Genomic DNA, 70786 nt, shown 5'->3' on the forward strand with positions numbered 1-70786 from the left:
CATAGAAAAAGGAGAATAGAGTTGCATACGTATCCACTTGTGAAAATATACAAAATATATTGTTGTTGTTATTTGCGTTACTGCTATCAAATTATGTGACATGTTTTTGGTGAAAATATTTTTTATTTGTTATAATGATCGCATTGGGATGCATCTCGATTATTTTACTCAATAATTCAATTTAAACACTTAAAAAGGGATACTTTCATTTAATAATTATATGTTTCGACAGTTAAACATGATAAAGATAGTGATGTTAATTATGTAAGATTTCCTCTAATGATGTCTTTCAACATCTTTTAAAATTAAAATGATCTCTTTATTTTTGTCTTTAAATATATTTTTGAACTACTATAATATAGGATCATAATATTACTTTGCAATCCCATCTTCACTTAAATCTCAACTTTGTTGTAACCAATTGAGCCGACCAAATTAAAACATGTAAATTATCAAATCCCAAAATAAATCAAATTGGAAGATTTTTAAAATCAATCAAATTGGCTAGATGTGGTAAAATTCTAAGCTCGATATTTTAATTTTGAATTTACCTCTGTATGATAATGTCATTGATAGCTAAATGGCGAGACAACTTCAATTTCGACAAGAGGATTCAACTATCACATCTGAGATTTGAACTTATACTTTTCTATTATTAAAGTATATCAAATTTTATGTATATACAAAAAAAAAATTATTTTTTTATTCGCCTAATATATATATATATATATATATATATAAATATATATATATTCTCTTTTTTTCTTTCACTCTATATATTTGTTGGAGGAAAAGAAGATCAAGCAATTCATGATGATGTATCTATTTATAGGGAAGATAACATCCATAGCTTGTGCTAGTATATTTATTTAGAATCATAAACGGATCCCACTAAATATATATATCTTCAACATTTGAATCATACATTGCCAAGAAGAAAACTCTAATTGTGGAAATTTTATCTATAAAATTTGTGTGATGGTAAAAAATTATTTGTTAAGAAAATTATATACATATATATCTGAATATGTTATTTTCTTCACTTTAAATTATTTATTTGATTTTGACTGACATATATTTGAAAAAGTAAATAAGATTTTTAAATCTTGAATCTTAACTTTAAAGTATGTAAATAACGTATCAAAATATCATTCATCTTATGGTCTTAAAACTGAAGTAGAAAATTGAACCTAAAGAGTTGCCAAATAAAAAGGAGATAAAAATGACATTCTTTTTCTAAAAAATAAAAAATACAATAAACAAATTAAAACAAATGAATTCACAAATTAAAACAAATGAATTCTCTTTTTAAAATGACCTAATATCAAATCAAGTCGAAAAAAAAAAGAGTGCATGATTACGTTGTTATAGACTTGTAAAGATAATATTTCAATAAGATGGGTTCGTTTAACTCTTTATGTTGTAAAATCCTACTCAGTACTCCTTCACTCTCTTGTTCTATTATGTAAATATCATATTAGTTTCTAGTTTGAACTTCCCCTTTTTTTTTTCTTTTTTTTTTATGGACTCTGTCCATTCATGAATCTATTAATACTGTTCATCTCTTTCCCTTAGCCTTTGTTCTTAAGAGTAATCTTCTTTAACCCCACCCCGGAATTGGTTATTTATAGTTCTTTTCTTAGAACATTTAACCTTGACTCGTCCTAGGAATTTACAGGTTAATCCATCGATACTTTTAAGAAGCTAAGAGACTAACCATATACTAAGTAATATAGATTCATGATGATTTTTATAAATTTACATGAATATTTGAATAATTATAAAAGTAAACATACATGATTTACATAAAACACAGATAATTTACGNATATATATATATATATATATATATATATAATTTCATAATCATGCTATCATACTCAAAGTAAATTCAAACATTGAGAAGATTAAATTATAACATTTTTACCTTGCTTGTTAATCTATACACTTTTTAGTTTAAATTCAAATTTACAATACTAATCATTTATATTAAAAACAGATTCCTTTTTATTATAAATGATAGTATTTTCTAAAATTTTAATATAAAGAACTTCATAAATGTTTTTTCGATGATAATTAAGTCTGATGTAAACAAAAAGAATATTGCCAAATAAGTAAAATCCAAAAAGTAATCATTTCATATAATTTGTTGGGTCCGTTCTGACACATAGAGCTTTGCATCTAGTATATTTATGTATATATCGTGTTGAATGTTGGTGATACAAGGATCTTGGTGGGAATCGTATAAAATCTGCTTTTTGTGCAAGTATATAATATATATATATAGTAACTAGTTTTTTTATTCATAGAATAACATATAATAATAGGATAATGTATAAGTACCCTCTCAATTTATGTACGAAATTTCAGAGACACACTTATACTATACTAAGGTCCTATTATTCCATTGAATTTATTTTATTAATGATTTTCGATCCCTTTTCGACCTACGTGGCACTATCTTGTGAGCTCGAAGTTGGTTGACTTTTTTTTTCAAGCTAGTGTCACGTAGATCGAAAAGACGTATAAAATTACTTATAAAATAAGTTCGGAGGCAAGAGGAGGGAAATAATACATTACAATAAAAATGATTATTGGATTTCCTTATCAAATTTTCTAATATTACATTGCCTTAAAAGTTGGTAAAACAATGAAAATGTTCATTTAAAAGATTTTTTTTTTTATGTTTAACAATACATGGAGAAATCGGCAATTTTATTAGTCAATACAAAATTTTTAACTCATATATCTAAACTTGATTTAATAAACACATATGAATCCTTTTGCATTATAAATGCTCTAAATAATCCAATCTCCTATTATTATTACTAACAACTTAAAATCTAGTTTGGCATTATTGTTAAAAGTTATTTATTTTTAGAAGCACTTTTTAAATGAATTTTTAGAAAAGTGTTTTTTTAAAAAAATAATTGTGTTTGGCTAATTCAATTTAAAACTATTTTAAATGTTCATAATAAATTAATTAAATTTTAAATTTTTAAAAAATAAAATTTTCATGTTTAAATTTTCAATCAATACTACACCTTTTTGGAAGGATGAAATTTTTAATTGTTGTAATTTTTTTTCTTTTTTCTAATCTTGTAAAAATATTGTTGCTACCTTTTCTCTAATTCTACAAAATGATACATAAAATAATATATAATATATTAATTAATAATATATAAACATAAAATAAATTATATTATTATTATTATTATTATTATAACTATTTTATTATTATTATTATTATTATTATTATTGTTGTTGTTGTTGTTGTTGTTGTTGTTGTTGTTGTTGTTATCATTACTAATATATAAGAGCTTGTTTGACATTGATGCTAAAAGTAACTTATTTTTAAGTAATACATAAAAAAATATATAATAGATAACTAATAATATATAATTATAAAATTTAATATAAAAATAAAAATGAAATTCTTAAATGAAATTTAACCAAATTTATGAAATATTTTAATTAATTAATAAGAAATATACTTTTAAATATGTTTTAATGAAAAAAAGTTAATCTTGAGAAAAATAAATTTTTGTTTCTACTTCAACTTTTTTTGAAAAAGTAAAATTTTTTAGTTTTGCTTATGCTTCTATTTAAAAGCACTTTTACTAAGTCGCAAAATACATAATTTTTCAATAAAAGTTTTCTTTTCTCAATATAAGTATTTCTGACATCCCAATTAATAATAATGTCAAACATGCTCTAAGTCACTTATATATATCACTAAATATTGTGATTGAGCGATAAATATTCTTTTATCTTTAATCAGACATCTCAAGTTTGAACCCCCCAGAAAATATGGAGTTTTCCAATATAAATTTAAATTAATCGAACCCCAAAATAAATATCAAAAATATATTGTAATTTGTAATATAAGATATTTGTAAGAGTACTAGTGGCATCACTCAGATTTACTCACTTGTACTTGAACTCATTGTACTATGCACAATGAATATATTGTATCCAACAAGTCCAATTTTTACACTTAAACATTATAAAAGATATTTACTCTGATAAAAGTTTAATTTCTATATACCCTAAAGCATTGCACAAAATATATATATACGTATAACTTATTTGATAATTACATGTAAATATTTTATATCTATTCATTAATAATCTTGTAAAAGTGATCATAATTAATTTTTTTCTTATTGTTCGAGATCATAAATTTCAAAAAATTCATAATCACAAAAATAATATGTCACGTTTAAAATCATAAATTTTTTCAACTGCATGGCCACCTCATGTCCTCATCAAAGCACTGTAAAATTAGTACATATAGAATTAATGGAAGCACCTATCTAAACTAGAATATTTTGGAGGAAAATTATGTTTCGATATTTTTGCACTTTTTCTTTACTACTCATACGTATATTAAATCAAACCATGCAATTTATTACTTTGTCTCTTTAGGAAAATTTTCATTTATGGACTATCGTTGTATCAATATGTTTATCTTTCACATGACATTGCCTTCACTAGTTCGATCTCAATCACATTTTTCAACTCTATAATTGTGTCACCTCATAGCATGCATGCAATGTCAAATTAGTACATATAAATAAATTTTTGATTTTTTCACCCTATTTGATATTCATATTTAGATTTAGTTTGATTAAATTTGAAATCACGCATTCAAGGCCACATTTTTGCACGAAAACTTCCCTAGCAAGATCTTTTTTTCGTTATCGAGGTTTCATACTCGAGACACCTGATTAAGATGAGGGAATCTAAATACCTACTATCCCAATCATTCCAGAACAGCTCAGACAACACTACATCAAAATGATCATTAGTGGCAATTAATCAACGATAATAGCTTAACATGTATGTTTAGCGACAACTTTGTATATGTCCCTAAAAGTTTTAGTGATATTGGTTCTAACGGCACTTAACTAATGCCGGTAAGACTTTAACATTTTTTATTAATTAATGTCTATATATATTTGTTGTCGCTTAAAGTTGTTTTTGTTGTAACGCAGGAGCATAGTTGTACTATAGTCAGGGTGTTATATATACGTAAAATAATACACAAAGTGATTAAATAACATATTTTTGACGCTTTTAATAAAATAAAATGTTGTAATCCAATGATTTTAGATGCTTAAAAGAGCCCTAAAAATTCTTTTTCTCAAACACCCTTCATAAAATTTCTGATTCCTTGATCATGTTATTACACAATATTAGCTAGAATATATAACCCCACTCTATTTAAGCATGCATTATCATAGATACATACTTGAATATATGCATGATTGGAAATTTCATCTGTAAAATATCAGTAGCATTAATAAAGTCGAATAAAGAGTAAAATATTTTAGCCAGGTGTCGAATTTTGAGTATTATAAAGTACAAATAATCAAATATAATGTCGACACGTATCTTCTTCTTCAATTGGGAAAACAAAGAACTTCCTAAACAGTATCTTGAAAAAGATTCCTACCTAATTCATCTGAACAAATTTGGAAATTTCAGATAGTTGGACATGACAACATCTGTTTGTTCAACATGTACGTTTTTTTTTAATAAAAAAATTATACCACTCTTTACTTTCATGATTGTTTTCTTGGAATTAATCTTAATGTTCTTCTAATCAATTTGTACGTACATTGATTATTATTTGTATCGTTTCATATGAGTAACAGATATAAGGTAACTAATGATTACTAAGGCTATGACAGGTGAGAGAGGATTTGAGTATTATTCACTAATAAAAACGTTTATCTTATATTATCGAAAAGTTTAAATGGTAAAAGGAGTGTGTGTTTTTGTTTACATAATTATTATAGTTTCAATATGCTTACTCACATCGAAATTTAACTTTTTATCATTGACTAAATACGTATTTTTTCTTTTAAAAAATAATGAATAATAATAAAATTTGAAACTAAAATATATAACTTGCTCTGATAACATATCAAAAACATAATCTCAAAAATTAGCTATGAATGACAATTGTCCAAGAAAATAAAACAAGTCTGATTGTACATCCCACAAATGATGTAGCTAGGACTATTAACACTATTGTTTTCTTCCTGCCGGTCCAAATCTATCGACTAGAGCGTGGATAATTTAATATAGAGATATTGATATCACATACAAAATCGATAATTTTGACTTAATAACATTAATGTTTATTCAATAATTAGAATATCAAAAGTCTAAATAATCCTTTTATTAATGTCTTTATCATGCTCTAATAAAGTGTGAGACAAACATTTTTTTTATATTTAATACATGTTAACTGAGTTTTAGATCTAATTCAATCCAAAGCATTAGATCAAGAGGAGAATAATGCTCAAAATTATATAAGAAGATCAGTCTCCAATTTAATTTTTTTTATTTTTGATTGGTGATATTAATTATGAGAATCACTTACTTGTTATCACTAATTAATTTAAAGTAGAGTGACAAATGAACAATCGACACCACATATTAGAGTTCTTTTTTCATTAAATAGATATGAAGAGAGTGACGTGCATGAAATAGCATTGGGTTTGCACTATATATTATAAAAGTGAAATATGTTACATGTGTCATTATGTGTTGGGACAGGTGTTCATTTTTAATATTTTATTGAGATCTTATAAAGATTTTGTTTCCTAAAATAGTTAGACAATATCGAATAATTGGTTTTGAAACTTTCATTTATGGTAAGTTTTAGTTGATGACACTGAACTATTACCTATTCATCAAGTACATGACCATTCAACGTGCTCTTTCTCCCCCACAATTAATAATTTGATAGTATTGCTTTAGATTCCAATTTATAACTAAGAATTACAAATTTTATTTGAAATTGTTTAACTTGATATTGTCTATTTCGGTTTTAAGTCGATATATGTGTTGTTAGGATTTAAAACTTGCTCTTTTATATACTTAATGTCTCTTTCGTGATTTGTTGATGTGATATTTGCTTCACGTCATTCAACTTTCAAGGTTGCACTCGTAGTGAACAATATTGACAGAAATTTTAATAAAAGATGTTAAAAATATGAAAAAGTAGACGCATAATTTTTTTTAAGAGTTAACATATAAGTATATACATAAAACGAAAAATTTAACCTACCTAGCCAAACAATGTACTTTTTGACGAAAGGGTGTCAGACCTATTTAGCCTAAGGTGGCTATGCCATTGCGCATAATAGCTCTGATATCATCTATAACAGATCAGTTATCCGCTTTAGATCTAAGTCCGAACAATTTTAGAACCCATCGCTAGAATCTAAAGTGTGCTTTCTTAATTCTTTATACCTAATCATCGCTTTCATATTTTCCCGATATAAAATAAAATTTGCCTTAAATGTTAAACTTTTATCCAACAAAATAACATTTCGATGAGCTAATATTGAATTGTTCCGGTTATTCAAGAGATTTGGATTATTTTACAATAATTACGAAAGAGATTTTAATTTCAATTTGGTATAAGGAATTAAACAAAATGTTACTTCACCTGATTATTTATTCATAAGAAGAAAAATGAAATAATGCAAAAATCTTTACTTAATATTTCTTTTGATGAGTTTTAGCTATTTGTCACTTCCTTATGTGGTTTAATATTAATCATAAAGTAATAAAAACATGCTCATTGATCATAAAATATCTATAAAAAAATTTACTTTTATTTCATGCTTATTAATTAGTAGAAATTCGTTATCTCATTAAGATTAATAAGATAAGGCTTAATTCTCCTTGCTTGTGTTTTTCTCTTCGAGAGTTTTTTCACTTTATTAATAAAACTAGCCCCTAGACCATCTTACCTAGCAAAATTGCTTTAAAAAAATAAAAATTATATAATTCTTTTATTAGTCACGAGTTCAATCGAACCAGTATTTTCTACATGTATTCTTCACTAGTGTGTATATATATGTGTGTGTGAAGAACTATTAACACCGGTTTGATGTATACATTAAGTCATGAACTATATATTTACACTTTTGTTTTGATATATAGTTTGTGTTCCCTAAAAATTATGCTAGAGGAGTACGACTGCTTTTGTATATTCGTTCATTGAGTAGTTTGTTTTTAAAATATTTTTTTTAAACCAACTTTTAGTTTCAATTTTTCATGTTACATATTAAAAAATACAAAGAAATAACATTTTTGTTACATATTGTATAATATCTTTAGTTTAGGATCATAAGATTCAAAAGTCTTTTATATTTTCTTAAACTTTGTGTCGAGTCAAAATCCGACAAACAAATTAAAATAGGAATAATATTTTACTTAAACATAACAATGAAGTTTACAAAGAAGTTTTTTGTGAAATTATTCTGTGTCCTCAAAAATAACAGTTTGTTAATGACAATTAAAAAATTTCTAAACGAATAACATTGTTATAAAGAGATTTGATTATATACTGAAAAATAAGACAAGCATGACTACGTGAGTAGAGGAACCGAGGGAAATGAGATCTCTTGCTCTTCTACTATTTGAATAGAAGAAAATAATCTTTTTCTCGGAACGATGCTCTCGTTGAACTTTCTTGCCAAATTTGTCAAGGGGCCAAAAAGACATTCCCTAAACTAGTTTTGGAAACAAAAGCCATATTTGTAAGCCTACCACGTCATATGCAAATTGGGCCTAAAATAGCCATTAATTTCTACTTCTCGTACTATTTGAGCCCTTTAGATAAATAACCCAATAATATTGCGACACCTGTCACCAGCTGGCTTGAATGTGACAACCTCACTAATTCAGCCACGAGTTTTTATTTGTGTGCCCTTTTTTACACTCTTTTTGTAAATTAATTAAAATTCTAATATTCTAAGCCTTAATTTAAATCAATTTTCTTTTAGAAAAAAAAGATACTTAAAAATAAAGAAAATTAAGTTATAATCCTTATCTTCCTAGATTTTTAGTGATAATTTAGTTAAATTGATCGTATAATATGTGAGGTCCATTAATGATGATTCATTTTCATGTTCATTCTTTGCCAAAGTGGCAACCAAAGGTGCATTTACATAAATCCAAACTAATCTATAATGGCTGTATATTATTAGGAACACTTATAGTAATATTCAGAAATTGAGTAGTCCAAAAAGTTTGAACTTTTTGAAAGTTATGAAAATTATATAAGAATTGAATGATCTCATCTCATACATAAATTAGAATAAACTATTCAAATTATTGTGGAAAACCTTTTCAATAAATATATGTTTGCATAATCCTTAAAGTATAACGACTAATTGACTATATACTATAAACTACTTAATAATTACTTGAGCCACTTTTTCTCATGAGAGCTTTAAAGATATGGACGATACGTTGCAGAAATTTCATTAATTTAGTAATTTACCGTTTAGACACACGCTAGTTTATTATATGTATCTCGAATATGTAAAATTAAAATTAGATGTAGTTTATTCTAAATACAAAATACATAAAGGGATTCACATTCCTTTCATCTCGCTCGCCACTTTCATATCTCTCTCGCTTATCTGACATGTCAAATAATCACGCAGGATACATGTAAATAATCACGCAGGATACATGTACGTAGTATGATTTGCATGTATTTGAAATTTTATAGATGAATTAATCTCGCTCTCCTTCCTATTGTTCTCACTTGTCTCTTTCTCTATTTCAGTATATCTTGTTAGCAAAGAAAATATATTTGCACTATAACAAAAATAATTTTTAACGACAGTAAATAAACATATTAATTAATAAAGAATACTAAAGTCTTTATCGATATTAATTAAATGTTGTTAGATCCAAATTCGCTAAAATTTTTAAAGATATATACAAAACTTGTTAATTACCGTTGACTAACTATCGCTAAATATTATGGTATAATCCTAATCGAACCAAATTCAAAATGTAATGCACAAAAAATTACTAATATCAAAATAAAATATAATTATTTCAAATTATATAAAAAAAATTAATAAATATAATAGAAATATTTTGTAATTAATTACTGGTCTTCATCAAGAGCATCAACCAGGGATGACAATGTGTGTGACGGATGCGTGGCATAGTAAAGTTTAAGGCTATGCGAAGTGCTGCGAGTTTAAGATTATGCGAGTTAGGGTTTGGGGGGGGGGGGTTATGAAGTTAAAAATTAAGTAGAGCGGATTATGGATATATGTGATTTTGTATGAATTTAAATTTAATTTTAATTTTTATATGTTATAAGAGTGTTAGAATATTATTTATAAGATAATTTGTTTAAATATATTAAGATTTTTAAAATAGTAAATGTAAAAGATTCAATAAAAAATAATTTAATTTTTTACATGTTTCTTAATTAACTGCAAAAAATAATTTTTTAAATCATTCTCTATTAAATTTATTTTTATAAATTTATTTTTAATGTTAAATTTTAATAAAAAATTAAAAAAATGCGCGGCGAATCTATATAAAGCCAGTTGAAAATAAAAAAATTTATGAAAAACAGAATATGACAAATTAAAATTTTTACGAATTAAGCTAAATCCGCGCTTAACTCACCATTCCCTTTTTCTCCTTTCGTCTGAAAAGGGGAAAATGGAAGGTCGGAGATACTAAGGTTGCCGACAATTAGCTGTATGACACTTCCATTTCTCCGCCGCCCCCACCGCCTTTCATTTTCATTTTTTCTATATATAAATACATACCTTTTTACTAGAATATTCTATATATGTGTAACATAAAGCCAAAAAAAAAGAAAAATATAAGGCAAATAATTTTTAAAGTTTCACATAATAAACTTAAATAATTTTTAAATAAGATGATTACGCAATATTATCAAAGATCATAATTAAGACTATATATGATAAAGAACATTTAAAGTTTGTTATCTGATTAATATGATGGATAAGCATAAATAATTCTCGAGACACTATTAGTGTTGTGTTCTTATCGGATATATATTGAGATTATTCAGCCGGAAAAAAATACAAATGCAACCACACAACTTCTCTTGCATGCAAATTACGTACCCACCACCACATTATTAAAGTTGTGTGTTTTTAGTACAGAAACTGGAAAAAAAATATTTGTTGAATATTATAAATTTTGATAAATAATAGCATCCAATCATGGAAATTGAGTTTAATGTTAAACTCTGTGATCAGGAATTAATAATTATGACTTCAAGCTGTCCAGCATGCAATTCATTACTTTATGGGAATTACAATATAAAAGGATAAATTAAAGATATAGAGTGACGTGCCTAATAATAAAGCCAAATTAGTATTTGTTTGGTCAAATATTTTAGATTTCTTTTTATCTCCGTTTTGCTCTTAAAAGTCATTTGACTGATTAGTTATATTAGTTTAATCAATTCTAACATAAAAAAAATGCATTGCTATTCATATTTATTAGTTGCAGGGACAAAAAAATAATAACCATATAAGAATGCATATATTCACCATAATTTTTTGGGGGGATTTTTTATTTAATATAATTGTTTATTTTGGGATTTAACTAATTTCGATTCGACCAAAGGAATCCTACATTAGGATTGGAAAACACACGGTAAAAATGTGATAGATGAATAAATATTCATGTCACAACATTATAAACTTTGGGTGGTAATTAAATTTTTTAGAGATGATAAAACTATATAAGGAACAAAAGTTTAAGTGAGCTCGAGTTAGTGAGAATTGTACTATAAAATATAATTTTTTATTCATTTTTTTATTGAATTCACTCGGTAGGAAATTTTTTTATGGTAAAAAATAAATTCTCATTCTTCATATAAATATATTTTATTTATTTTCTTTTCTCACAGTTCAATTATAATATATACAAGAACAAACGCTAAATATTTTTCAATGAAAAAATAATAGTTTAATAGTGTAAATTTAAAATAAGTAATTTCTGCATAATTATTCTTCAATCATTAATTGATTACTCCGTACCATTTTTTTTCATTATTATTCATATACACACAATTATTACTATATTTTAATCTATTTATAACTAATGCGCGATTCAAACAATTTAATAAAGTACAATTTTTCTTAATTATGATTTATTAAAATGTCTTTTTTATGTTATAAGGATTTGGTTTTCATGTAAAATATCATTATTCCTCAATATGCTCATTTATTTCATTTCTATATATTAAAATATAATAGTGAATTTTAATTTGTCCCTTTTATCAGGATTATTATGAAAAGAAATATTATGAAGTTTTTGAGAAACAGCTCATTAGTCTAACTTTATGTCAATTATAACTAAAGCTTTTTCTAAAGATCTTTTTGCGTGCTTACGTCTGCTGAATAATCCAATAATGATAAATAATTGTTGACAAATCATAAGCTTTACGCCTCTACCTATCTTAGTTGATATATATATATTGTCTAATATTTTTGATAATGAGATGTTGATATAAAAAATAAATATAATAAAGCATAACATAAATAGTCGATTCCACAAAAAATATAATTGTTATCTTATAATAAAATATTATTATATACATGGAGAGAGAGAGCCAGGGACCGAGCCAACCTTTGATTAGGGGTTTATTCGAATCTCCTTCGACAGAAAAAATTAATATTTATACATGATTAAATTATTATTATATATATATAGTAGATGTTGAACTCTATTCTAATGAATTCGTGTGTTTAATTCTTTAAATTTGAATCTCTTAATAAAAATCCTATCTCCGCTACCTTACGGAGTATGATTGTTATGTATAAAAAGGTTTGACTATTGTATTTAGTGTTTCTATCAATTCGGTGAACACATAATATATGTCTTTACATACATACATGATACATATTTATATTAAATCATAATTATTATTTAATACATATCCTCACTTCATTAATTAATCACATACCATATATATCACTACAAAAAAGAAGTGGAGTTAGTTAGGATTTAGGAAATATATAATTTGTCGCAAAATACTCCATAACTAACTTTTTCTTTAAAAAAAATGTAATAAATGATTTATCTTTTTTAATTTAGCCATATAATTTGTTCGTCGCTGATTCGTACAACGGTGCTGATTAATTAACATTATTGGTGTAAAAACTATGTAAACATTGTTTGATTATCATAATTGTTGAAGATTGTTGTAGCATAAATGTGAGAAATTATGGTATGTATATTGTATAGTTAAATAGAGCAAAATTATCTTCATTGTTACTTTTTTCAATTTTGGAAAAACATTCATATTTTTTTTTCAACAATGCTTATTAGGTTTTGTTACTATAAATTGTTCTTAGTATTAAAACCATTGTCTTCCATAAATCAAACAAAAATGTTTTCGAATCTTAGCTAAAAACAAAGTACCATATATTTGTTGTCTTCACAAAGTTGAACCCACAATTTTATCCAAAAGTACTGTTTTCTCTCTAAAGGTAGGTTTTTATTTTTTTTATTTTTATTTTTTAGAGAAGCGAATTTTCAATAATCATCTTACTATTATCGGGAATTTTCATAAAATTGATGAATTTTTATTGTCCACAGCCTAATTTTCTATAATATTGAAAGTGTTTTCTTTGTAAATACTTAATCATCATGAAAAAAGTATTTTTTAACACTTATAACGATTTATTTATACGCTATAGATAGAGATATAGAAGGAGAACAAACAAATGAGCTAACGGGATGACTATCACAAGCAATGATATTTCGTAACAAATCATTGTCTTTAAAGCAATTTCAATCTGACTAATATGCAAATTGTTATGGATTAGTACATATGCTCATGACTATGATTTGACAAAAATATTTCCCAAAAAATAAGAGAAGAACATTTTCGAATATAATCAAGAGGATATATTATTGTATTTGACATGAGATATTTAAATTTTGTGAGTTTATTTCTCATATAAATAAGATCGGTCTCTTTTACTAGCTCTTTATAAAATGCACAATTTAATATAAGAAGGAAAAAAAGTTCTTCTTCCGAATAATAAAATACTTTTGTCTTTAATATAAGACAAGGACCCACAAGATTTTTTTTCCTTTTTGGCATTAACTAACCCAAAGTACTTTCGATATTATCCGCTTTGAACTAAATTTACATAATTTTGCTTTAAAAAAAATCTTACAATCACATACCTTATATATATGACTTTCTAATCTTTTCAACTATCATATAAAATTTTGTTCAAACACATAATAAAAAAATACATACCTTATATATATAACTTTCTAATCTTTTCAATTATCATATAAAATTCTGTTGGAACACTTAATAAAAAGATACATACGATTCTTTAGCTATTTCCAACAATATCCATATAAGTGATTTAACTTTTATAGTAGTGATTTAACTTTTATAGTAATTTTTTTTTACATGCATAATATATTGTAAGGTCGAACATATCGAAATTAATTTGATTGTTGAACAAATAGAGACAAAAGTCAAATAGAAAACACTGGTTGTTTCTTAATTTGTTGGTCGGTGACATTTATAATTGGACAAATGAAATTGCTTCATTCAAAGGGCTTCCTAGAACGTCCAAAATTTATATATTATTATATAAATATATAGTACTAACTAACTCATAATCTAAGATTTTGTATGACAAGATTTATTTATCATGCACGTGTAATATTTTTGATAGGCTAGAAAATGTAGCTTGATGTAGATTTCTCTTAATTAAAAATGAAAGAAATTAATTATACAATTAATTATATGATAATTACGTTTTGTCAAATTTAAAATTTAAAATGTAAAAGTTCAATACTATATAATTTTTAGAAATACATATAAGATTCGATCGAACTCGTAATCAATTCCCATGCATTGGCCGGCTTGTTTGTTTTTCATGATCTTGTACTATGTGTGACATTTGAAAAGAACTTTTTTTCCACATTTATTTTCTTCAATATAAGTCAAGTTCCTAATAGTATTTCTACTTTCTAGCAAACTCAAGAAACTCTTCAAGGCAACTATTTTTATCTTAGGTCAATTCCATCTATAGAATTTTGTCCTAGAATTAATTAACGATCATCTATGTTTTTTAATATTTTATATATAAATAATAAATTATTAGTGTTCTAGTTAAAAAATACTTATTTTTTAACCCTTACATAAAATGAATTGTGTTCAAATCTTATCAATTAATTTAAATTATATATGGATGAAAATGTATTTCATTATATGCTATTGATAATCATTAACAAATGCAATATGCTTGTAATATAATTTCTTATTTGATATTTTTTATTAATATTTATTTACACTTGGTGTCTGTATCCGTTTCCTCATTCCAATCCTATCTCATTATGTCCAAATTCAAAAGATTAAAAAATTTAAAAATTTAAAATTTTTTTAAAAAATACAACAAAACTCTTTCTTCGAAGATTTTACTACAATTAAAATATAGCTAATTTATTTGTCAATTTACATTTATTGACGAGGACAAAATATAACTTGGATATTATATTATATAATTTTTATTAATATTTATTCACACTTGGTTTCTACATCCTTTCTTTCCATTCTACTCAACTCTCAAAATAAAATAAAAATCAGAAGAACTCTTTCACCTAGATTTTACTCCAATGAAAAGAATACCTAAGTTATTGACAAAGATAAACTAGGAAATATATGGAAGTTTATTTAATTTAATTTCTTATTAGATATTTTATTAATATTTATTCACACCGAATGTCTATATTCATTTTCTCATTTTAGTCAACTCTCATTATATCCAAATTTCAAAATTAAAACAAAAAAACAAATCAGGAAAACTCTTTCTTCCTAGATTTTACCCCAATTAAAAAACAACTAAATTATGTATTAATTTTATCTTTATTTGCGAGGATAACATAAAAATATATTGGATTTTATCTAATTTAGTTTATTAGTTAATACTTTTTATTAATATTTATTTGCATTTGTGTCTATATCCATTTCCTCATTCCAATCCAATCTCATTATGTCCAAATTTTAAAAAATAAAAATAAAAAACATACAATAAAACTCTTTCTTCCTAGATTTTACTACAATTAAAATATAGCTAATTTTTATCAATGTAATTATTGGCGAGGACAAAATAAAAAATATAACTTGAATTTTGTTTGATATAATTTTTTAAAAGTTTTTATTCACACCGAACATTTATATCCTTTTTCTCATTCCAATCAATTCTCATTATATTCAAATTCCAAAAATAAAATAAAAATCAGGAAAACTTTTTCTCTTAGATTTCATTCCAATGAAAAATTACCTAGCTAATTAATTAAATTATCTTTATTGAAAGACAAAATAAGAAATATATTGAATTTTATTTAATATAATTTTTTAATATTTTTATTCACACCTGACGTGTATATCCATTTTCTTATTCTAATCAACTCTTATTATATTTAAATTCAAAATTAAAACAAGAAAACAAATCAGGAAAACTCTTTCTCTTAAATTTTACTCCAATTAAAAAAACAACTAAGTTATTTATTAATTTATCTTTGTTTGCGAGGATAAAATAAGAATATATTGGATTTTATATAATATAATTTCTTATTAATATTTTTTATAATTATTTATTTACACTTGGTGTCTATATCCATTTCCTCATTCCAATCCGATCTCATTATATCCAAATTCAAAAAAATAAAAATTTAAGAACATACAACAAAACTATTTCTTCCTAGATTTTACTACAATTAAAGTACAACTAATTTATTTTATCAATATACATTTATTGGCAATCACAAAATAAAAAATATAACTTGAATTTTATCTAATATAACTTTTTTTAATAATACTTGTTATCCACACCTGGTGTCTATATCCGTTTTCTCATTCCAGTCAACTCTCATTATATCCAAGTTCCAAAAATAAATTAAATTCAGGAAAACTTATTCTTCTAGATTTTACTCCAATGAATAAAATAACTAAATTATTTATTAAAGTTAATGAATTTTATTTAATATAATTTCTTATTAAATATTGTTTTTAATATTTATTCACACTTGGTGTCTATATCTATTTTCTCATTCTAGTCAACTCTCATTATATTCAAACTCCAAAATAAAAACAAGAAAACAAATGAGAAAAATTTTTTGTTCCTAGATTTTACTCCAAGGAAAAATAACAAAGTTATTTATTAATTATTTTCGAGGATAGAATAAGAATATGATGGATTTTATCTAATATAATTTCTTATTTAATATTTTTTATAATTATTTATTCACACATAATGTCTATATCCATTTTCTCATTCCAGTCAAATCTTCAAATTCAAAAAAAAAAAAAAGATTTAAAAACATATAACAAAACTCTTTCTTCCTAGATTTTACTACAATTAAAATATAACAAATTTATTTATTAATATACATAGAGCTGTCAATATGTGCTAGCCCACCTCATCTGGGCTAATTCATACAGATTTTGACATTTTACGGGTCAGGCCGGGCTAGCCCATTTTTTATGTGGGTCAGAAAATGGTCGGCCCAACCCACAAGTACATGAGCTACAAGCTTGTCGGGCCAATCCACTTTTTAAAAAATTATATTTTTTATATAGATATTAATTTAAATTATAAATTATAATTTAAAATATTATCATAAATATCGACAAAACAAAATTACATGATGTTAACGTTACTACTTGTTAATCAAATTCACAAATAAAATTGTCTTTATAAAATATTGGCAAAATGGTCTGGTAGACCCTTGTACTTGTATGCATTTGTATAGTGAACCCTTTTACTTACCTCTTTGTCATCTGGACCCCTGAATCCGTCTAAACTCAACCAGTTGAACCCTTTCAACACATCATGCGACTCTCAATCGCGCTAATGTCACACTCCATGTCAGATAAAATTTGACACTTCATTTTTTTATCCTTTTTATAATAATATCTTTTTTGACAAAAGAAAAATTATAAGTTTGATGCAACTTTGACAAATTAAATTTTAACTTATTATTTTAAACTAACTGTTTGGGTTTCCTAGCATCATCATCCATTTTCACATTGGACTGGCTCAATTGCTGAAGAAAGTCGTTGTTGCTGCGGCACCTCTAGTCGGCGAAGCTACAAGTACGATCTCTCTCACCAGTCTACATCTTCATCACACAAACTCACCATTTTTCTTTCATCCTTCTTCAACCTTCAGAAAAATGGCCGCACCAGCTCCTCGCCATTGATGATAGATGCGAACCACTAGGGACCCCCTATGCTCTCCATCCTCTCTGGCGTATCAGAAGGCCAAGAAACTTATTGCCTCCAGCGTACAGAGGCTTCCCGCCGCCTCTGGAGTCTGGTGTAGCAGATTATTGATGGAAGGAAAAAAAGGTTTGGGCAAAGATGGATGGGTGAAAAAGCATATGGGTTGGTTGAAGAAGAATGATTTTTTTTCTTTTTAAGTTTATTATTTTATTATCTTATAATTTTAATATTTTTTAAATTAAAATATGGTGTTCACTTGCTCACTTGCCTTAATAGGCGTTCAGCCTCACTCTATTGCCAACTCAATCAGGGGTGGCTTGACAGGTTAAAAAAAAGACATGTGCCTTAGTCCCCTAAATTTAAGGGGCCTCATTTTTAGTAATAATAGATTATACATTATTATTTTTTTAACAAATATTGAATACTATTTGTAGAAAAAGTTAACTTTACATGAAAAATAAAGAAAATATTAGAAGAAATTTGACATATTTGGATTATTATATCTCATGGAAAATAAATTTAAAATAAGAATGATTATATTATCACTTGAAAACTAGAAGAAATCAATTCTATAAAAATTATTAACAATTCAAGTTTAAGGCTCCATTTGATTTTTGCTTTAGGCCACTAATATGCTTGAGCCGCTCCTGAACTCAATCATCTTAATGCCACATAAGCATGGACAATGGTCAGAGGGGTTTGATATATTGTGCTTTATTGAGTGTAAGAGTCTAGATAACAAAGACGTAGGTAGAAGGGTCCATAATACAAACTGATACAAGTACAGGGGTCCATCAGACCATTTTTGCCTAAAATATTTATTAAGTTAAGTTACCATTTCCAAAAAACATAAAAAAATTATTAAATTTTTTTTTAAGTAAAAGTATAACTATCTAAATAGAAATATCAACCTAATTGTTTTGAGTTTGACTCTCTTTAATTTTAAATTTAAATATTATATTATTTTTTAATTAATTTTATTGACCCACGGCCCGGCCCTTACCGATATTTCTCAAGCCCTCAAATCGTCAGGCTTATCCAGGCCGGGCTAAAAAGCCCCTTTCTTAAATGAGCTCCAAAAATCTTAGCCCAACCCTATTAAATATCGGGTTAGGCCAGGTCGATCCAACGGGCCTAGCCCATATTGACGGCTCTAAATGTACATTAATTGGCGAGGACAAAATAAAAAATATAATTTGAATTTTATCTAATATATTTTTAATAATATTTTATTAATATTTATTCGGACATGGTGTCTATATCCTTTTTCTCATTCCAGTCGACTCTCATTATATCCAAATTTAAAAAATAAATAAAGATCAAGAAAATTTTTTCTTCTAGATTTTACTCCAATGAAAAAAAGACATAAATTATTTATTAAATTTAATGAATTTTATTTAATATAATTTCTTATTAAATATTTTTATTAATATTTATTCATACTTGGTGTCTATATCCATTTTCTCATCCTAGTCAACTCTAGAAAGCAAAGCAGGGACTCTTTCTTCCTAGATTTTACTTCGATGAGAACACAACAAAGTTATTTATTAATTTATTTTTTTGCGAAATAGAATAAGAATATATTGAATTTTATCTAATATAATTTTATTTAATATTTTTTATAATTATTTATTCACACTTTGTATCGATATCGATTTTCTCGTTCCAATCAACTCTCATTATATTCAAATTCAAAAAAATAAAAAATTTAAAAACATACACAAAACTCTGTCTTCTAGATTTTAGTACAATGAAAAAAAATACATATATTAAATTTAATGAATTTTATTTAATATATTTTTTATTAAATATTTTTATTAATATTTATTCACACTTGGTGTCTATATCCATTTTCTCATTATAGACAACTCTCATTATATTCAAATTCCAAAATTAAAACAAAGAAAACAAATTAGGAAAACTCTTTCTTCCTAGATTTTACTCCATAAAAAAATAGGTAGTTATTTATTAATATTTTCTCTATTGGGGAGGACAAAATAAGAAATATATTGAATTTAATCTAATATAATTTCCTATTATATATTTTTATTAATATTTATTCACACCTTATGCCTACATTTTCTTGTTCCAGTCAGCTCTCATTATGTTCAAATCAAAAATAAAACAAAATAGGATCCCTTCTTTCTAAATTTTATTCCAATGAAAAATTAGCTAAATTATATATTAATTTACTTTTATTGACAAGAAAAATTCAATATATTTTTTAAAAAAATATTTATTAGAACCTGATATTTATATCCACCTCCTCTTTCTAATCCACTCTCATTTTGATTTTTGACCAAATCCCAAAATTAAGGAGACAAAATCAGGATCTCTTTTTCCTAAATTTTTATTCCAATAAAAAATTAGCTAAGTTATTATTAATTTACTTTTATTAGTGAGGCTAAACAAAGAAATAAAATAATTTTTAATTAATATAGTACATCTTATCAAATGTTTCACCAATAAAAGAACATACACTTTATTTTATTTTTTAAAAATTTTTAGTACTAGTATATTCTCCTATTCACATCCCTTTCATGCCTATATAAAGGAGGCTACCACCATCTCCATTCTTCAACAACAACAACAAAAAAAAGATCACCTCATTCACTAAACAAACTTCATTTGTCAAATTCTATATAACAAAAAAATAGCAACATGGTTAGTTACTTTGAAATATTTCTCTATATCTCTATATTTGTTCTTGGTTACTTGTCTTATTATTTTTGTTTTGGCAAAAATAACAATTCATCATCTAAGAAAAATGCTTATAAACTTCCTCCTGGATCAATGGGATGGCCTTATATTGGTGAAACTCTTCAACTTTACTCTCAAGACCCTAATGCCTTCTTCATTAATAGGCAAAGAAGGTACCATTTCAAATTTTTTTAATTTTTTTTTATTTTTCACTTCGTACATACGTCCCTACCCTTTGTACAACCTATCAGAGTTAAAGTTAACCCTTATTTCAATGTGAGATTTTATGATACGAATAACATTAATTATTAATTTTTTCACTTTGTACATACGTCCCTACCCTTTGTACAACCTATCAGAGTTAAAGTTAACCCTTATTTCAATGTGAGACTTTATGATACGAATAACATTAATTATTTTTTTTCAGGTTTGGTGAAATTTTTAAGACAAAAATTCTAGGTTGTCCATGTGTGATGTTGGCAAGTCCAGAAGCTGCTAGATTTGTACTAGTGAACCAAGCAAATTTGTTTAAGCCAACTTATCCTAAAAGTAAAGAGAATTTAATTGGTCAATCTGCAATTTTTTTTCATCAAGGAGATTATCATAATCACCTTAGAAAACTTGTTCAAGCTCCTTTAAATCCAGAATCCATTCGAAATCAAATCCCTTATATCGAAGAATTATCGATTTCTGCATTGAATTCTTGGGTTGGAGGACATGTTGTCAACACTTACCATGAGATGAAAAAGGTTGGTGATCTTACTTTAAAAGATTCATAGTTTGTTTGATCAAATTTTCGTAAAATCTACTTATTTTGAAAAGTACTTTTTGTTCGTAATGTTTTCCCAAAAAAGAAAGTATTTTTAGAGAATAATTATTTGTGTTTTGGTTATTCGTTGTGTATGATCAAGTTTTGAGAAGATTGAAACACTTTATTTAATTTTTATCCAAAAAAATTGACCAAATTCTCAATTTTTCTATTATAAGCACCTTTTAGAATTTTGATCAAATGAACTTTTAATTACTTGTTTTTGTTGATAGTGTTGGAAAAATAAAATCTTGACCTTTTTTTTCTTTGTGTGTTAGTTTTCTTTTGAAGTAGGTATACTTGCTATATTTGGACATTTGGATGGTCATGTTAAGGAAGAATTGAAGGAGAATTATAGCATAGTTGATAAAGGTTATAATTCATTTCCAATAAATTTGCCAGGGACTCTTTACAGAAAAGCCCTTCAAGTAAGTGTCATTTTTAGTCATATATCACTTATATCTAATATCGAGGTGTATCGAAACTGATCCGATCGTTTTTATTTTGTGTGTGCAGGCAAGAAAGAAACTTGGGAAGATTTTAAGTGAAATAATAAGAGGAATGAAGGAGAAGAAGATACTAGAAAAAGGGTTGTTGAGTTGTTTCTTGAATGCTAAAGAAGAAAAAGGATTTTTGGTATTAAATGAAGATCAAATTGCTGATAATATAATTGGAGTTTTATTTGCTGCACAAGATACAACAGCAAGTGTTTTGACTTGGATTATAAAGTATCTTCATGATAATCCAAAGCTTCTTGAGTGTGTCAAGGTAAAAAAAAGAAAAAAACATCTAGAACATTCTATTTTTAATTATTGGTGTGTTTTTCTTAATTAATTAATTATTTTTTCAAAAAAAGAACTATTGATTTGAAGACACTTTAGTCTTGGCATTTAATATTTGGCAATAATTATATATGCAGGCTGAACAGAAAGTTATTTGGCAGTCAAATGAACAAGAAAATCATGGGTTGACATGGACACAAACAAGAAAGATGCCTATCACTAGCAGGGTAAGTGTGTAGATTCAGTAACGGAGTTAAAATTTTGAGTTTATAAATTTTAAAAGATAACTTTTCGTTTTGGGGTCTTAACTAAAATTATTGAGTTTTATTGAATCTATTAGCAGAAATGTAGCTTTACCTTTGTTACTAATTGGGAGACAATGACTTTCTTAACAAAAGTTGTAGGACTATGATAGTTTAATATTAATAAATTAACTTCTTGACTATATTTGTTGTTTAGGTTGTTTTGGAGACACTGAGAATGGCTAGTATTATATCTTTTGCATTTAGAGAGGCTGTAGCTGATGTGGAATACAAAGGTAAGCCAATTAAAAAAGTACTAATTGCTCGGATTCTTTAGAAATATAGTCATACACGTTTTAAATTCTCTTAAAATGAATAAAATTTAAAAGATTTAACATATTAGATAAGATAACATTTTTGAAAGATCTAAGCAAAATATATACGTTAGTGATATTGATTTTCTGTATATTATTGATGCATAAAATTTAAACTCGTTTAAAATGTGGGGTGTAGGATACCTAATTCCAAAAGGATGGAAGGTGATGCCTTTGTTCAGAAATATTCATCACAACCCAGAGTTCTTTCCTGATCCACAAAAATTTGATCCTTCAAGATTTGAGGTACAATAATACCCTTATGATTTCATTTACCTACCCCAATAATATACTTTACTAGTTAAAAAATAATAATAATGACCAATAAAAATTGTACATTACTAATATTTATTCATATTTTATATTTTACAGAATGCGCCGAAACCCAATACATTTATGCCATTTGGCAGTGGTGTACATGCTTGTCCAGGGAATGAACTTGCCAAGCTGGAAATTCTCATTATGACACATCATCTAGTCACTAAATTCAGGTACTTCAATAATTTTTTCATTTTAATATAATAATGTACCTTCCAATAATCATATGATCATGATATGTTAAATCATGAGTAATTATTAGTGTTCCTCAAAAGTAACTATTTGTAACAAACTTCATTAAACATATAAAAGAAGATAAAATGTGTGATTTTTTTGGAGTAATAGTAATTACTATGATTCAGATCGATGATAAGTCGATATATTCTTGTGTGACCATCTCTTATTCAAGAAACACATGCAATATGTGAAATACACATCGAAATTGGGATTTAGATGTCTCATTTAGATTATTTATCATGTTTGTAATCATTTTATAAGGATGTTATTTATGCCGATAAAATTGGTCTGACTCTAAAAAAGAAACTGAGACGTAGTCGACTGATTGATTTTTTATTTTATTTTTTTGTTATTTACAGGTGGGAAGTGGTAGGATCTGGTAGTGGGATTCAATATGGACCATTCCCAGTCCCATTGGGTGGACTAGCTGCAAGATTTTGGAAAACTACATCAACCTAATGGCTCTTTTGATTTGCATATCTCAATGATTTCATCAATCTTATCCAAAATTGTTGCTTATCAACCCCAAACACCCCCCCCCCCCAAAAAAAAAAAAAACATATAAGGGGATGAAAGAGATCTCCAAATTAGTACTTATATATTTCAAGAATTTTAGTTAATTTTGAGTACCTTTACAGCTAGCAACATTTTGTAACATTTCAATTTTTTTCAAGAATTGGAATACACAAAGTGTAAAATTTGATGACTCAATTCTTTTGGTTTCTTTAATTTAGCTTTTGTTTGACAAAAAAAGCAAATAGACTTTGCCCATGTGTTGGGGATTGGCAAAAAATGGGATGTTTTTTTTTATTAAAGTATCTTGTGTATTTGCCATGTGTCTTGTTAAGAGTACAAGTCCTTGTTGTAAGGTCCTTATCAAAGTGGTTATTGAGGAGCCAAGTGTTGGAGTTTATATTGGGTGAGGTAAAAAGTGGTGGGTGATCTCTCAGCTGGAGAGCACAATACCCAAAAGAAAAAAAAAAGGGGGTGGGGTGGGGGACTTATGATTGACCTTGTACAATGTGCTAAAATGTGGCTACTAGAGTTTGTGGCTTTTGAAGAATTTTACCCTTCTTGTTCACTGCATGTACTCTTTTCTATATAAGGTTCGTCTTTACTAAGAAGCATTTTTGTTTGTAATGGAGATTTCTTAATTCAATTTCGGATTAAATTGAATTTCTATATAAATATTGACCGTCAAATGAGACAAAAAAGAGAGGAGATAATGTTGTTCAATGAGAATTCCTACCTTGGACTCATCAATCAAGATATCTATTGTTTGATATGAGATAGGCCTCAATTAGCTTGGTATTCCGTTCCTATTTCCTATATTTCAAAAAGATTGATACATTTATATGTTTATATTAACTTTTTACCATGAAGTATGGTTTGTTCAAAAATCATATAAAGTGATCAAAGAACCTAACTCTACTCACCGACCTAGGAACTCAACACCCTTCCTCTTGGGGCATCCATGCATTGAGATGTGGAGTGTGGACAATATGATATAAGGATTGAAATTCGGGTAAATCGCGACTGGGATGGACTTAACTTTAATACCATGAAAAGAAAAAGGACTTTGAACCTACCTCACTCAAAAGCTAGCTCGTGAGATGAAAGTTTTCCAAGACTAAAAAAGACCAAAGAACCCATCAACTTTTGGTAGGTCTAGATGGATACAAAAACCTAGTTAGGTATTGAAATAGTTTTTGGTATTTCATGCATTTTTAGATACGTGTCAACCCATGTTCAATCAAACACTGTCAAACAATTGGATGGTTGATTAACAACATACCTGGTGAAATCACATAATTAGGTCTGGGAAGGTAAAGGGTACCCCTCCTCGTAGAAGTAGAGAGGCTTTTCCCGAAAAAGGAAAAAGAATGGGATGGAAGACAACAAATAGCGAGAACTTAGCAATGCATTTCATATTAGGGAGCAAAATGGCAGAAATACATCCCAAGATCCATGCCATGATCTATTTACAAAATGAGATAAGAGCTGCAGCCAATCTCTAGAGATAAGCACAGGCACTTACCTTGAATACATGTAAATTTGCAGTCATGGTAAAAAGAACTCGAATTCGAGGTTCTATATAGAAGTTTCATACTAATGCTCATCATCAGCTGCTTGTACATATTCATTTAGCTAAGGTCCCTTTTCATATATATCTAAACTTTCCCACAGTTCACTACTCCAGAACTTTGGACATTTTAACTGTGGGAGAAGGATTGGCTCTGGCCTCTAGGGATGGGCACGGAGTCCCAGACCCGAGCCTGTTTCCTGTCGGTGGACTACTCGAGCTGCTACAACTGCCAACGACAGCGTACTAAATAGCAATGCATTTGCAAGAAATCTAAAAGATGTCAACCAGCTAAAGCTCAGAGAGTGGCGTACAAAATGGATATAAGTAAAGGACTATCAATATACAAGAGTATCCAGTATCGATGCTTATTTAAGTAGAACAACAAGTACAAAGATATTATAATACAGATGTGGTAACGAAGAAATTGTTTCAATGTGTGCTGAGCACCAAGAATGATTATATAGAAGCACTAACATTATGTAGAAGCAAGTGCAAACCAGACCAATTCAAGCATCCGCGGAAGCTGGAGCAGAGTATTTAAGAATAGCTGCAAGTATCCTTTCTTTGTCTCGAGTGGGAAAAGCTTCCAATAGGACTCCATTTTTATAAAAGTGAAAAAGAGGTACTGTCTGCATGAAGTCAATCAAATTTGAGATAAGCAACTTTTTGTAGCCTAAGCAATTCGAGACGTAAAAGTTCTAGTTGCATTAGAGACTTCTAAATTGATTTTAAGCCATTAAAATGTTTCACCTTGATTCGCAGTCGTTCAGCAACCTCAGATTGTTCATCATACTCATCGATCACCTGGAGAGACGGGAATGATTAGTCATACTATCTTTCATTTCATTATAGGAAAAAAGTGAAAAGGAAATGCATTTGCTACTAACAAGTCTAGACTAATACAGAAATGCTCCACGCTTAGACCAAAATATGCAATGAATAGGTTAATGTCAATTTAAATGCATCCAAAAACCTTCAAGGAGAAATGTAGATAACCATTTGTTTGCCAAGCGTCCTCGTGATGTTTGATATTTACGTGGAAGAAATGAAGTGAAGTGATCAAGGCTTTTCCTTTTTAATATTAAGTCTAATGTAGTACTTACATTGTGTTTTAAGAAGATAACTGGTGCTTGTTCATCACCAGCTCCCCTGCATAATTTTTGAAACCCCTGCTCTATGTACTTGCAGCTTCCACAGGCGGTGCGAAAGAAGTCTACCACAACCAAAGAACCAGCCTTTTTCGCCTTTTCCAATATTATGGAGAATTCCACATCAGTCTTAAATTCTCTTACACATTCAACAGGACATAACTCGTCCTCTTCGTCAAGTAGTTCATCAATGTTGTCACTAACTGTGCTATGAATTTCTGAGCATGGACGCATTAGACTTTGAAGTGTGACATTCAGATCAGCATGTCTAAGTTTTGAACAATGTCTTGTCTTTGGATGATATGATTTACTGCCTCTTCTACAGGAAAATGAGTGAAGCAATGTATGGGCTGATTCACCATCTAGTAGATTTATGCATCGAAAACTCAAGTTACACTGCCAATCAAGAATGCTTAGTCTTTGCATGAGTCTGTATTTAAGAACTATATTTCCTCCAGATGGAAAGCTCTTAGAGATTTTCGACAAGCAAAAGCTAACATCCACACATAATAAAGCGACAATTCCTTGTGGTTTTTCAGATCAAATTCTCATTTATGAGATTACACTGTAGTCTGCTGAAATCAGAAGGCAACCTTTCATGAGTCAAAACGGATTTTTTTTTGTTGTTGTTTACAATAAAGAGGCTACCACATGTATTTCATAAATTTGTAAACTAGGAGGGACAAAAACAGATAAAAGAAAAAAGATCAGCTTGATTCTCACTGATTATAACACACAAACAAACAGTCAAGCAGAAGCATGTTTGTGAGGTCAAGAAGAAACCATCTTGCTACATCTACAACTACAAAACTAGAGAACACAAACACGTAATTGTATCCATTTCAGCATGATCCTGCACTCCAACAGAAAATATGCTCTACAAGTCTCTTTACATGCAGATCGAATATGCCACATTAGGAAACAAAGAGTTAAAAATTCTTGTTCCAGCAAAAAGTGGAGTCTATAACAAAATATGAGCTTTGAAGGATTTAGTATGCTATATATAATGGTTCTAAGTCTAGCTGTATCTTTCTTCATCTGTTCACTTTGGTTATACCTGCTAAGGCCTCATTTGTTTTCACTAAGATTATATCTGAACCTGAATGCACATCTTAAGATTTTGTATCTAGATCTTAACACTGAATGATTAATTTTATTTGTTTTTAAACATCTGAATATAATCTACCCCATTTGAGAACCAACGACTTCGTTGGTCACAGTTGGCATCGCTCTTGGTCCAGGCCACCAATTCCAATCGCGCTGCATTGATCCACCCGCTCTGATAACAATGTTATAGACCAAATAGTGGATCCCAACCAAAAGCCTAGTTGATAGAGCTAAATTAAGCCTATAAACATTGGTACATAACAAGTTCAAGTAGAGATGGAGACAAAACAAAGAATGCCCACAAGCAAATAGTATGAGTCAATGAACCCTTAATTAGATACCCCATCCCAATTCAAAAAGAGTCCCTTTTCCTATAATTAGTAAGTGTTTAAATTCCAAAATTTTTCACAAGAAGTTTAAGAATACAAGATTTAACGAACTATACACACTTTTACTTTAATCACACATGATTCAAATATATCCCTTAATTTCTTAACTACGTGCTTTGTCAAACTAAAACATTTGCTAAGAAAGGATGGAAGCCGTATAATTAGTCTTCAATTAATAAGGTAAATCAGCCACAAAGAAAGATTTTTTTTTTGACTTCCCATCCGGTGTCTCATATTCACATTAGAGGCGACTAAATCCGAATTTCCGCCAAAAAGTCCCACATTGGGGTAAAACGCTCCCTAACAAAGGCAACTTCATATCAAGGGAACTCAAACTCGAGATCTCTTGGTTAAGGACGAAGGAGTACTTATCACTCCACCACAACGTTATTAGTACAAATAAAGAATTACTACAACAATTTGTCAAACAAAAGCTAAATGAGATCAACAAATATCAAGAAAAGGTAAAGAATTAAATTGGTAAACTAAAAAACAAAGCAAAATTTTGAATGAATGAGAGGAAGAAACAAAAGGGATATGATCTAAGTTTTAGAAGAGATCCGTAAATTACCAGTTAGCAGCAATGGCGCGAGTTTGCAACACAGCAATAAAGAAGCAATTTTTATTTGGATGAGAAAAAGGACACGTTTGGCTACTTATCATTTTATCCACTTCACTTTTGGGGCCCTTTACACGTTTTAAACCAATCAATTTGCTGATTTTCTGTTTTCCATCCGTCAAATGCTGAGAAAATTGCACTATCCATTTATAGCGGATACAAAATTTAAATTTAATAAATGCTTCTAGAGGGTCAAAAATATTAAAATAAACTTATTGCATCGTTATGCTATAAATGATAAAATAAATAATCTAAATAAATACCTAATACCTCCGATCAAACTCTCGAGATTATATCGTTGTAATTTTCTCCAATTTCTTCCCTATTCATCACCCCAAGCTCGTTGTAAGTTTTGGATTTAGCCCATGAACCTAGTTTATAGGTATATGGATCTGAGTAAAGCCCAAAGTATCAACATAATGGGGCTCATAATAAAGCCCATTCAATCTAGTACAATTACAATTGGCAAAAGCTTCTATTTTGTATAGTTTCCTTGCATGACTGGACCAACTATTCTTTATTACTATTCGACTTTTTCCGTTTCAAAATAAGTAATTATAATTTATCAAAATTTTCTTATTTATTAAATACTCTTTCTAATTCATATTGAGTAAAATATTAGATTTTTGACACATTAATTGTAAGTTATTTTCACTATTTTTTTTTATTTTCAAACTATTCATCTAGAAAATGTAAAACAGTTAATAGTTTCATAATTCGGGAGTATCTTTTGATAATTGAACATTATTAAAATGAAATAGTACTTCATTACCTCCGTTTTTATATTTATGCCAGCATTTTAGGTTCTACATGTCTGAAAAACTAAGTTTATCATTGTATTCTTAGGGTTTTTGGTGTAAGAGATTAGAAATAACAGTGATGAGATAAAAAAAAGTTTATATTGTTTGGTTGTCATGTTTGGAATAAGTTATTCCATATACATGGTGAGATACGTAATCTCAGGATAGCTTACTCGAGGATAAATTATCCTGAAATAACTTGTTTTCAATCAAACAATCTCTTATTTAGTGTTCTCTCGAAGAATATAAATTAATTAAATTGATTAATAAATATAAAATAATCCTTTAATTTTCCTAAATTGATCAAATTTATACTTTTAAAATTAATAACTCTCTAAATAAAATACTAAAAGTAGTGGTGTTATTTATACAATGATTTTGTGCAATAATAAATATTAAAAAATAAATATATTTTTTTATAAAATAAAAATGATATATAAATTGAAACGAAAGACAGAAATAACTAATCATATACATTGAACTGCGTGTCCGTCTCTTGTCACCTACTTATCTTACTTGCAGTTATTACTCGTCTTCTTCGTTGGTAACCAAAACTGCAATTTTTTTTTACTCTTTCTTCCACCAAATTCCAAATTTCCATCTCCCATTAATACTCTACTGCTACTCTCTATATATAATAGGAATTACTCTGTCTCTACCTCATAATTCTCTATTCCTCTTTTACTTTTCGCATCAATATCAGCCATGGCCGAAACTTCTACTCAGCTCAAATCAGATGCTATATTCGATCAATTGAAACTTCATCTTTCTACTGATGCTGGCAAGGAACTCATTAAGAAAATTGGTCTCGTTTACCAAATCAACATCGCACCTAAGGTTTAATTTTCCCCTAATTTTTATATTCATGTATAGATGGTTTTTTTTTTATCTTGTGTTAATTTGATTATTTTTTTTTTTAAATTTTTTGATCGGTAGAAAATTGGATTCAATGAGAAGGTGTATGTTGTTGATCTGAAAAAGGGAGAAACAAAGGAAGGTTTGGTTATTTTTCTTTTTTTTTCTTTTTACTTTTTAAAAAATCGTTATTGGAATAATAGAGCAGTATATGTAGAGAATTTATATTAAAGGATCCAGATTTATCAGTTTCTAGGTCAGGTTTCCAATTTAATATTTTGGATCTAAATTGAATTTGGGTATTTTGTTATTTGGGAATTTAGGGCCATATGAAGGTGGGAAGCCTGATGCAACTTTTTCATTTACTGATGGTGATTTTGTGAAGATTGCCACTGGGAAAATGAACCCTCAAATTGCTTTTATGAGGTACTATAATTGTTTAGTTCTATGTTGCTCGGACTTTTCAAAAATGTCTCGGGTGCATGCCGGATCCTCGAAAAGTAGTAGAGTAGTATATTTTTGGAGGATTAGACACGAGTGTGACCATATTTTTTCTGAGCTTGTGCAACATAAGTTCTATTTGCCTTTTTCAATTGTTGGGATTCTTTGTTTTGGCACACTAAAAGTTTCGAGCTTTTTTGGTAATATGTTATTTTCGACTGGATCTTGATGCAGGGGTGCGATGAAGATTAAGGGAAGCATAAGTGCAGCTCAGAAATTCACACCTGATATTTTCCCTAAGCCTTCAAAGATGTGAACAAATCTGCTGAAATATCAGTAGAAAGACTGTTCATTTAGGTTTTCTTCTCTCGAGTCACAAAATCAGATAATACGATAAGAAATTATGGAGGATTTATAATGTATCTGTCTGTTCTTAGGTATAATTATGTGTTCCTTTATAATGTAGTAATGAAATTCTGGGCTTATTTTAAAGGAGCTGATATATAAATGTCCGCATTTTACTGTGGCAGATTCGCTGTTAGAGCCTTATAATTATGTCTTATCATTTTATCTAGGATCATATTACAGATGGTGAAAGCTGATATTGCATTACTTATTCTGTTTTATACAAGTCTTGTAACTGTTGTTTGTGAGTTGTGACTGTAAGATAAATTGGTTCAGCCTTCTGTGGCGTTAGCGGAGATCTGATTATACTCTCATCATCTTATCTAAGTTGCTCATGTAACTTTGTCCTTGATAGTTGGCTAATACTACAACTGGAATTAAGTGTAGTCATTCGGAACTCTGTTGGAAGTGCTAATGCTTAAGTGCTGGTTATTGTAAAGCCCATCCGAGTTATTATACAGGGCTGATGAAATGCTGCTCATTTGCAATGGAGATGTAACTAGATGCTAGTAAAACACACTAGCTGGTTGAAAATGTTAGATGATTGTTCAACGTTACATCTCACAGAAACCTTATCGTGGATTAACATGTTAGTTGATCTGAAAGAACCTTCTTTTAAATGCGAAAGCTTGTTTCAGATTTGAAATTTATGTATTTATCTATAGCATTAGAAATTATAAGAGTTGTTAGCTTCACTTGGCTTACTGTTGTGCTCAAAGCAACTTCATCATCATACAGTATGGTTTTGATATGCTCTTCCATTATCACCGAGCCTTATGATTATGTTTTACGAGCTTATAATATCACTGATGGTGAATCAGTATTGTGATTATGTCCTTCGTTGATTATTCTGTTTCATACAAGTCGTGTAATTTGCTGTTTGTGACAGTACGATAGATCGACTCAACCTTCTGAGGTATTAGTTGAAGTTCATGTAAATTAGCTTTATTTATCATAGTAGCATTTGATTATTGATGCTCTGTAGCTAATGATAAGCTTTCTAAATGAATCTACGAATGGATGATAAAGTTCATGAATATTTTTGTTACTTCTGCAATCAGATCATGAGTTATTGAGTCTATTGTTTTTTAAGCCTGTTTCAGATGATCCATCATCAACAACAACATACACGGTGTAGTCCCAACCTCAGACTATTTTCGATAGACATGATCGATCAATTTCGATTATATGCACCTTCTTTTCTTCAATTTGGTCTTTTTTTTTCATGATGTCATTGAATTATTCTCTGGTCGTCCCTACCATTCAGGAAGTCACTTCGAGCATAATGATTTTTCAAAATCCACCTTTGTTCTAGCACTACCATGTCTTTTCATCTAGCCCACAACCGTGGCGGAGGACCCAAAATTTTCATCAAAGAATTCAAAATTTACAACATATATATACACTATGAATCCACTAATTCTAGATGGTGCACCTGTGCCCCCACTCATGTGAAAGCTTATTCTCAATTTTTTATTTTCCACAACTTAAATACAGACCGCACAACTCCCGTGTCTTGTGCGCTCGTCGCTCAGCATGCAAGTCGAGAAAAGAAAGACCAAAACAATGAAAAATTTTACGAAAAATCAAAAAGTTGAGTGACTTTAACGTCGAGGTCTCTCGTAGAAAACCTCTTTTGTAAGGTTGCATACACTACTTTTTTTTCAGACTTTACTAATGGTATTATACTGAATATGTTATTGTTGTTGTAGTAGTTGAGTGGCGTTTGAGTAAATTTCTAGTCCATTAATCTTGTACTCAGTGTGTTTACTTTTCAAAAAAGTCAGTTTTTCAGTCTCTAAAACACATTTAAAAAAAGTTTCTTTGCCCATCTTTTGTTCCTCATTCTAGGCTTGGAGTCAACACAACACAACAACAATGAATTCCATTTTACTTCTTTCTTTACTTCTCTCTTTATTTCTTCCTATGTTTGCTTCTTCGACGGTGTTATTTCAGGTATCCATCTCCAAAGAACCTTATCTTTCTCTAACTTTTCCCGTGTATATGTATTCTCTATGTTTATGTAGTACTTGCTCAAGTATATAAAGAAAAGTTAGTTTCTCTGTAATCTTTGAATTCATTTGTTAGGGGTTCAATTGGGAATCGAGTAATAAGCAGGACGGATGGTACAACTCTCTCATCAACTTAGTTCCAGACTTGGCTAAAGCTGGAGTTACTCATGTTTGGTTGCCACCATCATCTCACTCCGTTTCTCCTCAAGGTAATTTTCGGAGTGATTGTGACCTAGTAATCAATGAAGTCAAAATAACCACGGAAGATTAGGGTCTAAATTTCAATGAAAATAGTTCAGACAAGTTAATGACCAACTTATATATTAGTTCAATCCATAAAATTTGATGTAGTAGTTACAAAATGGAATTGCTTGAAGGCTTATGCCATGTTTTATGCCAGGTTATATGCCAGGAAGGTTGTATGACTTGGATGCTTCCAAGTTTGGGAATCAGCAACAACTGAACACTCTTATTAAGGCTTTACATGACCACGGGATCAAATCGGTTGCTGATATAGTAATAAATCATAGAACTGCTGATAACAAAGATAGCAGGGGAATATACAGCATCTTTGAAGGAGGAACGTCTGATGACCGGCTTGATTGGGGTCCATCTTTCATTTGCAGAACGACACACAATATTCTGATGGCACGGGGAATCCAGACACGGGTTTGGACTTTGAACCTGCACCTGATATCGATCATCTTAATACGAGAGTGCAGAAAGAGTTATCAGACTGGATGAATTGGCTGAAATCTGAAATTGGATTTGATGGTTGGGGTTTCGATTTTGTTAAAGGGATATGCACCTTACATTACCAAGATTTATATGAGAAACACGTCCCCGGATTTTGCTGTTGGTGAATTGTGGAACTCTCTTGCTTATGGCCAGGACGGGAAACCGGAATATAACCAGGACAATCATAGAAATGAGCTAGTTGGTTGGGTTAAAAATGCGGGGCGGGCTGTAACAGCCTTTGATTTTACAACAAAGGGAATTCTTCAAGCTGCAGTTCAAGGAGAGTTATGGAGGTTGAAGGATCCAAATGGGAAACCTCCTGGGATGATCGGTGTTTTGCCTCGAAAAGCTGTGACTTTTATCGATAATCATGATACTGGATCGACACAAAATATGTGGCCTTTCCCTTCAGACAAAGTTATGCAAGGATATGCATACATTCTTACTCATCCAGGAATCCCATCCGTGGTAAATAAATAAATAAATTCTTTCTATATATCTCATTGTTTTCTATTTTACAAGATATTTATATTCTTTTCCAGGGGATTTGAGAAACTCGGCCTGTGTGAGTTTGCTCACATTGCCAGTCTCATAATACATAAACAAACACTCAAACTCTGAGTATATGCACATCTAGACAACGAGAAATGATCATGTAGCACCTCCAAAAATTATGTGTCACATTAGCCACGTACGAGATACACGGGGATGAGTTGGAGTAGTTTGTTGCCAGATAAAACCAAGTTGAGGTGTCTAGATGTGCACTCTCAAAGTTGAAAGGTTTACTTGCCAGCTGAGGCCATGTTTGAGTGTTATGCTTATAGAATATGACTCATTTGTTTTTCGATTAGCTGAGGAGTTGATTAAATTCTTGTTTTTGGTTGCAGTTTTATGACCATTTCTTTGATTGGGGCTTCAAGGATGGAATTTCAGCACTAATCTCTATTAGGAAGAGGAATAGGATTTGTGCAACAAGCAATGTGCAAATAATGGCTTCTGATTCTGATCTTTATATAGCAATGATTCATCACAAAATTATTGTCAAGATTGGACCAAAACTTGATCTTGGAAATCTTATTCCACCTAATTATGAGGTGGCAACTTCTGGACAAGACTATGCTGTATGGGAGCAAAAGGCATAATCATATCGTACCACACTAAAAGGGACCATGGCCACAATGGTTTTCATTAGTGTTAATGTTATATGATTGAAAATGTAATTTATATTGACATAATGAAGGCCAAAAATTCAAGAAATTATAAACAATTCAATAGTCCTTGCTCAATTCACAATTACATTATGACTTCTCTATTGCAAACTAAATCTTGTACCTAGTTTTGGTCCACATTATTGTCTTCTAAAATTTTACAATATTTCTTAAGGGAACACTTGGAAACTTAATTAGTTACATTGAACATTTGTTGAAATTACTCTTTATCCCTTGCAATTGATTTGATAAATATTTCGCCTATTCTCTTTTGATAGTTGGTTAGAGTTATAAGTAATGCAGAGATTAGTTATGAGAGAATTTATGTATTATTATGCAGATGTTAGTTATATCGATTTTAGTTATTTATGTGTTTGATTATTTCACCTTCAATAATGCATACAGGGGTAGTAAATGGTTGAATTGATCGGATTCGAATGAGTTTGAATATGAATTGATCTTCAAATTTAATATAAAAAATTTGTCAAACATTTATAGCCAAACGGCTCCAAACAATAAATAATTTCATTTATTTATTTATTGTAGTATTTTATTTAAAATGGGATCTTCCTCATCCCACTTGTACCAGTTGAAACCCTAATAATAAGCCAATCCAACCGTCAAAATTCAAATTTTGAAAATTGCGCTCCTCACAGTTCTCCCCTTTCACTAAGATTCTCTTCATTTTTTGTTTTCACATTTTCCTCTAAATCCAACAAAATTCCCTTTGTTCAAATGGGTGCTAATCACAGCCGTGAAGATCTGGAGCTTTCTGATTCCGAGTCTGAATCCGAATATGGGTCGGAGTCTCGAACAAGGGAGGAAGAGGAAGACGAAGATAACTACTCAGATGCTGAAACGACGCCGTCTTCCACTGATCGGAAACAGAGCAAAACCCCATCTTCTTTGGATGATGTTGAAGCAAAGCTGAAAGCTTTAAAGCTTAAGTATGGTACTCCTCATGCTAAAACCCCCACAGCGAAAAACGCTGTTAAACTTTACCTTCATGTTGGTGGGAACACTGCGAATTCCAAATGGGTAGTTTCTGATAAGGTGACGGCTTATTCGTTTGTTAAATCGGGTAGTGAGGATGGATCGGATGATGATGAAAATGAAGAAACTGAGGAGAATGCTTGGTGGGTTTTGAAAATTGGGTCGAAGGTTCGGGCTAAGATTGATGAGAATTTGCAGCTGAAGGCATTTAAGGAGCAGAAAAGGGTGGATTTTGTGGCGAATGGGGTTTGGGCTGTGAGATTCTTTGGGGAGGAAGAGTATAAGGCGTTCATTGACTTATATCAGAGCTGTTTGTTTGAGAATACTTATGGGTTTGAGGCAAATGATGAGAATAGAGTTAAGGTGTATGGTAAAGACTTTATGGGGTGGGCAAATCCAGAAGCTGCGGATGATTCAATGTGGGAGGATGCTGGGGATAGCTTTGCGAAGAGCCCTGCGTCTGAAAAGAAGACACCTTTGAGGGTTAACCATGATTTGAGGGAGGAGTTTGAGGAGGCAGCTAAAGGAGGAGCTATTCAGAGCTTGGCATTAGGTGCATTGGATAATAGTTTTCTTATAAGTGATTCTGGAATTCAGGTTGTGAGGAACTATACTCATGGAATAAGTGGAAAAGGTGTTTGTGTCAATTTTGATAAGGAAAGGTCTGCTGTACCTAATTCCACTCCAAGGAAAGCTCTACTTCTAAGAGCTGAGACTAATATGCTTCTCATGAGTCCAGTGACTGATAGAAAGCCTCACTCTCGGGGATTACATCAGTTTGATATCGAGACTGGGAAGGTTGTTAGCGAGTGGAAGTTTGAGAAAGATGGAACTGATATCACGATGAGGGATATCACTAATGATAGCAAAGGAGCTCAGATGGATCCTTCGGGGTCTACTTTCTTAGGGCTAGATGATAACAGATTGTGTAGGTGGGATATGCGTGATCGGCATGGGATGGTTCAGAATCTAGTCGATGAAAGTACTCCTGTGCTGAATTGGACTCAAGGACATCAATTTTCGAGGGGAACTAACTTTCAGTGCTTTGCTACTACTGGTGATGGATCAATTGTTGTTGGTTCACTTGATGGCAAGATTAGATTGTACTCAAGCAGTTCCATGAGACAGGCTAAAACTGCTTTTCCAGGCCTTGGTTCTCCTATCACTCATGTGGATGTTACCTATGATGGGAAGTGGATATTGGGGACAACTGATACTTACTTGATATTAATATGCACCTTGTTTATCGACAAGAATGGAACTACTAAGACTGGTTTTGCTGGTCGCATGGGAAATAAGATTTCTGCTCCAAGATTGTTAAAGCTAAACCCTCTCGATTCACATATGGCTGGAGCTAACAAGTTCCGCAGTGCTCAATTTTCATGGGTATGAGTTCTCTCCTCTTCTACCCTTACTTTTAGTTTGTAGCTGTTGTATATGTAGCATACACTTTGACTAGCATGCCTACTTTTCTTCCTTCATGCAAACATAATAGTTTTCGCTTAGTTAATTCCTTATGGTGTGTGTTAAAAGCAAAGGAAACGACATTGATGTATTTCTGAAATCTATATCTATATTGTCTATGCCTTTGTATTCTTCCTTTTAGTAATGTACTCCGATATCATATGTGATGGATTGTATATTCAGTCATAAATTCTAGGAGGTTTGAGAATGTTTCTAGCTTTCTACAGTCGGACTTCTTTGATTCTTTGCATCTTTTGCACTAATACAAATTGTAATTTGAGATCCACTGTTTGACTTGGTATGACTTTCTTTACCTTTCTAATTGAAAAGGAACTTTATACTTTTGTACACCTTATCACTACGAAATATGCTCTTTTGCAATGCATGCTGTGAGATGGACTGGCTTTTGGAATTCCTATCAAATAATTTAGAGAGTTTTGTTGTAATGAGATTTCGTGCAGATCATTCTTTCTTCAGCACAGCTATTCTTGATGATCTTTAGCTGATAAATTTTGTTGTAAGCACTTAGTCTTACTTATATGGTTGATAAGTCATGCTGGACTGGATTTAAATAAATTTCAGACTATGAAGTTCTTCCCTAACTAATTCATGTATGCGGATGTTAAAATTTGAAATATGGAGAAGAAATAAGTATAAATCAAAACTACCTCATCCTATGAGGAGTCATGCTCTTACATTTGAGCATCCCTTGGTGGGAGAGTTATCATACTCGATTAACTATATTAGACTAAAATACTAAATTTAAAGTAGTAAGCCTAAACAGTAGCTTGAAATAAGGTATGTATGTCTTTTCATCAGGAAGCTTAAATGCACTATGGATGAAGATTTTGTCGGCTTGTATATATTGCTTCTTTTATCCTATCCTACTATACTCCTTTCCTTTTAGAGTAAATCCTGCAAATTTGTGCTGCTAGTGTTTGTTGATATAAATTGCAGATTGTCTTGTTAACTCTGTAGTCCTCCGATACTCATTTTCTTACTGTGAACCTCTTTTAGGTCACCGAGAATGGGAAGCAAGAGCGCCACCTCGTTGCTACTGTTGGGAAGTTTAGTGTGATCTGGAATTTTCAACAGGTGAAGGATGGTTCTCATGAGTGTTACCAGAATCAGGTTGGGTTGAAGAGCTGCTATTGTTACAAGATAGTCCTAAGAGACGACTCTATTGTAGAAAGTCGTTTCATGCATGACAAGTATGCTGTTTCTGACTCACCTGAAGCACCACTGGTGGTAGCAACCCCCATGAAAGTCAGCTCATTCAGCATCTCTAGCAGGCGCTTACAAATTTGAACAATCATTCTGTTCATATATGCAACTTATTAGATTTATCTGTAGCAGAATTAGTGTCTCTCACACTAAGTAGCTTGAAAAACTGCACATCTGCAAATCATTTCCAGTTCAATGTATTACTACTTTAGTTTAAAAACCTTGAAGGCAGTCTTCCAAATTCTAGGTATCCTCACCTGACATTATTATTGTTGTAATAGCTAATTATTGCTTGCTCTAAATCCCCGTTCAATGATTCCAGGTGACTTGCATTTTCCAATATTTCTGTTTTTCTCGGGACACATACCTATTGGTATGAAGTTGTTGACCTATTTTCAGTAGTCTCACTTCACCATTTTACTAATTATTTCTTCGGGATGTGCTAAGTCAAACATGGACAAGTAAAATGGACGGAGGGAGCAACATTCGGATATCATTTACATAATGAACTTTGCCTCATGACCAGGTGGTCTCAGTTTTTTGTAAGTATTCATTTTCATAACCTCATAGGACGATGTAACAAAATATAACACAATCAAGACTAGATGACAAACTAGGGGAAATCGATACCAGCAGGCAACTATGCTGATTGAATTAAAGAAAAAAACTCTATAATTGAATGCCTACCAAATAACGAAGCACTCACCCAGTGTCATTGTTCTTTACAAAACCAGGCAAAAATGAAATAGGAAGCCAGAAATGACGATTAAGCCGAAATTATCAACTCCTGTTGGCAAAACTAGAAGGAATGGACATTTGAAGCACCAGAAATGACATGAAACTAGCAGCCAAACCTACAGAAAGTTTATACCCCTCCTATAATGCTATCTATGAGAGACTGAGAATTAATTTAATATTTGTACATGTGAAAGAATGCTCTGTATGTACATCATCGGGAAAGATTAACCTTCTGCTTTAACAAACGAGACAAACAGCCAAAGATCTGGAGAGACAAGTTTTTAACAATGACAAGATGTTGTGCATGCAGCAATCATTGAGCAGACTTGGCCTGTGCTGCTTTCCTTCTGCCTAGAAACATGAAGATCCTTGGGAAGAAGGACCTCTTCTTTTTCTTTGGAATCTTCACATCTGGGGATGAATCAGCTTCAGTGCTGCTTGCTTGCAGTTGGGCTTTCGGACTTGTGCTGTCATAAGATGCAGTAGCCTCCGGTACACTTTCAGAGGTATTTGACTCGTTGTTCTCCTCGTCGCTTTTTCTTGGACTTCCTGTTGTAGGTGGAATGGGTACACTAGCTTTCCGTCTCTGCTCCTGCTCCTCTCTCCATTTCCTCAGCTCTTGCTCTACAGACAACTTCCCTTCCTTGGCTTTCTCAGCCTTTTGTAATGCAAGTCCTAGAGCTTCCTTTCTTTCAGCTATCTCACGATTAACCTCCTCCAGCCTGTTTAGGCTTCTCAGCTCTGACTCCTTGGCTACATCTATTTGGGTATGAGCTTCAGCCACCTTCTTGTTAGCTTGCTCCTCTGCCTCATGCGCCTGCTTGCTGAGCTCATAATACTCCTCCAAAGATAGAGTCACTCCAGGTGGGGTTTCCTCATCTTTGGTTTTTTGAGCCGATTCACTCTCCTCAAGAGCAGCGATAGCTGCTAGCGCCAACTTCTCTGCAGCTTTCGCAGCCTCTATCTCCTTCTTAACTGCAAGTAGTTTACTTTCCACAGTACTTGCTCCAGCCTTTGCTTCCTCAGCTTCTTCCTTTGCCTTATTCAGATCATCCCTCGCCATTTGAGCTAGTGATTTTGCACGATCAGCCTCTTGGGATGCCTCTTGGAGTTGCTTGGGAAGCTCTACCATCTTCTCCCTTGCTTCTTTTTCCTTCTTCTGTGCAAGAACAATCTCTGACTGTGTCCTGCTCAACTCAGCTTCAAGAGATGAAGCAGCAACCGATGCCATTCCTTCTCTCTGTTGGAGCGCAGCTAGTTCTGACTTTTCTTTTTCCAATTCTGCTTTTAATGAAGTTGCTGCCACCTTCAAGAAATTTACTTCAGTTGTGGCCTTCTCGATGTTGAGTTTCACTTCTTCTAGTTCCCTCTTAGCTGTGGCCACTACTGATTGTATCTCATCGTGAGTTCTTTTCTCTGGCTCTGACTGTTCGCCATTGAGGTTTCCTTCACCAGTTTCCTGCTTCAACTTTGATTCCATGTAAGCAGCCAACTCAGTTTTGAGATCCAGTAGCAAGGCTGAAGCAGTATCTAGTTTTCCTCTAAGATCCTTGGCAGACAGAATTTGCTGGTTTAGTCTGACAAGCTCCTCTTCTGCTTGCTTCAGTTCTTTCTCCCAATTTAAAGCATCTTGCTCTCCTGCCATAGCTGCTCCAATTCTGTGTTCCTCAGCCTCCAAATGTGCAGCATGAGCAATCTCCAAAGATTCCTTTGCCGTGATTAGCTCTATAGTTAAAGTCTCCAATGTCTTCTCAACTTCTTTTGATGCAGAGACTGCCTCCTCTGCTTTTTTCACCGCACCATCTTTATCAGACACCAACAAGGCATAATCTTTTCGAAGATCTTCTAACTCAGATTTTACAGTTTTTAGCTCAGCAACTGCAGCTGCATGCCTGGCCCTAGCAACTTCAAGCTGTGCTTTCGCTGCAATACTAAGATCATTGCCAATCCCCTGCTCCATCTCCTCCACCCGAAGCTTGGCAAGTTCTGAATCCTGTTTTGCTTGTTGCTCTTCTTTTTGTGCTCTCTCCAGGTTCAGCTTCAATTCTTCTATAAGTCTCTTAGTGCCATCTAATTCCTTTAAGACTAACACTTTCGCATCTTCAGCAGCCTGAGACTGTTTTTTATAAAATGGGATTTCCTCCTGCACTTTTGCTAGTTCTTGTTCAACAAGTTGCCGCCTCTGCATTTTTCAGGAGAAAGTGACTTATAATAGTCAGGGACTAGAACATTAAATTGTGGGATTTAGACCCATTCAAACACCTAAAAGAAACAGTGTACATGTCCATAAGATTTGTTTCCTTTTCATTTTGATATGGTGAACAACACCCCCAAACTCCCCTACCCATGAAAATAGAGCCTATTGGCTGTTACCACCTTTGGTCTCTTGGTAATGGTGACTTGAACCCACAACTTCATAGTTGGAGGTAGAGGACCCTTTTAAACAGGCTATCCTTAAGTAGAGTCATAGATGCAAGTGCACACTTCAAAATTGAAACAGCTACTGGCTATCCAACTAAACTAATGTTCTTCGCAGATACAACTCTGGCAGGAAAATTGGCTATCAGAAAAACAAAAGATCAAAAAGTGTATATTACCTCCACAGTCTGTACACGATGAGCCTTCCAATCAACAATCCCTCCAAACTTGGAAACTGCCTGCTTCACAGATTCAATTGGCGCTGCTGTATCGATATGGCCTTTGTTTATGTCAGATTTTTCAGGATGCTTCGGGCTAGCAGTGCGTATTGAGGCCCTTGCTGAGAATGTGGAAGACTTAGCAAGCGGGCGACCAATGAAATCTGGTGTCCGTATATGATGGTTATTTTCTGGTTTCTTCATCACTTGAGTGGATATAGGAGAAGAGTCATCCGTATCGACATGGGTACTACTACTAGAATTATCTGGCTGATGAAGCAGTGAGGCATTATTTGGTTCTACCCCTGAATGATGAGATTGAACATGTTCAGAAGATTCCTTTGCTACTTCTGAATGTTTAGACTGAACATGTGCAGAAGATTCCTTTGCTACTTCTGAATGGTTAGATTGAACGTGTTCAGAAGATACCTTCGCTTCTTCTGAATAATTAGATTGAACATATCCAGAAGATTCCTTTATATTTTCCTCTTTTAGGGTCGATGTGTCTGAATTCCCGGTTAATGCTGATGAAGCATCTTTCTGGGCTGTTGGTCCTTCAGAGGAATCATTTGGCTGGTTCTGAACCTTAACATTAGCACCCATGTCCAATGCTGGCTCCAAGATTTCACTTGGTTTTGCATCCAATGTGGATGATGAATTGGATTCTGAGAGAGCTGTTGCAATAGTATGTGCAGAAAGGTCTGTTTTTAGATCATGTGCTAATTGAGGTGAGGCTTCCGGCTCAACCATAGGTGTACCAGAAGCCATTTGAGAAATTCCTGTTTTAGAAATGGTACTCATTCCATCAGATTTTATGGGAGCGGACGAAATTAGATTTCCTCCTGCAGGAGTCTGCCTTCCCTGCAGTAAACTATGAGAAGCCTCTTTTAAATGTTCTGAAGCATCCACAGCTGTCTCCTGAATTTTGGAGATCTCTTTTTCACTAGTATGTTGGCTGGTTTGAGCTGCACTATGTGATTGATCATCATTTGGAGAGGAAACCTTAGGTTCGTGGGACGATTCTGGAGGAGCATTTTCCTTCATATCTTTAGCATCTCCCATTTCTTAATTAAGAAATAAATTGAATAAAGTCGGGACCTAGAAATCAAACAATCACAGAATAAGTTAGGAGATGTAGACTAGCCATAATTTAACAGAAGGGGAATATATGCATAGGAGGTGAATGTAGTTGAAAAAATGTCAAATGGTTTATTTAGGATGTAAGCCGAAGACCTGAGAAACCATTTCATGAACAATACTAGATCACCCCTGTTCTATAACATCCGTTGTAAATGTGACCATTTTCTCAGTTGAATATGGTAAAAAGAATTACCAAAAGATTTTGAAGAGATTTATGGCAGTATGCCTCATCAAAAGATTAAGATCTACTCTACCTTCGCAGATTGGATGACAAAGAATAACTTTAACCCGCATGTGGACTCCTTTTAGATAGTGAATACAACAGTTCTAACTCAATAAGAAATTATAAGTCAAATATTCTTAAACGAAAGTGTGTCAAGTCAAAGGACATATTCACTTTCAAGCAGAGGGAGTATTACGAGGGAGTATTATGGACTGATAAATGGATTTTAGGCAAGAGGTCTCACAAGCAAGTGCATTCTTTACCCAGCTAAAATCACATGTAACTTGGCGTCCAGCACATGCTTGCTGATGCAAGTTTATAAACTACAAATTTTCTTTGTCCTCTTTTTTTTCCTTTCTGAGGGTGGCGGGTTTGGTTTGACTTCAGTTATAATTTATTGAAGATCTAACATTTTCTATAAATAACTGCATGTGCAAGCATTTAAAAGAAATATCAACCCTACTATTACCTCCAGTCCCACTCCCAAATCAGACTCCCGACCAAAATAAACAAACGAATAAATAAGGCCCTATTATTGTCATATTACTTTGAGAAGGTAAGAACTAGTAAGGCCCTATTAATTTCCTCCTCCTGTTTTCCTTTTCAAATTTGAAGTATTGACACTTCTTGTTCGATCATTTCGCATCTAATAGTCTAAAGTGCATCACTTCACCAATGATACAAGAATTCATTCTATTCACATATCTTTGTTGCTTTAAGTGACAAAGCAATCACAATTTAATGACACTGATAGCAAGAAGATAGGTCTAACTAATAAAAATATGAAAGCAGCTTGAACATTTCCATCTCTATGTGAAGAAATCCTAAGAAAGCTTTATCCTCCAACTAAGAGTTCAGAAAATGCATGAAATTGTGTCACGTTTGAAACTGAAACAAAGACGTACTGCAGCCAACAGATGACTAATCATTAAAATAAAAGAAGCTATTGGATAATCAAAATGCACTTATAATGTGTATTAATGTGTCTATCAATCTTCGAACAAAAGCTAGCCTCTGAATAACATCTTGAGCTCTAAAAACAACGCAGAACAACAACAACAAAAACAACAACAAAAAACCCAGTGTAATCCATGAGTGGGTCTGGAGAGGGTGAGATGTACACAGAGCTTACCCCTACCTTTCTCCCAACAGACCCTCGGATGACAAGAGATGTTTTTCAAAGTAGGGTTGCAAGGAAATATGGAAACAAATAGCAACATATACAGCAAATGGAGTAACAAATAGAGACACACATCGAAGAATCAGAAACTACGCAACAATAAAATAAAACAACAGTGCAGAATTTAACATTTTTTGTTAGTGAAACTGACATCAATTTGGCACATGGATCCAGTAGTGGTAAAATAGGCTTTGAGAAGGAAACAAGTTGCCACCATGCCATTAGGCAATACAACAGTTCAACAATTTGGATGTAGAAATGATATCGAACTATACAAGAATGGACATTCCAACGAGTGATAGTTGAACCCTGAACCAAAATCTTATTGATCCCATCTGTAGATTCTACCACATGTTATCAGTTGAAAGTCAGATATCTTCTTCTTTTTTGACAAAATTTGATAGTTAGATATCAGGTTCATGAAAACAATTGTTTACAACATATGTATTGTGTTAGGATAAGAACTATGCTATAAGATTTAGACTTGTCCATTAATCATAGAATCTGCAATATCTTCGATTAACCTTACAATAGCTTCAAATTCACTTAACCTTCATAGAAAAATCCAACTTTTATTGGGACAAAAATGACAACTTGCAAGCTTCATACCTTCAAAAAACAAAAATAAAGAATCCCCAAACAGAAATATCAAGCTGTCAATACATCAATATATGCCCATGAACATAAATCTCCCAAATCCATTAAACCAAACAAAAAGAAAAACTCAAATTTATAACTAAACAAAATTCTTGATTAAAAACCAAACTAGAGAATCTCAAATTAGGCTTCATTTACATCTAATCCTTTTGGGGTATCCAAAGATTGCTCCTTTATCCCAAATAACAAATACCTATGATTAAAATACCAAACATAAACATATCTTAATGACAAATTAAAAGATTAAACTCATGAAAATAGCAAATTAAACACCATTTCATAACAAGAAAAAGAATAGAAGGACAGAAACATTACCAAATTTCACCAGAGTTAATGATGATAAAAAAAATTTCTCTTTTCTTGAATATATCTTCCTGTGGATATTCTCTCCAAAAAAAAAAAAAGATAAATAAACAAAAAGATACACAAAAAAAATATAGGGTCACAAAATACACTGAAAAACAAAAAGGAAAAAAAGAAATGAACTGTTCCTTATAAAAGGAAAAAGAAGAAAATAGAAAAAAATTGAAAAAATGAGAAGAGGAGGTTACTGTTACACGTGGGTGGAGCCAATCCCTCTTGTTTTGTCTTTTTCTTCTTTTTTTTCTGCTAAAAGGGAAATAAAATATTTTCTCTAAAATTAGAATATTGAGAATTCCCCCCTCATAAAATTATATGGTTAGTTTAAATATAATAGAATATTTTTATTTTATTTGAGATTATGACCTAATAGATGATATTAATATTTTTCATAGTGTTACTGTTATTTTTTTTTTTAAGTTTAGAGTTGTGAAATAAAAAATCAAGATTTTGTTTAAATTTTTTGTGTATATTAATCTATGTTTTTTAAAATATGACTGATTGAATCTGTTTGACCTTAAATTATATGGGTTCATTTGTAATGATCTAGTTAACGACATGAATAGCCTCTGATCTCTATAAGATTTGCTTCACTTGTTTAAATTCGTTGTTAGATAAAAACGAAAAATTTCATTTTATTTGATAATTGATTTGATGTGATTTTGTCATTATCTTTAGTTATTTTTTATTTGCTTATTGTTTAATAAATTTTATTTTATTCTTTATTCTATCATTTTATAGACAACTCTTTCTCATATATTGTTTTCGTATAGATTTATCGTTCAAAATTAACAAATAAAATTATATAACAATGAAAGACAATACTATTTATTTAAATATTATATTTATTAAATATAATATATAATATGATACATTACTAAATATTAAAATAATAATTACCCAATTAAATAAATGAGAACAGAGGACGGTGTATGAAGCATGGCACCGACTAATGATGAAACGTGAAATAATTACTAAATTAGACTTTTTTTTTATTTGATAATGTTTTCTTTCTTTTGATCATGGGTTATAAATATTTATGGAGGTAATTCACTCTTTCTTAAAAATGGAGAGTTTTTTATAATAATATTTAATTGAATACTCTTCGTTTTTAATATTTAATAGATAATAATACTATTGATGAAAATTAATATAAATAGTTAAATACTCATAAATATTAATATTATGTAAGACAATTGGTGGTTTAAGTGTTTATTGAACCATTAACGGAAATATGTGAAGTAGAAGAATCTCTCAACTAATCTTCTAAGTTGTAATCTTAGCTTCCATTCTTCTCTCACATTAATTAAGTATTAAGTAAATCTAAAATACTTGTCACCAAATATTTAATAATGTATAAATTTAATATAAAATTATTTATTTACTACTTTCCTTAAAATAAGACTCAAAATATTTATTTATCATTTTAATAAACCAAAAAGACATTCAATTTCTCAAAATATTACTCCTCCCTTATTACTTCAACTTGAATAGTCATTAATTACTCATTTATGAAAGGTTGGGTAGGATTTTGAAGATCTTTCAATTTTTAAAATATAGACTCACTAAAAATAGAATTAACGACAGATAAATATTATAGCTGAATAACTAAATTTATAATAAATCATATTTAAAGATGAATTAGTACTGATTTATCAAAAAAAATTAACTACAAGTAATTTACTTGTGTTTTCAATTTTCAAAAATTAAATACTTTACTCAAAGGTGGAAAATTTGCATCACTTGAACATTTAATCCCTCTTTCTTTTATGGGAAAGAGTCTGATATACCCCTCAACTTTGTCATTTGGAGCTGATATATCCCTCGTTATAAAAGTGGCTCACATATGCCCTTACCATTATACAAACGGCTCACATATACCCCTGCCGTTACAAAATGGCTCACATATACCCTTTATTCAACGGAAGTTAAAAAATTACTTTTAAATTTATATTTATTACTTCTAATTTTTTTTTAAAAATTATTTAGGGGTATATATGATTCTTCTATCAAAGTTCAAGGTATATTTTAATTTTTTCATACATAAATTATTTTTGACTTCTTTTATTATAATTATTTGAATTTCTTATTCTTATTTTATTTTATTCTTTCATTCCTTAGTTTAAAGAAAAAAAATTAAACTATTTTTTTTGTGTATTGTAATTTAATTTCGTATTCGAAGAAAAAATTTGGTCATCTACAATAAGTTTTACAAGAATATTAGTGAAACATAAATAAATTTGATTATCAAAATAATAATTATAAATTAGTCATTGAAACAAAAAAAAGTCAAAAAAATATGTTTGACGAGGATTAAATTTACTCATACGGGATTATACTTTTTAGAAAAATAAAATAAAAATTTAGATTAAAATTATATTTTTTTTTCATTTCCGTTAAAGGAAAAGGGTATATGTGAGTCATTTGTTTACAAATAAGGGTATATATGAGCCACTTTTGTAACAAGGGGTATATCAGCTCTAAATAACAAAGTTTGGGGTATATCAGACCCTTTTCCCTTCTTTTATTGAAGCAAAGTAGGTCCAGAAATTATGAGGTTAAACCATATGATATAATTGCAAAATCTTTCTCAATTTTGAAGCATTTAGTGCTTTTAAATCTGAATACCTTTGTATAGTATAAGTGTGTCTTTGAAATTTGGGGCATAGATTGAGGGGTACTTATACATTTTCTCGAAAAATAATTCAGAAATATCTTTTATAAATTTAATATTTTTTATAACTATAAATTTTGGTGATGTTTTTAAGCGATAAGTATTAATTTATTCATTTTACTACAAAAATCGTAAACTGAATGGCCAGTGGAAAAATTAAGTTGAAAATTTATGAATTGAAAATTATGTCAATAAGGTCATGCCCATAATTTTCTCTGTGCAAAATTACTAGTATATATTATGGGTCACAATATTTGAAGGAAAAAAAAAACATAATAAAAATAAAATGTGCTATAATATAGTTAAAGAACCTAATAAAAAAGTTAAGTTAATCTTCTAGGATCAGTAACATTAATCCTCCAATGTTCATCTTTTAATCCCATTTCTTCTGCCTCTTTTCTACTAAAATATAATTCAATTTTCCTCTGCTTTGACAATCCACAAAATTTTTGCAAATTCTCATCCATAGTATCATGAATTTTCCACCATGTCCTATGTGCGATATCGCTAGCATAAACACGTAAATAACTAACATCCCAATTACAATCATAGTCTCTGTAACACACCCAAGGCTTTAACCCAAGATAATGTACTGCATAGAGTTGCGGAGGATCTGCTTCAAATAGTTGATTCTTAGCACTGACCTCATTTAAATTTTCGAAATTCTTAAAAAAGTTAACTCGTCTTGGTAACCTATGCCACCATACAAATATTTCATTTAGAAAACCTTGGTCACCTCCATTATATGAAATGATGTCTTTTGTATGTTGCATTAACATATTGAATGTGCAATTTGATGGCTCTATCACCATTACTCCTGAATTGAATATTGATCCATCATTACCTGGAAATAATATTAGAGCATACAAATATCAAAATTAGTATATATGCAAATTTAGTAACACCCCTTTCAAATTGCAAAATTCATAACTCTTCTGATAAGTCAAACTAAGACGCGTAAAATATATCCAGAGTGCTAGTAAAATAAACTAAATTACCTGTGGCTGACAATTGAGGAAATTTGAAAAGAATGTCAATGTTACGTAGAACAATGATGTCTGCATCAATAAACACAACTTTTTCATATTCAATAAGTTGCCATAACCTGAATTTGCTGTAATTGTACTTATTGTAAGAATTTTTATCAGCTTTAGGATTTCTTATCCTCTGTATCAATCGAAGTTTCCACCCTGCTTTTACGAGCGCGTCGCGCTTGGGTTGAGGGATAGTTTCATCTAAAAGAAGAACAAGGTCCCTTCTGGTTCCAGTTCGAAGAAGACTCTGAGCTAGTGTTATTGCACCACAAACATATTTTCCTGAGGAATGAAGAACCGTGGCGTAGGCTTCTTTGCTTTGTACGTTAGAAATGTCATACACCTTTTTCGTTCCTGAAATGATTTTTCAGAGTAAATGTTATTGATTGTCAAACATTTGGTTGTGTTTTCAATTTTTTTGATTTCCTTTCTTTTGTAGCTCGATGTGAAGCTATTTTATAATAAAATCGAATCAAACAAGCAAAATAAGAAGATAGAAGACATGAAAGTTTGCATGATATTCTCTCCGTTCGTATTTCGTTGTCAACATTTTAGGTTTCAGGCCCATTAAAAAAATTAAGTGTGTCATTGTACCCTTATTTAGTGTTATAAAGATGAAAATAGATTACTTAGTTTTTTTTATGTTGATTAAATGTATACTTTTAAAATTAATAAATTTCAAAGGGTAAATAGAAAAAAAATATTATTTATATATTAATTTTATAAAATGACAAATATTAAAAAACATTTATTTTCAATAAGGACGACACGTAAACAGATAACTTATATAACTCGAAAGTAGTATACATAACATACCTTTTTCCCTTAGAGTCAAAGCCAACTTGCAAGAACCAATTGGAAGTGAAACTTTTTGAGCCAATTTAGCCATATTTGGCTCATAATACCACCAATCTCCTTCCCTTTTCTTTAATTCATTACATCTGAATATCTCCATCATTGGCATACATTTACTCAAGAAAATCAATTTCATCTTCCCATTCTTACCCTTTTTTCTATTCACAGCCAAATTTGCAGCCACAAGATGTACTTGTAACCTAAAAACATCCCTTTTCCATCCTTCTTGTGGATAATTGCAAGGTAATTTCACTACTATTATGTCCATGTTATTATAACCATAGAAATGTGGCATTGGTATTTCTGGACATGTTTGTCTTCTATCCATCTCTTCTAATTCTTCATCTATCTGTCCTGCAAATAAAAGCGGTAAAATCAATTCATTTTTTAGTAACTCGTCGAACATGTTCAAGTTTGAAAGAGTGGGGTTTGAGACTAATTCGTTGACTTGACTTGACTCGACTCAATAGATTGAAATTGAAATAGACTATTAGATTATTGAGTCAAATAGTGTAATTCAACAAGTCAAGATGCAACGTCGTTCAAAAACAAAATTAAAGATAAAAATTGTGTATTTTTGAAAAAAATTAATTAAGCTGATAATTTAAGAAAGTAAATTAGTTTTCACTTTCTTTTTTTTAACCAAAAAACAAAAGAGAAGAGGAAGAGAGGTTAGGTCATATTGGGTAGGTTGGAGTATGAGATGTTTGTTTATTGATTTGACCTGTTTAAATTTGACTCGATCTGTTCATTTGTTACGTACTTTACCTGGAAACAAATCATCCCATTCCAACAACTCTGAGACCTTCTTGAATTGTACTTTAATTATTTGTCCATGGATTCTCCATTCACTAACATCTTCATCTTCCATATTTACCATTCCTATCTTCATTCCTCTCCCCATTATTTCTTTCACAAAACTTGGCTTCTTCTGTTTCACCATTTTCTTCAATATTGCATTTGTTCCATTCACAAAAATTGGTTCTTCTTCCACCTAACTCAATACAAGAAAAAAAATAATTAAAACTAGGTTCTTTACTTGTTTTACTATCATAAAATCGTTAAATAGCTAGTCATCCAACTGATTAAATTAATAATAATCATCATATGTATAATATAGATATAATTCATGTGTAACATGATATGATTAGAAAAAAATAAACAGTAAATCTGACTGGAATTACCTTGTGATGACTTTCACATGATGTGCATCTAATAGTAGATTTTGAATATTCATGATAAAGAGAAGATAATTGCCAGTGAAGAAGGGCAGCATAAGCAATTAAGAAACAAACCAAGAAAACTAAGTTGATTTTAATAATCAAAGCCTTTGAGGGAAAGGACTTCATAATCAACTTTAATTTTCCACAAACCAAAATGCTAGATAGTGAAATTAAAATTCTTTTGATAAGTGTAAAGAATGTATTTATATTTAAATAATAATAATTTTAGTGAGTGGAGACATGAATAATTAATGTAGGTGATTAATTTATGTTTAATAGGGATTTGCTGTCACCAAATAAGGGTAGGGGAGCTTTAATTATTGTTTGCCGTAAACGTTGAGTGGTTTTATTAGTTGTATTTTACGTTGAAAACATTATTAATTTTTTTTTTACAAAAAAAAATGGTATTATATTATTTCGGTTCACTTTTAGTTCTTTTCTTTTTTTAGAGTATATTTCATAATATATTTTTTATTATATTGATATATATAAAGTTACAATTTATAGTACTTGTAATATAGTTTTTGACTATTTAAATTTTTTGTTTAAAATATTAAATTTATGTAAACTAATTTAATTTTAAAAATTAATCAAATTAACTTTCGAAAAGCGTAACATAACAAATAAAAATAAATAGAGTGAATAATATTTTTTTAATTATAAATGTCACGTGCTGAGCACGTAAGCCTATGACAGATCCGACATTGAAGCTGTGATCCATGTTGTACAACGCGCACCAATATTATTTGAATAAAGAATATATCGACTCAGGTAAATTTTATCAAGATATTCAAATAATAATTTATTCTGATTGAGGATTTTTATACATCATAAATTATATAATAAGAAATATTTTATTGGATATTCTATTATAATAAATTATAGTTCAAGTATTTAAATAATATTTACTGAATATTGATATTCGACCTTGTTATATTCTTATGTCGGATAAAAATTAGGGCAAAAAACAAAAATCACATATTTTTAAGATAAAATTATCAATTGTTCCTTGTAAGTTTATAATTATAGAAATCCTTCAAACTGATACAATAATATAAGCGCTAATATATTAATCTGATGCGCGAGATATATCAATCGTTAAGTAAAATACATTACATTTTATACATGATACAATAATCTGATACGCGAGATACATTAATCTAATGCGCGAGATACATTAATTTGATGCGTTGATATATTAATTTGATGCGTGAAAATGAGGAATTTATAAAACTAATAGGGGATAAAGTAATAAGAGAACTTAAGGGCAAAAGACAGAAATCACATACTTTTAAGGCAGAATTACCATTTGTCCCTAATAAGTTTATAATGACAAAAATCCCTCAAATGATACATAATGTAAGCGCTGATACACTAATCTGATGCGCGAGATACATTAATTGTTAAGTAAGATACATTACATTTTATACATGATACACTAATTTGATGTACATTTTAAATATGATACATTAATTTGATGTGTGAGATACATTAATTTGATGCGCGAGATATATTTATTTGATGCGCCGATACATTAATTTGATGTGTGAAAATAAAGATTTTGAGAATTTGTAAAATTAATAGGTAATAATGGTAATAAGAGAACTTAAAGGTGAAATTTCTGTCATTTATCCTAAAAATTATCATATAAAATGAAATTAATGAAACCAAAATCCAAAATCAAAATTTATGATTACTCATAATCTCGTTGGCCCATTTAATTATAGGGCTACATTAGGACGTAGTTGGGTCAAGTTTGGCCCATTGCACTTGTTAAAGTTCTGATTTTGGAAATGGCCCATTGGCTTATATTTGGTCAAACTATATAAAAAAAAATTCTTTTAAAAAAAGAAGTTGAAATCTTTTTTAATAATTAAAAAAAGAGGCAATTTATTATTTTATCAGATCATTTAAAAACACATGTTTTTGAATCATTTTCGAATAAAAAATCTCCCGAGATTGTTTTTTGCTATCATTTCTTTTTTTTTAAAAAAAAATAAATATCTAAAGTTGATTTTGTTAAAATATAATTGTAAAGGATCTGATATATATCATAACTTTGTCATATTGTGTCGATATATTTCATTTTATAAAAATAATTTATATATATTCATTTTGTTATACAAACAACTCACATAGATATATATATATATATATATATATATATATTCTCTTTCTCTATCAAAAATAAAAAATAATAATTTTAATTCAAAGATCAACCTTTAAAGTTTGATTTTTATCATTAAATGGAGGTCGGTTATATGAGCCTACTATTAAGTGGGTAAAAGTAGTGACAAATAAAATTTTCAAGAATGTTTATAATGTTTATGGATTCAACATTAAAAAATTATACCCAAAATATTGAACATGCAAAAAGGTTCTATTTTTATGAATTTAAATATATAGCCAACAATACATTTCAGATTGCACTCTTGGAAGCTTCTTATAAAGTTTTTGTTAATATTTGCTCATAAAAAATAAAAATATATTGTGTTAATTACCTCAATTATAATATGTATTAAAACAATTATTTTGCAGCTGTTAGGTACACCTAAAAATTAGTTTGCTCAACTAATACTCTTTTTGTTTTTTTTCAACTGATATATCATTATCACATGCTAATTCTTGGCCTTCACCACAATTAATCATTTAGCAATTTTACCTTTTCTTCCACTCAACAATTCTTCCACACATTAAAAATAAATATATAATTAAATCTTTTTATAACAATATTATTTATGTAAGTATTTTCTTAAAATGCTATCGCAAAATTTATTATAAGGAGTATAATATTATTATAAAGAAGACTGTCATATAAAAATTTATCTGCGTATAAAAAACAACTATAAATTTGTTTGTTGAACTTTGAAGTAACCAATCACTGCGTTGGTTATACTAGTGATCATTAAATTAATACAACAATCCATGGTCTACCAATTATTCATGTTTTTCTTTAAAGTAAAAAAAAAAATACACTTATCTATCTTACATAATTTAAATAATTATTTGATTTGTTTATTGTAATCTTTAAGTACTATAGTTGACTAATTAGGCTTAATTTAATTTGTAGTCTTCCTTATAACATTTTAATAGTCCTACGAACTTAATTATTCTAAATACTACGGATTTCATTTTATATGATGACATTTAATTGAATAAAAAGTTTAATATTTAAAAACCATACATTAAATAGACAAATTGAAGAGTTAAATGAATTTGAAATATTCTTTAAAATATTGGAGGAAATTAAAGCGGCACCTTAACTTAATAGCTTCATTTCTTGTTTTCGAGTGAAAGGTATATGCTCAACCCTTTATGCATCGCCATTTCTTAATTCTTGTGTCCGGAGATAATGAATCAGTTGGCTCTTATCATATATTATAATAGAAAATTACTAAAAATGATGTGATCAGTCTTTAAAGGTTAGAATAATATATTAGCCATAAAACTTGGCATCCTTTTAAACTTGTTCATAAAATAAGTATCATTTAGATACTCGAAATAAGACTTGTTTCACAATATTGAACAAATAAACATATGATAAAATATTCTTAGAACGACGATAATTAAAAAAAAAAGAAAGAGGTAGAATAGCTAAACAATTTTCATGTTCCAAAAATGAACAAGCATCCTCTATATACACATGAATAAATAGTGCATGAAGGCCATGTTCATAAGTACTCTGTGCAAAAGTACTACTACATATAGTAGCATGCATATTAAATGATTAAAAAAAAAAAAACATTGATGATAAAAAAAAAAATTTAAAAAAAATTCAAGAAAATTTTCTAGGATCAGTAACATTCATCCTCCAATGTTCATCTTCAAATCCAATTTTTCCAGCCAATTTTCTATCCCATTCTAATTCAATTTTCCTTTGCTCTGTCAATCCACAAAATTTTTGTAAACTCTCATCCATTGAGTCATGTAATTTCCACCATGTCTCGTGCGCGATATCGCTAGCATAAACACGTTGATCACCTATGTCCCAATTACAATCGTAGTCCCTGTAACACACCCATGGCTTTAACCCGAGATAATGTATGGAGTATACTTTTGGAGGATCTGCCGCGAATAGTTGATTCTTAACGCTGACCTCATTCGAATTATTTGACCAAAAATTCTTTAAGAAATTAACCCTTCTAGGCAACCTATGCCACCATACAAATACCTCATTAAGGAAACCTTGGTCACCTCCATTATATGAAATGATCTCTTTTGTACGTTTCATGAACATTTTGAAGGTGCAATTTGATGGCTCGATCACCATTATTCCGGAATTGAAGATTGATGCATCGTTACCTGCAGATGACAGATTCAAAATTTAAATATTAAAACTCTATTTTTTCATTTTTAGTGTCTTAATTCGATTGTACACGAATTTTAAGAATCGTATATATGGTTTAAAAACTTGTGATTTCATACCATGCCATAATATTTATATAAATGAGTGTTTAAATCATTAAACGTGTGTATTTTGTATATATATATATATGGAGAAAATATTTTTCAAAAAGTGTTTCAATTTTCTATATTTAGTAGGTCAAATTTTGATTTTTTTTTTAAAAAAATGACTTTGATAGTGGAAATAGAGATAACAAATTCTATAAGTAACATGTTACGTTGATTGTCTCCTCTCCCCCCCCTCCCTATCTCGGGCCCAACCATGCATCCACACCCGCTTTCTTATAAAAAAAGAGGCTAGTAAAACAAAGAAAGTAAGACGTATAAATTGAAACAATTGATATTACCTGTAGCAGTCATCTGAGGAAAATGGAAAAGGAGGTCAATGTTACGAAGAACGATGATATCAGCATCAATGAAAATGATTTTATCATAATCCGTAAGCTGCCACAACCTGAACTTGCTGTAATTATACTCATTATACGTATTTTTCTCAGCTCTAGGGTTTCTTATCCTCTTTATGAACCGGAGCTTCCACCCTGCTTTTATAAGCGCGTCGCGTTTAGATTCAGAAATACTGTTATCCAGAAGAAGAATTAGGTCCCGTTTGGTTCCAGTTCGAAGAAGACTCTGAGCTAATGTTATTGCACCACAAACATATGTTTCTGATGAATGAAGAACCGTGGCATAAGCTTCTCGTGTTGGTACCTTTGTGCTTCTTTCTATTTTCGATATATCATACACTTCGTTGATTTCTGTAATCAAAATATGGTTATAATATTCAGTAAATTTGATCTGAATCATATATTTTTATCATTGGTAACAATGAACATAAAATATTGGAGGTTAGTGAAGAAATTAATTAATAATTAATAGAAAGGTCTTAGCATGTGGACTAATAAATATTTGTGTTCGATTAATTTGTATTATTAGGTTTTCTGATTAGTTGAACATTCATGACTTATCTTGTTATGAAGAGAAAAAAATAATATTTGTATCATTTTTGTGTATAAGTATAATTTTCATGACACGCCTTAGCCAATATATTTTGTATATATATATATGCAAGTAGACATTTAATTTCTCAAAATCTACCAAACATTTTACTGACTATTTGAATATTTCAACCTCTTTTTGGCACCAACCACTTAAAATCAAACTTCTCACCAATAAATGTAAAACACACCGTTAATATAAAAGAATATTTAACGCTATTATATCACTTGAAAAATATTTATAGATTAAAAAAATTTAAATATGCAATTTGTAATTATGAAAATAAAATAAGTTATCTCTGTAACAAAGAAGAAAAATGATTCGATTATATAAAAAATCGTAACACTAATAGGTATATAACTCAAAAGTCTCAAATTAGTTGCCAGACAATATTAACCAAGAATATTTGAGAATTGATAACCAAAAACGTTTGAGAAAATCATTATAATTAGGTGAAGAGAAAAAAATTCAAAAAATTATTTTTACTATTCAACAATTTATATAAATATTTATTACTAATTTTTATCGTAGCAGCGCCTGTAGCTCAGTGGATAGAGCGTCTGTTTCCTAAGCAGAAAGTCGTAGGTTCGACCCCTACCTGGCGCGTATTATTTTTTAAAATTATTTCGATACGTCGCACACTAACTGTGTCATTTTTTTTTAATGATCAACGTAATTTAACATGTTAGGAATTAACACATTCCATTCCGATATAACTTAACACATTCCGATATATCTCACACACCAACCTATTATGACCTTTTCTTTACGATCAATGTAATCCAACATGCTAGGAATTAACACATTCCGATCATTGTGAACAATGTTCGAAATCAACACATTTCAATACTTCTTAATAATGATCATTGTTATTTTTTATGATCAAAACTGTGATTTAACATGTTATAGTTATTCGATCATTACGACGTAAGAAAAAGAAAAAAAAGATAGCAATTAGTAAAAGTTTGAAAGTTTAAACATACCTTTTCCCCATAGAGGCAAAGCCAACATACAAGAACCAATAGGCAGTGAAACTTTTTGAGCCAATTTATCCATATTTGACTCATAATACCACCAATCACCTTCTTTTTTCTTTAACTCCTCACATCTAAACATTTCAACCATAGGTCTACACTTGCTCAAAAAAATCAATTTCATTTTCTTTCCATTTCCTCTTTTCACAGCCAAATTTGCAGCCACAAGATTCACTTGCAACCTATAAACATCTCTTCCCCATCCCTCTTGTGGATATTTACATGGTAATTTAACAACTAACATATCCATATTATCTCTATAGTTGTTAAAATTTGGCATTGGTATTTCAGGACACATTGGTCCATCCATTTCTTCTTCTTCATCTATCCATTCTGGAAAAATATCTTTCCATTCAAATAAATTCGAGACTTTCTCGAATTTTATGTTTGTTATTTGTCCATAGTTTTTCCATTCACTAACATCTTCACCTTCCATATTTACCATTCCTATCTTCATTCCTCTCCCCATTTTATTTAAAAAACTCGGCTTTTCGCGCTTTAATACCATCTTTTTCTCTTCATTCATAACTATTTTTTCTTCTAATACTGCTTTCATCTTTATCCCTCCTTCTCCCTATTCAAAACAAGAAGAAGAAAAAAATAGTTCATGTTTTTTTTTTTTAATTCAAACAGATGAATATATCTTGAGTTATAAATTTATTGATTTTGAATAAAAAGAATGGACAATGGTCTACATTTACGAAATAAATTAATTTTATCCTTCGTTATACTTTAAAGGTTATTCATAGCCTTGCTGTTAGCAAATTGTGTCGTACTTGCTCTTGATTTTTCTGTTAAAATCAAGAGCAAATGCAAGACGATTTGCTAATGACAAAATGCATGAATAACCCTAAAGTAATATGAAGGGTTAAATTAAGATATTTCGAATAATAAATAGTAAATTGAACCTTTTTATTACTAAAAAAAAACTCACCTTATTCTTTAAAATATCCTAATTTCACCCTTTGTTATGCTTTTAGTTCATTCATATCTTTAACATCAACAAATCGTTTCATATTTGCTCTTATCTTTACCAGAAGTTTAGTCATACTTTATTCATTAAAAAAGTCGAGAAAATATAAGACGATTTGCTAATACCAAGAATATGAATAGGTCCAAAGTATAACGAAGCGTAAAATTATTATACATTTCCACCTATATAAATTAAGAAAAAAAAACAAAAAATTAAAGCTCACCTTACCTTATGATGACATTCTCTCAATGAACATCTAACAAGAGATGTTGCATATTCATGATAAACATAAGTTGATGGCTTTAGAAGAATAGCAGCATAACCAATCAAGAAACAAGCCAAAAAAACTAAGTTGATTTTTATGATCAATGCTTTAGAAGGAAGGGACTTCATAATCATTTTTCTTTTTTTGGTTATGTTGTGTATAGAAAGGAGAGTGCTTAGTTTTTCTTTGTACTATATAATAAAATGTGAAATTTTCACTCTCTCCAACCTTAAATAATAATATTTTTAGTGAGCAAGTAAGATAGTTGATTAATTTAAAATTGAGTGATTAACATATATTTAAGAGGGATTTGGAAATAGTTGTTAGAGAGACAGAGAGGAGGCCTAATTATGAAAAGATTAAAGAATAAGTAATTAGAACTACTAAGAAAGCTCCAAGTGTTGTTTACTTGTCTTTTTAACATTTCATTTTCTTAGCTTGGACATCAATATATATAAGGGAAGGAGATTTAAATTGTTTGCCATATGTTTATATGTGTTGTTATTATTTATTTTTGAAAAAAAAATAATATTATATTATTTTATTTCCTAAAATACTCATCCTTTATTGTTAAGATACAAAGTTGATAATGGCTGTTGAGTCAATTTGTTTTTCTTCAAAGGGAAGGGCAAATGGGCTTTTTTGGCTGTTGAGTTTAACTTTTGTTTATTGATAATATGTTATTATCACTACATCACTCATAAAAGTGAGTTTATTGACGTAAAAATAAGATATAATATAATATTATTATTATAAACAATTAAATTACACATATAGGCGGTTGTATACTTATTCTGAATTTAATATTTTTGATGTGAAAATGATTCTTTTATATAAAAGTTCTTTTTGAATATCAATAATAGTAAAATATGGATCCATAATTTTAATAATATAATAAGTGCAATGCTTAGAACTTTAAAAGTTGAATTTATAAAACTTAAATTATGGATCAATCTCTGCATACGATGATTTTGTTTTAATTATTTTGTAATATTATCAACAGGGGTCGAATTTTTCACCCTTGTTTTGTACCAGGTTTATATAAATCTAATACTTTCAAAGCGAAGCATAAATTTATGAATAAAATTTTATAAAATTATAACAAATAATAGATCGATAGATAAATATAAAATCAAACTCATAAAATTTAAAATTCATGATCCACCTCTAATTATCAGAGGACATGAGTTAATTTCTTTTTCAACTTAGCAGAGTGCTTGCCATTTGGAGTAAGAATTACTAAAACAAAATTGTGCAGACAAAACAATTAAGAAAACGTTAAAATTCATAATTTTTAGAAATATTTGGAAGGGCAGCTAATAACTTAACGCCAACAACTTGTATAGTTGTGCTGTCAATGTCTTATGAACAAACAAATGTCACTTTTAGCTGTTACAAAATTGCAAGGTCGCACCAATACTTGATTTTCTACACATTTTTAGAACTAATATAATGTATTATAATAAATAAATAAATAAACCAGCAATGATTATCTTTAACAAATGATCATTTTAATAGGCTTTAGGTGAGATAACCACTCTTTACCAAAACAATAGATTCCCATGTTGATATTAGGGTAGAAAATCATTGTTGTACACTCAATGTCAACCCTTTCAATGATTTACATGAATATTACTCCCGCCGTCAGTGATTTCTAAACATAATTATCTTAAATTATTTGTCATTTTATAAGTTAAAAACAAAACTAATAATTTGTTTTCATTCTGTCTTCAGTAGTAATTGTTCTTGAAGACTACAAACACTTCAATTACAGAATATTTATTGAAGAAAGATCATATCTTATAACAAAAATGAGTATAGAAACGCTTCATTACTGAATATTTATTGATGAAAGATCATATCTAATAAAAAAAATGAGAGTAAGAACAAAACAGGACAAGTAATTTGAGATGAACAGCATAACAAGGCAGCCTTGTAATCTGCCATCTTTTTTTATTAGTGAGAGAAAACGATCAAAACTACTTTGTTAACAACATATTAAACTATGTTAATGGAAGGTACATTGTTGCAGATGAGTCAAAATTTGTCTTTTTTAGGTACATAATATAGTCTAGGTAAGCTTTTAGTATAAAAAAAAGCAGGCTTCATTGAATTGTTCATTACATTATCACTACATATCCAGAAGAGACCTTTATTATGTTTCTAATTATATTATACCAACAGCTTCAGCAGTTAGTCGCTGCAAGTTGCGAATCACCGTGCTCAGCGATATCGTCGACTGGAGCAGGACTCACAAGTCAAGAACAATAACACTGGATGACATAAAGCAACACACCAAAATTTAAGAACATGTAGTTAACAATGTACCAGAAGAGCACCACACAACTTTAATAATTTTCGTCGCAAACTGAGGGTATCATAACTTGTTATCGTTTCATTCATTCTCAAATAAAATGGGAGATCATCCTGGGATAATTTACCTCAGAGTCAAAACATAGTTCAACAATTCAACTTGTGCAATGTACAGATGACAGACACCAAGTAAATTGTGCCTCTAGTTACCAACTCATTGACTTTTAATGTATAACATGTTAGTTGTTCCCTCCATTAAATATTCAAACAAGAACTTGATCATTTATGTATCTTCTTAAAGCTAATCCAGCAGTACCTGAACATATGAAGAAATTAGTAAAAGCTCCTAGAAATTACTTATAAAACAAGTCAGAGGTAGAAAGCATACGGAGCTTAACTATTTGGATTATTCGGGTCGACCAAGTGCAGAGGAGAATGTGACCTGCCTCTATATTGATTTGTTTCAAACAGGAGCTGCTTGCAAGAAATTTATGCTCTAGTAACATCTTGAATGTGCTGTGAATGACTTTTACCAGGGGGGATAAAGATAAGGTCCTCCCAGCCAGAATTTCTCTGACTTATCTGCCACCGGAAACACAGAGAAGTTTAGAGAAGTAACCGAGAGATTTCTCTGCTTAAACAAAGGATAGAATAGAAAAGCTTTTAGACGCTATCTCAGAAATCACTTTTTCTACGCCGTTTGAAATTCAAATTTGGGGATAAGCTACATCCCTTTTAATTTTTCATTTCAGCATTGCCTTTGTGTTTTAATTTCTCACTTCTTCCTTTCAATTTTCCAGCAAGGAACCATTTAAAGATGGGTAAACATCTTTTGACACTATGATCTGCTGGTGCAAGTTTTTAGTATTTTTCCTCATTCCCTCGGGAAAAAAGGGCAGTGGGTAAAAGCTCGTAGATAAGTATTAATTTCCTTGGCTTATGGTTTACTCATTATGTTAGTTCTTCTGAAATGAGTACTCATGGTATCAGTCCCTTAACATGTTCCGGACCAAGATGTAATTGATTCATCTTTACAACGTGTCGTGTGATAACCGATTTATTGATGCATGAAACAAAGAATTCAAAGTATAATTCAACTTCTAAAATTCAGATATAAAATTTCCAAGCAGGAAGCACCTACCTCCATTTTTTTCAGGACATCTTCCAAAGTCCCTACCTGTAAATAAGGAAAAAGAATACTAGCAAGTTAACGTTAGCCGATATAGTCTCTTGTTACAATGACGGGTTAGATGACAAAAAATCTTGACGGATACAGAAAAGCCAGTAAACCTTGTATTTTCATGGACAAGCAAGCCCCTATGATAGTCCGACAGGAATCTTTGGAACGGAAAAGAAACACTATTCTTTTGATAACTTACAAAAAAGATACTGACTGTAATACAAAAGATTTTAAACAGCAAAGCATTAATGTCCTTAACATACATCAAACCTCTTTCAGGGTTCTTAACTCTGTTTCCTTCTTGTAATTGAAGTAAGAGATTTTACATTAACATGATAATTGACTAAGGAGACTTGGCTATATTTTTCAAGTAAAAACTTTCAACCATTAATCCTCTCCATTACATGCAAAATTTACAATGTTAGGCTCTCCAAGTGAAACCTGTAGCACGTAAATTCAATTTTTTAAATCCTCTCCGCATTCAGACAATGTTACACTTGATAAAAGAGAGATCAATGCGAATGAAATTTACTCCAAAACACATACTAAAAGTAAGTTCTCAGAGACATCATATATTCACCTCTTAGCATGTTTGACCATTCTTAATCTATTTGCACGCCCTATCAGAAAGAAAACAGAAAGATAAAAGTGATTATGATACCATAATGTGCTGAGAGACACTAGATCCTCTCAATGCCCTTGACGATAACTCCTTTTCTATATCCTCCTGTATACCCGAAAAGGAATTCAATGAAAACCATCACGAATAATAACTATATCTAGTTTTTTTGTTTCTTCTGACTAGTTCCAGTTCAAGATATTAAAAACCAACATACCTTTCGAAAGTATATTGGACAGTATCGTCTGTTTCTCTTTTTCACAACTAGGAGATCTGACTGCACAAGAACAAAAAGCTACAGAATTAAGTGGAGTTTAACCATATTCAGCAGTCCACTCTCTGATATACAAAATATGTAGCAAAAGCTTTCCAGTGAGTGAAGGCTCATAATTCAAAAAATACACAGGCTGAGTATGTAATGCTAGAGTTTTTTTGCATATAGTTGGCAAAAAAGTTTATATGCTACCTGGAAAACAGGGACTCCATCAAATCCAGTCTTTACATCAGAAGCTTTTAACTGTCACAGGAAAAGACAATGTTGAGATGAACAGATTTTTTTAATAAGCATGCATTGAAATATTATGTTTAGCCAAAGAGATATTTCCAGGAGGAGGAGACAGAAGTTGGGTGGCAATGGAGGTCAAGCCATTAGTAATCTATGCTTCATTTACTAGACTAGTGAGCAAGAGCCTACATACCAGGCATGTCAGTAACCCAAGTTCAAATCTCGAAAAGACCTCCATTTTGGAAATATTTGAATTAACAGTAAAGAGAAGAAAAAACAAGGGTATGTCAGTGGACCTCAAAATTGATGGGTTGCAAGCAATTCTACCGCCTCTGGAATCTGGTCATTAGTTAAAGCTACATGCCAGTGTACTTTCACGTAAAACTATCACAGGTAGATGAATATACATATACAGTATAACTTTCACTTGCACAACTGAACAGGCGTCCTTGTGCAATTCTACTACATTCAGTGGAAATTACAAGGATCCCAGACCCAAAACTTAAGGATGACCAACATGGGTAACTACCTCCATTGCATTCTTAATTTGAACAGGATCTGGCAAAAAACGAAATGCGATTCCTTCAACCTTCAACATGTAAACCTGCAAAGTGATACCAAAAAGAAAGACGTGTAACTATTCAAAATACGGGACAAGTGCCTGGCAACACCTTTAGGAAGAAATGGAAAAGCAAAAAACAGAAATTCTTGCACATACAGACAACTGCAACTAGTTGCAGTAGATTATTTAATGTACACTGGACCTGTTAAATAGAGACAAAAATGTCTTTCATTCTTAAGTTAAGCTTCAATTTTTTCTTTTTAATTTAATAGCAGAAGAAGATATATTAAACGGGACAGATCAGACGTCTGAGGCTCAAAAGGAGCACGATAGGATCCCCTTTTTTATGGATGAACAAGAGATACAAAATGTATCAATAATGAATACAACTTATCTTAAAGATGTAAAAGAGAAGAAATCACTAAAAGGAATGGTAAAGGAAAATGGCTCAGGAAATTAATCTTAACCTGAGATGGTCAGGTAATCTAATCGAGCCTTATCTCAAGGGGTGCATTTGAAAAGACTCCATTGCTTATGCTAAATACCATGCATGCTCTGTTTTGATTCAATCAATCAACTATGTGTCAATCTAAACAAGTTAGGATCGGTATCTCCATTCTGCTGTATTTGAATCCAACACTTCTTTAACTAATAATGGACGATTCAATAACCATCAAAGTTTATACCCATTCTTGCAAGAAGAAGTTCTCAATATATGCAAAGAAATAGATTGAACATATACATACAAGTAGATCATCAGTAGCTTCTGACTTTCCACCAACCAATCTTGATAAGCACTAGAGACAAAACTGTCCATCACTAATACCATATCTATTACCAGACACTCTCATGGTACTAAAATTTCGCTAAAGTTCAATCCTTAAAACAAGAAAATGGCCTTCTCCATAGAGTAATCTAATGTCACTCCTAAAGTTTGCGATTCTTTTCTAATGAATGTACAAACTTGTAAAAAGAAAGAAGAAAATAATCACCAAAGCAGATATATCCTTAAAAGAAAAATACCTAGCAAAAGGAAACAAAAATTCACCTGATCAAGTGTCAACGGAACTACCTTAGCTCCACCTCTCACTTCCTTCTTCCGCAACCGTACCTGAAAAACCTTCACATGTTCATTTCTCCACAAACAAGCCTTCCATGTATATCAAAACTTCTATAACAACGCCTCAATTGCAAACTAAAAAGGTCCACATTATCTGTCTTCTGTATCTGCTATCTTATGTATCAATTCCACTGTATTCAGGTTCAATACATCCCAAAAACAAATAATTTGACCTTTGAAGGCAATGTTCCAATGATAATTACCCAATAATTTCTTTTAAAGCAATCATCTTTAACTTAGTTTTCTCTTTTGGGCTAATTTGTACATATCTTTTCCCATTCCTGCTACCCTACTTTGATAAAGGAGTTCATCTCTCCTTTCACTCTCTTCTATACAGAAAAAAATCGATAAATTCATTTAAAAAAATGAAGTTCACCTGAGCAAGAAATGCCTCGGCGTCCTCTTGACGGAAGCACAATAATCCGATTGACTTCGCACTATTCGGGTCCGAAATGAGCACGAATTCATTGTTAGAATTGCTAACTGTGTATACAGAAGTTCCAGTTAATGTCTTAGCAACATAATCCGAGCTCAAACCGGTATTTTTAGCGACCTTCTCTTGACGCTGCGACACCGAAGCGAACGGAAGTGATAGGTGATAAGAATGCAACGGCAACGAACAACTCCTCCCTATCGCCGCCGGCAGCGGCTGCTGAATAAAATCGGCGGCGATTTTAGAACTCAGCCGTTTCGCTTCGTCGAATCGGTTAGCGAGTTCAGCACCGAGTCGGGAGCAGTGCTGGTGGACGAAGGTGGAGAGAGACAGTAGAGGACTACTGGAGGGTCCGAATCCGCTTGAGGGTTTGGACTCCATTGATTGTTTACAGAGAAAGGGGAAGAGGATTCGGAGAAGAAGGCTTTCGTATTTCAAGTTTGGGCTTTCGGTTCACATTAGGTCCAATAATTATTAGTAATCCATCTACATCTACTAAAGGCCCATCCATCGCAAATCACAATATATAATAGTCTCGTTTGTCTAGTTTATATACAAATATTATATAGAGAATATCGGCATAAGATATAAATAGGCATACTCAAACTTGATTTCAACTATCAAGTAAACACATCTATTGAGCTCAATTTGGTCTCAACTAACAACCCCTCTATTTTTCGTGGACACTCGATGTTGATGTGACATGTAAATTTTGGAGGTGTCTAGATGATCACTTACAAAGCTGGACATTAAAGACGAGTCGAAGAATCTAAATGTGTATACTCAAAGTCAAAGTGTTTACTTGCCAATTAAGGTCAAATTTGAACATATCTGGTCATTTTGACCTCCACTAATAACAAATGACAATTTGTTTTAATTGCACAGTTCAAAACAAATTTGATTTTTTTCGGTTCTCCTTAAAGTAATCAAATATAGGGATGACTTCTCAATTAATTTTCATGTAACTTGTATAGTAGAAAGTTGACACAATTAATTTCTTATCTTCATTGTTGCATAAGTTATTTAGTTGGAGCAAGACCTAGTATAAACCACAAAGATGCAGCAATAAAAAAATAATCAAAGCTTATTAACTCAAATAACCTCTATTTCATATTCACCAAATTATTGTTCGATAGTACATAAAAAGTTTCTAATGACATGAAAAACGTCTATCCATACGCATATTGTTTTTAGACTTGGAATTTATATGCAAGTTAAAGTTGTAACTTGTAACTATTAGATTGAGACTTCAATCTCATGTCAAATTATGTTTACATAGACACAAATAATGAAAATAATTACATGTGTATAAGTGATTGGAAGCTGGATGAGAAACAAGTTACTCATATAATTTTTGTACAACTTATACATGTTTAGTAGGTGGATAGAATCATAGAAAATAAGTTAAACATGTATAAAATTAATACAATGTTTAGTTGACAGTTTAGAAATCTGCACAATTAATACATGTATAACTTATGATGAAATCTATTTATTATTTAATGCATAATAGAAAGTGGAATAATTAATTCTAATAATCTAATGTATGTCTTATGGATAACTAATACACGAATAACTCATATCTGCATAAAATAATGGATCGACTAATTCATAAATAATCACTACATTACTAATAGATATCGATGCATAATTCTAACCAACTATCAAAACGACCATTAGAGATCGTTTAATTATTTCTTATCCATTATTTGATTATAATAGAAAGAATAATAATAATTAATAGTATCATGAAAAGTTATTTCGAGAGTGGAATAATAGATGTTCTTCAAACTATTTTCTATTTTAAATGATGGAGGGTATTTTTGTAAACAAACAAGTTATTCTTTAAATATTATTGGCATAATACATACATTGGACCCTAAACTTGGCTTCAAATTTTAACTTTGACCTTCAACTTTCATCATGCACAAACATGCACTTTAACTATCAAACTTTTAAATAAATAAACACATGAGTCCTACATGGCAAAATACACGTAGGACACCACGTTGGACAAAAATTACATGTAGGACATGTATGTCTATTTGTTCAACTTTATACAAGTTTAAGTGTCTACTTGTGCACACCCAAAGTTGAAAGACATAAATGTGATTTGAAGCCAAGTTAAAGTGCATATTTATGTATTATGCCAAAATTATTCAATTCATTAATTTTTCGTACTCCTAATATATCTAATTGTACCATATGTCTTCTAACCAAACGACCCCTTAGTACATAGGTTTGCATATATAGAGCTCATGTACATAGTCTAGATTGATTCAGATTTTTCAAATATAAACTAAATCAATAACAATTAAATTTTACAACCTCGAGGTGTTTTCGTATTTTTAAGTTTTTTCAATTTTGTTTGGATCTTTTCTAAAATACTGTGAGATTTTTATACTTGACTCGAATTGTCAACTTATGTCCTTACCAACTAAACGCTTAAACTCTTTAAATCATTTTAAACACCTCCAAGGATGATTTATTCGTTTGTTATATATCATAATGTAATTACATGGGTACTGTTTGGTTGTCCAAAGTATAATTATGCCATTAGTTTGATTATTATTTTTTGACATTTCATACTTCTACACTGATTTTTATATATATATATATATATATATATATATATATATATATATATACGTATACACTTCACAAATGATGGGTTTGTTTTAATAAACTGCGTTCTCTCTCACAGAGGCGCCAGTTTCATATTAAAAAAAAGATACACAAATCTTTCATCTTCTTTGGTTCAAAATTTCTTGTGAAAAATAAATAAGGATCAAGTACGTGAGTTCTACAAAATTTCGAATGAAAGTATCAGGCTGGCTGAAGCAATTGATCAAGAAATTGAGAATCAAGAAATTGATAAAAACAGTTCTTCATACGTTGAAGAGTTTAAAGAAATCAAAGCTAATCTTCAACTGTTACTCAAAAATGAAAGATTCACGAAAAATGTTTTTGGGACGGAATGACAAGGTATACAAGAATTTCAACTGGGTTTTTTTTTTTATGATTGTTTATCCCTTTTCACTTTAGAAGTATTACTATTCTTGATGAAAATCCTGTTTTATGACTTATTTCTGTTCTGTCAAGAAAACCCTGTTTTATGACTTAAAAATGTTTTTTGGAACGCAATGGCAAGGTATACAACAATCTGGTTTTTTTTTTAATGATTGTCAAGCCCTTTTCAGTTTAGAAGAATTACAGTTCTTGATGAAAACCCTGTTTAATGACTTAAAAATGTTTTTGGGACGAAATGGCAAGGTATACAAGAATCTCAATTGGATTTATTTTTTTTTAATGATTGTTTATCCCTTTTAAGTTTAGAAGAATTACTGTTTTTGATGAAAATCCTGTTTTATGGCTTATTTCTGTTATGTCAAGAAAATCGTGTTTTATGACTTAAAAATATTTTTGTGACGGAATGGCAAGGTATACAAAAATATCAACTGGGGTTTTTTTTTTATGATTGTTTAGCCCTTTTCAGTTTAGAAGAATTACTATTCTTGATGAAAATCCTGCTTAATGACTAAAAAATGTTTTTGGGACGAAATGACAACGTATACAAGAATCTCAATTGGGTTTTCTTTTTTATGATTGTTTATCCCTTTTCAGTTTAGAAGAATTACTGTTCTTGACGAAAACTCTGTTTTATGACTTATTTCTGTTCTGTCAAGAAAATCCTGTTTTATGACTTAAAAATGTTTTTGGGACGCAATGGCAAGGATACAACAATATCAACTGGGGTTTTTTTTTAATGATTGTCTAGCCCTTTACAGTTTAGAAGAATTACTTTTCTTGATGAAAACCCTGTTTAATGAATTAAAAATGTTTTTGGGATAAAATGGCAAGGTATACAAGAATCTCAATTGGGTTTTCTTTTTTATGATTGTTTATCCTTTTCAATTTAGAAGAATTACTATTCTTGATGAAAACCCTGTTTTATGACTTATTTCTGTTCTGTCAAAAAAATCCTGTTTTATGACTTAAAAATGTTTTTGGGACGGAATGGGAAAGTATACAATAATCTCAACTGGTTTTTTTTAATGATTGTTTAGCCTTTTTCAGTTTAGAAGAATTACTGTTCTTGATGAAAATCCTATTTAATGACTTAAAAATGTTTTTGGGACGAAATGACAAGGTATACAAGAATCTCAATTGGGTTTTCTTTTTATGATTGTTTATCCCTTTTCAGTTTAGAAGAGTTATTGTTCCTTGTTTTATGACTTATTTCTATTTTGTCAAGAAAACAGACTTAAAAATGTTTTTTGGACGGAATGGCAAGGTATACAACAATCTCAACTGGTTTTTTTTTTTTTATGATTGTTTAGCCCTTTTCAGTTTAGAAGAATTACTGTTCTTGATAAAAATCTTATTTAATGACTTAAAAATGTTTTTGGGACGAAATGACAAGGTATACAAGAATCTCAATTTTGGGTTTCTTTTTTATGATTGTTTATCCCTTTTCAGTTTAGAAGAATTACTGTTCTTGATGAAAATCCTGTTTTATGACTTATTTCTGTTCTGTCAACAAAACCCTGTTTATGACTTAAAAATGTTTTTGGGACGCAATGGCAAGGTATACAACAATCTCAACTGGTTTTTTTTTATGATTG

General features: G+C 30.3%; 8 protein-coding genes, 1 non-coding gene and 1 pseudogene across 13 annotated transcripts; 5 read left to right on the forward strand and 5 right to left on the reverse strand.

Annotated features, from left to right (window-relative positions):
• Window positions 1-20650: 20650 nt before the first annotated feature.
• LOC107016113 (abscisic acid 8'-hydroxylase CYP707A1) lies at window positions 20651-24261 on the forward strand. The gene is made up of 9 exons (XM_015216599.2): window positions 20651-20960; window positions 21215-21536; window positions 21874-22023; window positions 22112-22363; window positions 22515-22604; window positions 22837-22915; window positions 23133-23239; window positions 23366-23484; window positions 23908-24261. The coding sequence occupies exons 1-9, from the start codon at window positions 20749-20751 to the stop codon at window positions 24005-24007; spliced, it is 1431 nt and encodes a 476-aa protein (XP_015072085.1). The 5' UTR covers window positions 20651-20748; the 3' UTR covers window positions 24008-24261.
• Window positions 24262-25923: 1662 nt separating this feature from the next.
• LOC107018421 (thioredoxin-like 4, chloroplastic) lies at window positions 25924-28977 on the reverse strand. 2 transcript variants are annotated; one of them, XM_015218900.2, is made up of 4 exons: window positions 28850-28977; window positions 26738-27354; window positions 26385-26438; window positions 25924-26263 (listed from the first exon to the last, which is right to left on the reverse strand). In XM_015218900.2, exons 2-4 carry the CDS (start codon window positions 27206-27208, stop codon window positions 26141-26143), a joined length of 648 nt encoding a protein of 215 aa, XP_015074386.1. In that variant the 5' UTR covers window positions 27209-27354; window positions 28850-28977; the 3' UTR covers window positions 25924-26140. The 2 variants fall into 2 exon arrangements, with proteins under 2 accessions (XP_015074386.1, XP_015074385.1); XM_015218899.2 differs by having other exon boundaries at window positions 26738-27357; window positions 28850-28964.
• Window positions 28978-30166: 1189 nt separating this feature from the next.
• Window positions 30167-31679, forward strand: LOC107015523 (non-specific lipid-transfer protein-like 1). Its single transcript, XM_015215833.2, has 4 exons — window positions 30167-30534; window positions 30634-30694; window positions 30876-30978; window positions 31228-31679. Exons 1-4 carry the CDS (start codon window positions 30403-30405, stop codon window positions 31307-31309), a joined length of 378 nt encoding a protein of 125 aa, XP_015071319.1. The 5' UTR covers window positions 30167-30402; the 3' UTR covers window positions 31310-31679.
• Window positions 31680-33060: 1381 nt separating this feature from the next.
• On the forward strand, window positions 33061-35553 carry LOC107015522 (annotated as a pseudogene).
• A 366-nt stretch (window positions 35554-35919) lies between these two features.
• LOC107017657 (protein CYPRO4) lies at window positions 35920-39378 on the forward strand. Its single transcript, XM_015217856.2, has 2 exons — window positions 35920-37735; window positions 38831-39378. The coding sequence occupies exons 1-2, from the start codon at window positions 36092-36094 to the stop codon at window positions 39119-39121; spliced, it is 1935 nt and encodes a 644-aa protein (XP_015073342.1). The 5' UTR covers window positions 35920-36091; the 3' UTR covers window positions 39122-39378.
• Window positions 39379-39666: 288 nt separating this feature from the next.
• Window positions 39667-46048, reverse strand: LOC107017656 (protein WEAK CHLOROPLAST MOVEMENT UNDER BLUE LIGHT 1-like). 2 transcript variants are annotated; one of them, XM_027916673.1, is made up of 4 exons: window positions 45927-46048; window positions 45750-45804; window positions 42373-43509; window positions 39667-41957 (listed from the first exon to the last, which is right to left on the reverse strand). In XM_027916673.1, exons 3-4 carry the CDS (start codon window positions 43471-43473, stop codon window positions 40089-40091), a joined length of 2970 nt encoding a protein of 989 aa, XP_027772474.1. In that variant the 5' UTR covers window positions 43474-43509; window positions 45750-45804; window positions 45927-46048; the 3' UTR covers window positions 39667-40088. The 2 variants fall into 2 exon arrangements, with proteins under 2 accessions (XP_027772474.1, XP_015073341.1); XM_015217855.2 differs by lacking the exon at window positions 45750-45804.
• Window positions 46049-48828: 2780 nt separating this feature from the next.
• Window positions 48829-51941, reverse strand: LOC107016345 (UDP-glucuronate:xylan alpha-glucuronosyltransferase 2). Its single transcript, XM_015216836.2, has 5 exons — window positions 51719-51941; window positions 51303-51528; window positions 50496-50888; window positions 49644-50033; window positions 48829-49489 (listed from the first exon to the last, which is right to left on the reverse strand). Exons 1-5 carry the CDS (start codon window positions 51881-51883, stop codon window positions 48969-48971), a joined length of 1695 nt encoding a protein of 564 aa, XP_015072322.1. The 5' UTR covers window positions 51884-51941; the 3' UTR covers window positions 48829-48968.
• Window positions 51942-55367: 3426 nt separating this feature from the next.
• On the reverse strand, window positions 55368-59830 carry LOC107016318 (UDP-glucuronate:xylan alpha-glucuronosyltransferase 2-like). 2 transcript variants are annotated; one of them, XM_015216809.2, is made up of 4 exons: window positions 59393-59830; window positions 58141-58765; window positions 56509-56916; window positions 55368-56059 (listed from the first exon to the last, which is right to left on the reverse strand). In XM_015216809.2, the coding sequence occupies exons 1-4, from the start codon at window positions 59561-59563 to the stop codon at window positions 55533-55535; spliced, it is 1731 nt and encodes a 576-aa protein (XP_015072295.1). In that variant the 5' UTR covers window positions 59564-59830; the 3' UTR covers window positions 55368-55532. The 2 variants fall into 2 exon arrangements, with proteins under 2 accessions (XP_015072295.1, XP_015072296.1); XM_015216810.2 differs by having other exon boundaries at window positions 59388-59499.
• On the forward strand, window positions 57691-57763 carry TRNAR-CCU. Its single transcript has one exon. It is a non-coding gene; the product is annotated as a tRNA-Arg (tRNA).
• A 1946-nt stretch (window positions 59831-61776) lies between the features above and the next one.
• On the reverse strand, window positions 61777-68753 carry LOC107017644 (protein TIC 22, chloroplastic). Of its 2 annotated transcripts, none has more exons than XM_015217842.2 (9): window positions 66105-68753; window positions 65657-65719; window positions 64576-64650; window positions 64008-64058; window positions 63759-63818; window positions 63584-63649; window positions 62884-62919; window positions 62131-62324; window positions 61777-62058 (listed from the first exon to the last, which is right to left on the reverse strand). In XM_015217842.2, the coding sequence occupies exons 1-8, from the start codon at window positions 66540-66542 to the stop codon at window positions 62232-62234; spliced, it is 882 nt and encodes a 293-aa protein (XP_015073328.1). In that variant the 5' UTR covers window positions 66543-68753; the 3' UTR covers window positions 61777-62058; window positions 62131-62231. The 2 variants fall into 2 exon arrangements, with proteins under 2 accessions (XP_015073328.1, XP_015073327.1); XM_015217841.2 differs by having other exon boundaries at window positions 62141-62324; window positions 66105-68752.
• Between the last annotated feature and the right edge of the window lie 2033 nt (window positions 68754-70786).

This window comes from Solanum pennellii, chromosome 4 (assembly GCF_001406875.1).
Source record: "Solanum pennellii chromosome 4, SPENNV200".
Taxonomy (NCBI): Eukaryota; Viridiplantae; Streptophyta; class Magnoliopsida; order Solanales; family Solanaceae; genus Solanum; species Solanum pennellii.

Excerpts from the sequence above, each read along its gene's own strand:
- LOC107015523 (XM_015215833.2), top strand. The coding sequence starts at position 30,403 with ATGGCCGAAACTTCTACTCAGCTCAAATCAGATGCTATATTCGATCAA. Across the intron at positions 30,695-30,875 it reads AAAGGGAGAAACAAAGGAAG|GGCCATATGAAGGTGGGAAG; the intron begins GTTTGGTTATTT and ends TTGGGAATTTAG. Across the intron at positions 30,979-31,227 it reads CCTCAAATTGCTTTTATGAG|GGGTGCGATGAAGATTAAGG; the intron begins GTACTATAATTG and ends ATCTTGATGCAG.
- LOC107018421 (XM_015218900.2), bottom strand. The coding sequence starts at position 27,208 with ATGCAAAGACTAAGCATTCTTGATTGGCAGTGTAACTTGAGTTTTCGA. Across the intron at positions 26,439-26,737 it reads TTATCTTCTTAAAACACAAT|GTGATCGATGAGTATGATGA; the intron begins GTAAGTACTACA and ends CCGTCTCTCCAG. Across the intron at positions 26,264-26,384 it reads CTGAACGACTGCGAATCAAG|ACAGTACCTCTTTTTCACTT; the intron begins GTGAAACATTTT and ends GACTTCATGCAG.
- LOC107016318 (XM_015216809.2), bottom strand. The coding sequence starts at position 59,563 with ATGATTATGAAGTCCCTTCCTTCTAAAGCATTGATCATAAAAATCAAC. Across the intron at positions 58,766-59,392 it reads TGAGAGAATGTCATCATAAG|GGAGAAGGAGGGATAAAGAT; the intron begins GTAAGGTGAGCT and ends TGTTTTGAATAG. Across the intron at positions 56,060-56,508 it reads TCCTCAGATGACTGCTACAG|GTAACGATGCATCAATCTTC; the intron begins GTAATATCAATT and ends TGTCATCTGCAG.
- LOC107017656 (XM_015217855.2), bottom strand. The coding sequence starts at position 43,473 with ATGGGAGATGCTAAAGATATGAAGGAAAATGCTCCTCCAGAATCGTCC. Across the intron at positions 41,958-42,372 it reads ATCGTGTACAGACTGTGGAG|AGGCGGCAACTTGTTGAACA; the intron begins GTAATATACACT and ends TGAAAAATGCAG.
- LOC107016113 (XM_015216599.2), top strand. The coding sequence starts at position 20,749 with ATGGTTAGTTACTTTGAAATATTTCTCTATATCTCTATATTTGTTCTT. Across the intron at positions 22,605-22,836 it reads AGATGCCTATCACTAGCAGG|GTTGTTTTGGAGACACTGAG; the intron begins GTAAGTGTGTAG and ends TTTGTTGTTTAG. Across the intron at positions 22,916-23,132 it reads AGCTGATGTGGAATACAAAG|GATACCTAATTCCAAAAGGA; the intron begins GTAAGCCAATTA and ends TGTGGGGTGTAG.
- LOC107017644 (XM_015217842.2), bottom strand. The coding sequence starts at position 66,542 with ATGGAGTCCAAACCCTCAAGCGGATTCGGACCCTCCAGTAGTCCTCTA. Across the intron at positions 65,720-66,104 it reads CCGAGGCATTTCTTGCTCAG|GTACGGTTGCGGAAGAAGGA; the intron begins GTGAACTTCATT and ends AAGGTTTTTCAG. Across the intron at positions 64,651-65,656 it reads TTCCGTTGACACTTGATCAG|GTTTACATGTTGAAGGTTGA; the intron begins GTGAATTTTTGT and ends ATCACTTTGCAG.
- LOC107017657 (XM_015217856.2), top strand. The coding sequence starts at position 36,092 with ATGGGTGCTAATCACAGCCGTGAAGATCTGGAGCTTTCTGATTCCGAG. Across the intron at positions 37,736-38,830 it reads GCAGTGCTCAATTTTCATGG|GTCACCGAGAATGGGAAGCA; the intron begins GTATGAGTTCTC and ends AACCTCTTTTAG.
- LOC107016345 (XM_015216836.2), bottom strand. The coding sequence starts at position 51,883 with ATGAAGTCCTTTCCCTCAAAGGCTTTGATTATTAAAATCAACTTAGTT. Across the intron at positions 50,889-51,302 it reads ATGGGATGATTTGTTTCCAG|GACAGATAGATGAAGAATTA; the intron begins GTAAAGTACGTA and ends TTTTATTTGCAG. Across the intron at positions 49,490-49,643 it reads TCCTCAATTGTCAGCCACAG|GTAATGATGGATCAATATTC; the intron begins GTAATTTAGTTT and ends TATTATTTCCAG.